This window comes from Sorex araneus, chromosome 1, assembly GCF_027595985.1.
Source record: "Sorex araneus isolate mSorAra2 chromosome 1, mSorAra2.pri, whole genome shotgun sequence".
Taxonomy (NCBI): Eukaryota; Metazoa; Chordata; class Mammalia; order Eulipotyphla; family Soricidae; genus Sorex; species Sorex araneus.
The window spans coordinates 448,368,046-448,440,134 of record NC_073302.1 but is presented as its reverse complement, the minus strand read 5'-3'; the positions used below and the strand labels follow the sequence as shown (position 1 = coordinate 448,440,134).

General features: G+C 41.9%; 1 protein-coding gene and 1 pseudogene across 1 annotated transcript; one reads left to right on the top strand and one right to left on the bottom strand.

The window, feature by feature from the left end:
- Positions 1-20,898: 20,898 nt before the first annotated feature.
- LOC129403298 (GTPase IMAP family member 7-like) lies at positions 20,899-21,750 on the top strand. Its single transcript, XM_055129988.1, has one exon. It carries the CDS (start codon positions 20,899-20,901, stop codon positions 21,748-21,750), a length of 852 nt encoding a protein of 283 aa, XP_054985963.1.
- Positions 21,751-66,137: 44,387 nt separating this feature from the next.
- On the bottom strand, positions 66,138-67,025 carry LOC129403294 (GTPase IMAP family member 7-like; annotated as a pseudogene).
- Between the last annotated feature and the right edge of the window lie 5,064 nt (positions 67,026-72,089).

The following is a 72,089-nucleotide window of genomic DNA, read 5'->3' as shown; positions in this document are numbered from 1 at the left end:
TTGCACATCATAAGCATTTCATTTCTGAATTCTTTATTGGAGTGATTGTATTTGTGGGTATTCCCTGTTGAGGCTTCTGGGATCTTCTCTTCATCCATTCCTCATGGTGGGGACTTGCGCTGTTTCTTCATGTTGCTGTAGTATTATGGAGCTGTTTCCCTTCAGCTCACTATTTGTATCTCCCTCTCACTGTGAGAAAGGATTCTGGATGAGCTCAGTCACCTTTTTCTCCTTCTAGAATGCTAACACCCCCTTTGGTGCTCTGCTGTGACTTATGTGAGGCCTGTAGTGCAGCTTCAGGGGATGTGTTCTTTTATATTATGTTGTTCAGTTTCTTGTGTTCACCATTATTTTGGTGAGTTCTGGGAGTATTCTTATTTATTTATTTTTTTAATGAATCACTGTGAGGTACAGTTAGAAACTTATAAACTTTCTCGCTCACGATTCACTAATAAAATTATTGAGTACCCATCCCTCCACCAGTGCCCATTCTTCACCACCAACATTCCCAGTAGGGGAGTATATGTTTGGAATAGTCAGGACTAATGTTTGGAATAGTCAGGTTGTCCTCATAAAACTTAGGTAGTGGAGGTTGTGTTATGTGTCCAAAGCTCTGGGAAAGGAGAAAAAAAAAACTGTGGTTGGAGGCCATTCCCCGCCCCCCCCACCCACTTCCCCTGCCCCCCCGCCACTGCTGTAACTGTGGAGGAGGGCTGGCATTGCTTCCAGTCCTGGATTACACTTCCACTTCTGGTGCACCTCCAAATCCACTATGGTCCTCTCTGGCCTAGGTGCTCGTGTGTGCACCTTGGCCAAGGTGGAGTGTTTCCAGTTCCCACAGCTACCCACTCAGCTTTCCGCCTGGAGGCCTAACTTCAGTTATTAAATTCATTTTGCACTTCTGTGTCTCTTAGTAGGTGCATTTAGACCATTGACATTGAGAGAGATTATTGTCCTAGGATTTTGTGCCACCTTTCTGTAGAAGTTTGTTGAATATGTGGGGTTTTTCTTGTCCTACTTAAGGTAGGTTTTGAGTCTATGAAGTTCCTGAGCTGTTGTTCATCCATGAATTGCACTGTCCCTTCTAGTATGAATAGTCTAGCTGGATAAAGTACTTAGTGAGGTGTCCATTTCATTCAGTTTTTTTCATGATGTGCCACCACTGACTTCAGTCCCAGAGGGATTTGTCTAATAAGTCTGCTGTAAATCTAAGGAATGCTCCTTTCTATGTGATTTCCTTCTTTGATCTTGCTGCTTACAGTATTTTGTCTCTCTGATTATGATATGTGTTGGAGTCTTTTCACTAGTATCTCTTTATGCTGGTACTCTTTGGGTTTCTTTGATCTGGATGCATGCATTCTCCAGCTCTAGGTACTATTTCATAAGGATGTGTTTAACTGTTATTACCTTATTGGGATTGCCTCACTGTCCCTTTGGTACTCTGAAGATTCTTTTTTTTTTTTTTTTGCTTTTTGGGTCACACCTGGCGATGCACAGGGGTTACTCCTGGCTTTGCACTCAGGAATTACTCCTGGCAATGCTCAGGGGACCATACACTTGGCAAGCAAGTATATATATATATATATATATATATATATATATATATGGAAGGAGGCATGTTCTATGTGTAGGAGGAGAGGGGAGTGGACACAGCTTGGATAAACCTCGTAAAAGACAAAGATGCTGAAATAATCAGTTCAGGGATGATTGCCCTATACTGGGAGAATGCTTTTGAGAGGATAGCCTGAGACCAAGACACGAACCCAACCACAGTAAATCCAAGAATTCTAGGGAAATAATGTGCCCCCCTAGCTACAGGCCCTCTGTACAGGTAGACAGGTTGTCTAAGACTGGTTCCCCAGTTCCTGGAGTGCTTTCACACGCTCATAAGTCCTGGTGGCTTGGCCATGCACTAGCAGGAACTCCCAACATTTCACTAAATAAAAATAACATGAGAATTCTCACTCAATTAAAGCACCCACTAAAAATGAAGGGATTTGTAGTAAAGGATGAGAAACAGAAAAAATTACCATCCACATCAAAAATCAAGCTTCCTAAGGGTAATGTGACTTACAAGTAATTTTAAGTGCCTGCTAGAAGAAACTCAGAATTTATCAGAAAAATTCACTGTTTTTTTTTACTAAACATTTTACTAAAACATTTTCTTTGCTTGCATAAGATAGAAAGCTGCAAAACAAATCCCTCTGCACATTTATGTACATCTAACTTTATTTTGACACATTTGTTTTCATTGTCCTCATGTTAAAAGAGTTTCTTGGTATTTGGAATGTCTTTTTTCATTGAAGAATTTGTTATAGGTGTCAGTTTAATGTCCAAATAATTCAGAATCCAGGATGATAGCTAGTTGTCTCATGTGACTGCTGAGTATGTCAAACATGGATGGATCACCTGAGATATACACTTCAGTTTTGATTTTGTTATAATGAGTTTTAAGATAAATTAAGAGGGAAGCAATGTGCGATTGTTTACCATCACAACTGCTTTGTAGTTTGATAGAAACATGTTTAACTCTTCCTGTTGTAGTGCAATTTATGGGTATTATACTCATACTATTACACATGAACATGTCACAGGCTCCGTTAGTATCAGTGAATGGATTCTGTTTAAATAATGTTTTGTACAAATATAGGACTGGAGTGATAGCACAGCGGGTAGGGCATGTGCCTTGCATGTGGCCCAGCAAGCTACCAAGAGTATACTGACCGCACGGCAGAACCTAGCAAGTTCCCCGTCACGTATTCATATGCCAAAAACATTCACAACAAGTCTCACCGTGGAGATGTGACTGGTGCCCGCTCAAGCAAATCGATGAACAATGGAACTACAGTACAGTGCAGTGCTACACCAGTAAAATGCTTTAAGTGGAATATAGTAGCAGTTACAGCAAATTCTAACTATATTTTAATCAGTAATTTAATTTACCACTAAATTATTTCCACAGATTAGAAATAGTTCGATTTTCAAAATAAGTATGTACAATTTGTAATATTTTGACATAATGACCTAATTTTGAAATAATGGCCTAATTTGAAATAATGACCTAATACTGATGAAGAAGTGAATATTTCTCTTTCTGCTTCTTCATATTGTTTTGGCTTTTTGGGTCACAGCCAGCCATGCTCAGGGGTTACTCCTGGCAGAGCTCAAGGGATCATATCGGATGCTGGGAACGAACCTGCATCAATCATATGCAGGGCAAACACCCTTTCCACTGAACTATAACTCTATCCCCAAGAAGTGAGTATTTCTGACCAAGCAGATGCTCTGTATGCTAGAAAATGTGAAAACAAAAGTATATGTCAAGAGTCATTATACATAGCAATTGGTACTTTCTGCAGAATAACAAAACAGAGAAAAGTTTTAGGTATATACAGCACAACACAGAGAATTTGATAAAACATTTCCTCTCAAAAATAAAAAGTCAGAATCACAAAACTATGTGACTTGTGACTCGGACCAGATATAAAACACTGTAGCACTGTGCTCCCATTGTTCATCGATTTGCTCGAGCGGGCACCAGTAACATCTCCGTTGTGAGACTTGTTACTGTTTTTGGCTATTCAGTATGCCATGGGTAGCTTGCCAGGCTCTGCCCTGTGGGATATAAATCAACACACTGTATTATATATAGAAGAAAACACACTCTTAGTTAAAAAGATGGTAAAAGAAACCATTCCATTGAAATTCTTTTTTATTGAATCACTGTGAGATAGACACTTACAAAGCTGCTTATCATAAGTTTCAGTCATACAGTATTTCAACATCCATCCCTCCACCAGTGTATATTTCCCAGCACCAGTGTCCCCAATTTCCCTCCTATCACCCCCACCATCAACATGTACCTCTGGCAAGTACATTTCTTCTCTCTCTCTCTCCCCTTCCTTTTGGGAATTTTCATTTGCAATAAAGATACTGGGAGGCCATCATGTTTGGTTGGTTACCCAATTTCAAGAGCTGACCTTCTTCACTAAAAGTAGTGCCTTTCTTCTATTGGCATCGACTATTGGACCAAGGGCCTTTACTCAGCTCTGATACTGGACACCAGCTTGTGATGGTTAGACCAATTCTTTTGCACACATCTTGACTAAATTTGAACTTTACTCCTTTCATTTCCTCCTTTTTCACAACTCTATTATTTTATACAGCTTTGATATGGTATGTATTATTCTTGTACTGCTTACTAAGGGATGATTTCCTGTATAATATTGGTTGGCATATACATAGAGTTGGCATATGCAACCAAAACCTTATCATTAATTTTAACTCCACATGGTAAAAGTGTGTTAAAATATTATTGGCAAAGACAATCGCTGTTTCTGGATATATTTCAAATAAAAAATTAATATCATCATCAATATACACTCCCAAGCACAGTACAAAATTGCAGTACATACAAAAAGAGGAATGCAAAAGATACAGTGACCAGAATACAAAGACAACCTACAGAATTGGAAAGGATATTCACCCAATACCCATCCAATAAGGGGTTGATATCAAGGGTATATAAAGCATTGGCTGAACTCTACAAGAAGAAAACATCCAACCCCAACAGAAAATGGGATGAAGAAACGAACAGAAATTTTTCCAAGGAAGAGATACGAATGGCCAAAAGGCACGTGAAACAATGCTCTGCATCACTAATCATCAGGGAGATGTAGATCAAAACAACCATGAGATACCACCTCACACCACAGAGAATGGCACACATCCAAAAGAACAAAAACAACCGCTGTTGGAGAGGATGAGGGGAGAAAGGGACCCTTCTACACTGCTGGTGGGAAAGCCTACTGGTCCAGCCCCTTTGGAAAACAATCTGGATGCTCCTCAAAAAATTAGAAATTGAGCTCCCATTTGACCCAGCAATACCATTTCTGGGAATATATCCCAGAGGAGAAAAAAAGTATAGTCGAAATGACATCTGCAGTTATGTGTTCATCGCGGCACCATTTACAATAGCCAGAATCTGGAAAAAACCCGAGTGCGGAGAACAGATGACTGGTTAAAGAAACTTTCATACATTTATACAATGGAATACTATGCAGCTGTTAGAAAAGATGAAGTCACGAACTTTGCATATAAGTGGATCAACATGGAAAGTATCATGCTAAGTGAAATGAGTCAGAAAGAGAGGGACAGACATAGAAAGATTGCACTCATCTGTGGAATATAAAATAACTGAATAGGAGACAAACACCCAAGAATAGTAGTATATAGTACCAGGTGGTTGGCTCTATGGCTTGGAAGCTGGTCTCACATGCTGTGGGAAAGGCAGCCCAGATAGAGAAGAGTAAAGTAAAATGTGATTATAGAGCCCACGCAGTACATGCTAAAAGTAGACTAGAGATTGAACATGATGGCCACTCAATACCCCTATTGCAAACCACAACACCCAAAAGGATAGAGAGAACAAAATGGAATGTCCTGCCACAGAGGCAGGTTGGGGTCTGGGGGGATTCGATTGGGGGGTGGGAGAGATACTGAGTTAATTGGTGGTGGAGAATGGACAGTGGCAGAGGGATAGGCTCTCGCCAGTATTAGGGAAACACACACATATAATGTGTAAATCTGTAACTGTACCCTCATAGTGACTCACTAATTAAAAAGTTTTTTAAAAAAAATTTAAAAAAGGGGAATGCATGCAAACACCGTAGTTACAGTGGGCCTTACACCCTGAAGGCCACTGGGCATGTTCCCTTTCTCTGGGGCCTTGTACTTTTGTGGAGTTGTTGATCCTCCCTTTGGCAGTGAACACACTGCAGCAGAAGGTGGGGGTTGCTAGACACAAAGCACACACCCAAAAGCTGTCAGGTTCCAAATCCAACTGAGAATACCAAGCATGTGCTTTGATCACGTTGGGTTACTGATAGATTCTGGGTGGTTAAAGTGTGTCTGGAAGCATTGGTGGGGGGAAGAGGAAGAATCAGAAATAGAGCAAGCTTACAATGACAATGGATGATATTCCAACCTCTAGTGTTGCAAGTCATACCTGCAAAACATCTCTTTTATAAGGTGCTTCCCACCGGGCCAGGAGACCACATCAAAGGAACTTCCCCCTAAGTCGTGTGCTGAGGACTTGGATCTTATCTCTTCACAGGAACTTTTGGGGCCTCTATTTGGCTCTTTAACTTTCTCATCAGACTCTCCCATGCCTTTTTTGGACCTGTCACTGTCCTGGTGGAACCTTTCCTCAGAGACAGGAACCATTGTTCCAGGAGGTGCAGGTTGGGGCAGAGAACAGAGACCTTTGGGTCACTCCAGAAAGGGCAGTCCTCCGGCTCTCAGAGGACAGAGTCTCCTCAGTAGCTGCAGCCCTGCAGCTCATGGTTTCAGACCACAGACAGGAAGAGGTTACTTTTCTTCCTTGGAAAAGACACACACAACCCAAGTTCTTCTAAAGGCAGTTGGCCACAGGAATCAAAAGAGAAAATGAAAACATTTCAGTCAAGGATAACTTCCAGTTGAGAACGAAAGTAGAGAGAGTGAGAAAGAGAGAGACAGAGAGAGTTAGAAAGGACCCGGATGAGCAGAAACCTGAAAAAGAGTCTTTCTTTTTTCAGAAAATAAGGAAACCGAGAAGCAAAACAATCACCTTTTAAAGGAGATAGATCGTTAATCCCACCTCCCTCCTCTGACATTACCCAGAATACTTAAAATTAAATAAGTTTTCTTAAAAAATTGATGAACTTGCAAGAAAATAAGTTTACCAGACCTGAAGTGAATTGAAGTCGGGTATGAGAAGTGGAACAGGGAAGAAGAAACTGAAGATCACTCAGAGGCAATTTCACTAAATCAGAACAACTAAAGCTTTGTTCTGAACATTTCACTTACACTAAATTGAGTCAAAAGTAGTAGATCATTCAAGAGGGTTGAATAGAAGGTCTTTTTTTTAAAACAATAAATTCAACTGTCTACTTTTTCACTTATCTATAAATCGGAACTTCCAAGTCAGACTACATAATGGCTTTAAATGCCCGTGTCTGACACAGCCCCAGCCATGTCCACTCATCCCCAGCTCTGCTCTGCAGACTCAGACTAAGTCTCAAAACTGCCAGACTTCATGAGCACACAGGCCATTTGGGGTTGTGTGTAGGGATATTCCACCCTGTTCCATTGGTCTACGGCTCTGCCTTTGTTCCAGTACCATGCTGTTTTAATTGTTTCTGCTTTGTAGTAAAGTTTGAGGTTGGGGAGGGTGATGCCTCCCATCGCCTTTATCCCAAGAATTGTTTTAGCTATCCTTGGACGTTTGTGGTTCCATATGAATTTTAGGATTGCTTGATCCATTTCTTTGAAGAATGTCATGGGTATCCTTATAGGGATCACGTTCAATCTGTATAATGCTTTGGGGAGTATTGCCATTTTGACAACAATGATTCTCCCTAACCACGAGCAGGGTATATGTTTCCATTTCCTCATGTCCTCTTTTATTTCATGGAGTAGTGTTTTGTAGTTTTCTTTGTAGAGGTCTTTTACTTCCTTGGTTAAGCTGATTCAGAGGTACTTGATTTTCTGGGGCACAATTGTAAATGGGATTGCTTTTTTCATGTCCCTTTCCTCTGCTTCATTGTTTGCATATATGAAGGCCATGGATTTTTGGGTATTGATTTTGTAGCCTGCAACTTTACTGTATAAGTCTATTGTTTCTAAGAGTTTCTTAGTAGAGGCTTTAGGCTTCTCTAGATATACTATCATATCGTCTGCAAATAGTGAGAGTTTAATTTCTTCCTTTCCTATCTGGATGCCCTTAATCTCTTTTTCTTGTCTAATAGCTATCGCAAGTACTTCCAGTACTATATTGAAGAGGAGTGGTGAGAGTGGGCATCCTTGTCTTGTGCCTGATCTTAGAGGAAAGGCCCTTAGTTTCTCCCCATTTAGGATAATGCTTGCCGTAGGCTTGTGATAGATGGATTCGTCTATCTTGAGGAAAGTTCCTCCAAAACCCATTTTGGCGAGGGTTTTCATCATGAAAGGATGTTGGATCTTGTCAAATGCTTTCTCTGCATCTATTGATATGATCATACGGTTTTTATCTTTACTTTTGTTGATATGATGGATTATGTTGATTGATTTCTGAATGTTAAACCATCCTTGCATCCCCGGGATGAATCCCACTTGGTCATGGTGTATGATCTTTTTGATGAGTTGTTGGATTCTATTTGCTAGTAATTTGTTGAGGATCTTCGCATCGGTGTTCATCAAGGATATTGGTCTATAGTTTTCTTTGTTAGTGGTGTCTTTGTTTGCTTTTGGTATTAGGGAGATATGTACCTCGTAGAAACTGTTTGGAACGGTTCCTGTCTTTTCAATTTCCTGGAAAAGCGTGAGGAGAACTGGCAACAAGTCTTCCTTAAATGTTTGGAAGAATTCGCCAGTGAATCCATCTGGACATGGGCTTTTGTTTTTGGGAAGACTTTTGATTACAGTTTCGGTTTCCTTGATATTTATGGGCCTACTCAAGTATTTCAAGTCTTCTTGGTTCAGTCTTGGGAGATTGTAGGAATCAAGGAATCCATCCATTTCTTTTAGGTTCTCCTGTTTTGTGGCATATAGACTTTCGAAGTAGTCTCTAATGATCTTTTGAATCTCACTGGTTTCTGTTATGATGTCCCCCTTTTCATTTCTGATTCGATTTATTAGGGTTCTCTCTCTTTCTTTCTTTGTGAGTCTTGCTAGCGGTTTATCAATCTTATTTACTTTCTCGAAAAAACCATCTCTTTGTTTCATTGATCTTTTGGATTGTTTTTTTGGTTTCCATGTCATTAATGTCTGCTCTAATTTTTATTATTTTTTCCTTCGATCTGGTTTGGGTTCCTTTTTCTGGTCCTTTTATAAGGTCTTGAGTCGTGAAGTCAAGCTGTCTATGTGGGCCCTTTCTTCCTTCCTCAGGAATGCTTGGAGAGCTATAAGTTTTCCCCTTAACACAGCTTTAGCTGTGTCCCATAGGTTTTGGCAGCTCATGTCTTCATTCTCATTTGTTTCTAAGTATTTTTTGATTTCTTCCTTGATTTCCTTCCTGACCCACTCATTGTTCAACATTGAATTGTTTAATTTCCAGGTATTTGATTTGATTCTCCGTGTTGGTGAGTGGTTAGCTTCTATCTTCAGCGCATCGTGGTCTGAAAAGATGGCTGATGCAATTTCTATTTTTCCGATTCTATTGAGGTATATTCTGGGACCCAGTACATGGTCTATTTTAGAAAATGTTCCGTGTGCACTGGAAAAGAATGTGTATTCTTTCTTTTTTGGGTGTAAGGCCCTGTATAGGTCTATTAGGCCTCTCTCTTCAATTTCTTCTTTCGGAGTCAGTGTTTCCTTGTGGAGTTTTGTTCTTTTCGATCTATCAAGAGGCGATAAGGCCGTATTGAAGTCTCCGACTACTATTGTGCTGTTAGTGATGTCCTCTTTGAAGTCTGTTAGGAGTTGTTTTAAATATTTAGCTGGTCGCTCATTAGGTGCATATATGTTTAAGAATGTGATTTCTTCCTGTTGTACATATCCCTTGATAAACAGAAAATGACCTGCGCTGTCCCTTTTAATCTTCTTCAACCTGAAATCTATGTTGTCGGATACTAGGATGGCCACTCCAGCTTTTTTAAGGGAGTTGTTTGCTTGCAGGATTGTTTTCCATCCTTTGACGTTGAGTCTATGTTTCCTCTGTTTGTTCAGGTGAGTTTCTTGCAGGCAACAGAATGTTGGGTTTAATTTCCGGATCCATTTTGCCACTCTGTGTCTCTTGATAGGTGCATTTAGGCCGTTGCCATTGACAGAGATTATTGTGATGGGTTTTTTTTTTTTTTTGTCATCTTTCTGTGGGATTTGTTGTGCTTATGGGGCTCCTACTTGTCTCACAGTAGCCCCTTTAGACCTTATTTCAAGTTTGGTTTTGAGTCTATGAAGTTCCTGAGCTGTTTTTTGTCTGAGAAATAGTGTATGGTTCCTTCGAGTTTGAGTGAGAGTTTAGCCAGAGAAAGTATTCTTGGTGAGGCATTCATTTCATTGAGTTTTTTCACTATGTCCCATTATTGTTTTCGGGCTCGGAGGGTTTCCTCTGACAGGTGTGAAAATAACCAATTTTTAAAAGAATATTGTTAAATTTCCCCAGGTTAGTATCATCAGAAGTTTCTGTCAAAGATGGACTATTTTTCTTTGCTTTAACACTGTGGTTTACGACGATGTCTATAAAGCAGTTGTTATGGTTATTCAAGGATCCAACACCAATCCCACCACCAGAGTGACCTTCCTTCCACCGTTGTCCCCATTTTCCCAATCACCCCCAGGCCTGCTCCTTAGCAGGTACACAACAGTTTGTCTCATATTGCTTGTTTCAACTAAATAGTTAACGGAATTATCAAAACTACTTTAGTAAAAGAAAATTTGTGAAAATTGTTTTGCCTCACCACTGGGTCATTATGTCCTTGTCTGCAGATATACTAATGTTTCTTGTTAGTTGAGCCTTCTGTGTTAGGCTTGTTTGTTGGTTAGATTCTATGTTACATTCCCTTCTAATTTGGTGTGCTCCGAATGGGATGGAGTGGAAATTGCAGTTGTTGTGTGTCTACATATGAGGTCAATGGTCTAGAGACTTCAGGATCTATAGTACTGGGCTGGTTGGTGACTCAACATGGTGGTGGCTTTGGGATGTGTGTGTGACTGAAGGGGTTTGGAAGATGAGGAAGGTGAGGAAAGGCTGCCTGCCTCACTCCCAGAAGGCCCCAGAGCTCTCAGCTTCAACTTTGGGATTTTCGCTGTTTGGATTAATCATGAGGCAGAGGGGTTGGTCATTAGAACGGCAGCGCTGTAAAGTGTGAGTTTGGCTACCAGGGCTTTGGCAGAGCAGGACTCACCCCCTCACCTCCACTGACTCCCCTGGAACAACAGCCCAGAGTGGGAGACCTGTGTGTCCATGAAGTCTGGCAGTTTGAGACTTAGTCTGATTCTGCAGAGCAGAGCTGGGGATGAGTGGAGACACTGCTGGGGCTGTGTCAGACATGGGCATTTTAAGGCCATTATCTAGTTTGACTTGGAAGTTCCGATTTATAGATAAGTGAAAAAGTAGACAGTTGAATTTATTGTTAAAAAATTAAAAACGTCCTTCTATTCAAACCCCTTGAATGATCTACAACTTTTGACTCAATTTGATGTAAGTGAAATGTTCAGAAAAAAGCTTTAGTTGTAATGATTTAGTGAAATTGCCTCTGAGTGATCTTCAGTTTCTTCTTCCCTTTTCCACTTCTCATACCAAACTTCAATTCACTTCGGGTCCGGAAAACTTTTCTTGCAAGTTCATCCATTTTCTTAAGAAACCCTATTTAATTTTAAGTATTTTGGGTAATGTCAGAGGAGGGAGGTGGGATTAATAATCTACCTCCTCTAAAAGGTGATTGTTTGGCTTCTTGGTTTCCTTATTTTCTGACAAATCCACAAAAGAATAAGGACCTAGAGAAAGGGAACATCCCCAGTGGTGTAAGGCCTTCAGGGTGTAAGGCCCACTGTGACTATGGTGTTGGCATGCATTCCTCTTTTTTATATTTATATTTTTTTAAATTTTTTTTAATTAGTGAGTCACTGTGAAGGTACAGTTACAGATTGACACATTTCATGCTGGTGTTTCCCTCATACTGGCGAGAGCCCATCCCTCAGCCACTGTCCATTCTCCACCACCAATGAACTCAGTATCTCTCCCACCCCCCAAACCCATCCACCCACAAAATAAGTCTCCGTTCACTCTTAACATTCTTGTCTGTGTCTTTAAACAGTAGGGATGCTTAATCTTCCACAAAAGTTCTCTGAGTCAGAGGAAGATGGCTGCCAGAGCCTCCAGCTGTGAGAGCAGAGGCCCTTGGAGGTTGACAGACAGACACCTCAATCAATAGTTTATTATGTAGAGTGTAAAAAGGGTTGTGAAGCTATTTCCTCAGTTGTGAAGCTGTTTCCAAGACTGTCACCACCAATTCCATTTCCCACCCTGTCTACAAAAGAGTTGCTAAAAACCCTCCATTTAAAGGAGGAAAAAGAGGCGCCATCAAAGTCATTTTCCCATGACATTTATGTCCATTCCAAATTAGTCGGACTCCCCAGGAACACCGTGAATCTCAGAGAAAGTGAAACGCGTCAGGAGGAAGTTCTCTACTTGTGCACTTAGACACTTGTCACAAGGGAAACTCAGACCAAAATCTGGACCCCCTCTTTTCCTACCTATTACTTGAATATTTTTAATAAACCAGGTCTCCAGAAATTCACCCATGGCTGTTTGTTATCCCCATCAAACGGGCTCCTTCCTGTCATGTTTCTGCCGTACAACTTCTTACCCAAGGTCCCTGTTCTCTCTGTGCCTCTGTGTCACAGCCCTGTCTGGGAACTCCCACTGCAGACACTCACCCCAGGCATCCTTATAGCCCCACTATTGAGGGACGAGGGAAAGGGTTTGTTCCTTTTCCAGAAAAGAAGGATTGAGGCAGGGATGAACTTCTTTGTTTTTCAAACACCTAAAACCAGATATCATGTGTAAAGAGCAGGCGGACATGAGCCCCTAATTAAGTTTGCCTTCGGGTAATGCTCCTCTTTGGGGTTCACGTGGCATTTCAATGACCTAGAGCCAAAGCTATTGTCACATCTTAGACACCTGGATTTTTAGACCACTGCATTTTTTTTTATCTCGTCATCTGAACCTTGCCATGGAACTCATTAGCTGTTCCTTGGTGTTCTCCTTCAAGAGCAGATACAGGGAGTGTCCTCTGGTCTCCTTTCATGGCTGTAGTCCCTCAGCCAACAACGTGCCCCTCCCAGACTTCACAGGAGCCTTTGCTATATTTCAACCCACCACACCCAGGTCAGCCAAAGTTCTAGGAATCATTCTGCTGACATCATTTCTGGAGAGGGTGTAACCCAAGGGACGTGAAGTCCCCCGTTCTTCTCCCCACTCTGCCACGTATAGTCAACATTAGAGGAGAAATTCCAGTGGCCGTGACACTCTGGGTGGTCACAATGGAAGAATGAGGCACACTGTGCCCAAAGCTTTGATACTATCAGGGCAAAGGGACTCATCTCAAGAAGGAGAATGTCAATAAGATGCCAGGCTGTATGTGAAGGGCCCATGTACTCTGGGATGCGAGCTAGAAGGAAGCTGCAGCCCCCAACCACAGCAGGCACCGTGGCCTGGGACTGGGAGGATGAGTGCTCCACGGAGGTAGAGCAAGTCTAGAAGCTGGACTCAGGCTGCAGGGGGCTGGCAGGAAGCAGCGGTGCCCAGTCACAGTCTAGCCTCCCCTAAAAGGAGCGCGCGCCCTAGGACACGTTTGTGGGATTCTTACGACTCCCCCTGGACCCTGCACAGCTCTAGTCAGGCCTCCTCCTCCAGGAGCATGCAGCTGTTAGAAAAAATGAGGTCATGACGTTTTCATATAAGTGGATCAACATGGAAAGTATCATGCTAAGTGAAATGAGTCAGAAAGAGAGAGACAGACATAGAAAGATTGCACTCATCTGTGGAATATAGAATAATAGACTATAAGACTAACGCCCAAGAATAGTAGAAATAAGTACCAGGAGGTTGTTTTCATGGCTTGGAGGCTGGTCTCTCATTCTGGGTAACTCAGGGAAGGGACCACCAAGTAAAATGTGGTTGGAGGTCATGTGGGGGAAGGGTGATGCGGGCCGAATACAGACTAGAGACTGAACACAATGGCCACTCAACACCTTTATTGCAAACCACAACACCTAATCAGAGAGAGAGAACAAAAGGGAATTCCCTGCCATAGTGGCAGTGTGGGGTGGGGGGAGAGGGGACTGGGGAGGGGGGAGGGATGTTGGGTTTACTGGTGGTGGAGAATGGGCACTGGTGAAGGGATGGGTTATCAAACTTTGTATGGGGGAAACATGAGCACAAAGATGTATGCATCTGTAACTGTACCCTCAGGATGACTCTCTAATTAAAAATAAACTAATAAAAAAAAGCATTGCAAAATTTAAATATAGCACTTTGGTAACCAAGATGCCACGATCAATCAGTGCTAGAAGGAGCCTCTCTCAAAGTATTAGGGGCCCACAAACCCACATCCAACTTCATACTCAGTGGTGAAAACTGAAAGTATTTTCTCTGAGATAGTCACAAAACAAAGATGTCCACTTCCAATGCAGAAAAGTGTCAGGCTACAAAATTAATATGCAAAACACTGTTGCATTTCTCTATGAAAACAATGAACTAGAAGAGAAATAGATAAAAAAGACTACCTCATTTAAAATAATGCCCTAAAACTTCAAATACCTAGGGATTTACTTAACAGAAGGTGTAGAAGACATACCTCAAAAACTTCAAGTTTCTTATAAAAGAAAATGAGCACTAGGAAATAGAAAAATATTTATTGCTCGTGGATTGTAAGAATTAACATGATTTGGTACATTTTTGAGGATCAATGTTGAAATTGGTTTTTGTTCTTGAATAAAGAAACTCTGTGTCCCAGCACATTGGGTGACATCACTTGGCATTGAGGTCTGATTTTTCTCTCTAATATATGTAATATTTATGTCTAGATTAAAATTACATAAAATTTTATGGAACAAATCTTCAGAGAATAAAAACTGTAGATTGAGTAGTAATTTAAATATATATTTTAATAAACATTTACAACACACTTCATTCAGTCCTATGTAATTCATCACCCTTCTGTTGTATTTTGGTCTATAGTTTGGTATCAGGGAATCCGTTTCATTCCTGACGAAAAGAGTTCTAGCTAGACTGAACATGATGACCATTCAATACCCCTATCGAAAGCCACAACACCCCAAAGGAGAGAGAGAACAAAAGGGAATGCCCTGCCACAGAGGCAGGGTGCAGGTTCGGGGGGGACGGGATTGGAGGGTTGGAGGGACACTGGGTTCATTGGTAGTGGAGAATGGACGCTAGTGGAGGGATGGGTTCTCAAACATTGTATGAGGGAAACACAAGCACGAAAATGTGTAAATTTGTAACTGTACCCTCACGGTGACTCACTAATTAAGAAAATAAATTATTAAAAAAAAAAAGTCCTAGCTTCATTGCTGGTGGGAAATGTACAATGGTGAAGGGATGGGTGTTGAGCCATCATGTGACTGAAACCCAATTATAAACAACTTGTAACTGTGTTTCAATTTCAATTGAATTCACTGGGATTCAATTAAAAATTTAAATAAAAATATTTTAAATTAAAAAAGTAAAGAATCCTAGATATCCTGACGTCCCCCACTGGTGCAGGCTAAGTGCTGAATCAGCATCTTCACTAGGAAATGTGTTCTTAGAATCTACTTTTTGGGGAAGGAGGGTTGAGTCACAACTGTCAGTGCTCAGGGATTACTCTCAGCTCTGTGCTCAGGGATCAGTGTTGGCTGTTCTGAGTGACCATGCATGGTGCCCAGATTGAACTAGGGTTAGCTAGATGCAAGGCACATGCTTTAATACCTATGTATCTCTCTGACCCCAATATAATTGTTGAAATAATAGCTGCATGGTTTATGGCTCCATTTTTTTTTTTGCCATGAGGATCTGATACTGCATTTGTCTAAAGTTTAACACTAATTCTGACTGGAACTTTAGAGCACAGCCTTTCAGGATGGCACTGGATTTGGGTCATCTAGATGGTGTTTCTAGGTCTACCACTCTTAATCCCCGCAACAGAGACAGGTTTGGAACTGTTGGTGCATCGGTAGGCATTTGGAGATAAAAGCTTGATCTTGGAAAAACAGTAATACATACCCAGTTTATGGAGAGATGTCTCTGTCCCTTTAATAGCCAACAGTTCCTTCACTGACTGGCTCCACCCAGTCTGAGCTTCCTGCCCCAGAGGTTTCAGAGGGTGCCAACATCTTTCTCACTTTGGATAAAGCAGAGGAACAAGCAAGATCCAACAGCTTCTTTGGAGGAAAATACAGGAATCCAAAAGAAGGTGAGCTTGAATGAGAAAATGAGCCAGAGCACTAGGTCTGGGGAAGGGACAGTTTGGCTCACAGAGCATGCTTGATGGGGGTGTGGGGGGGAGGAGGCAGGGGGGCATTGTGGTCTGAGAAGGAATGCGCTGTTGTGCCTGCAGCTTAGAAAGGAGGTGAGTGGTGGTGCAGGGGAGGCTGGGCATTGTTAGAAAAGTATCATAGGCTCCTGCTTTCCTGGGCAGGGGGCAGGGAGCAGAGTGAGAATTGCTTACTGCCATGGTCATGGATGCATACTCAGGGGGACAAAGGCTTGCTCATGCATTTTAATCCATTAGCTGCTGTGACTGACACAGGCTGCTTCTCTCAGGGAAAGGAAGCATCCCCTGAGGAAATTAGTATCCCAGGCTAAATCTCCAACTCTGGAGGACAATTTAGAAAAACACCAGGAAATCACAGCTTTTACCAAAATGTCTTCAGAATCACAGATAGCTTGTTAATGCTAAGTGGCTGACTAGGTCAACAATGACAGAGGAAATCAGAATTCTGGGAGCCCAGTTCCTCCCAATATCAAGCAGAGAAGAGCTTAGTCTGAGAATGCAGCAGATGGGTTGAGGGTTTGAGGTGCTCTGTTGAAGGATTAATTTTCCTAAAGAAAACACATCTGCAAATCCTCTCATTTCTTTTTGTCCCTGAAGGCCTGAGGGAAAATGAAGAGGGGGCAGTTGTGTGCAATGGTCATCAGCCATGCACAAAGGGTAGGAGCAATGTGGGGGAGTGAGGGAGAAGGGTTTCGTAGGCATTTAGCTTCACGGAGAACATCAACCACCGCTCTGCAAAGGTGCTCACTCTAGTCATACCTCAGGAAATGGAAATAACTCTAATGTCACACTTAGATTTCCCTTGGTGTGAAATTTGTTCTCTGTTATATTTTCATGAAACCTAAGGTAGATTTTTATTGATATAAATATAAATTATGCAAGAAAAAGAAACTAGAAGTATGTGATTTTGAATACTGAGGAAAATCAGACATTTTTAAATAGTCGATATTTGTCTGCAAATATAAATATTATTTTCAAATTTCTGGATGAGAGATAATTTAGGAGGAAAGGGGATTATCTCACATATATACACTTAATTCGGTGCGATGTAATTCATCACTGCCCTGCTGGCTCTTGTTCTATAGGTTGATGTCAGGGAGTTCATTTCATTCCTGAGGGAGAGTACTAGACTTCCTGGCTCCTTGCCCTGCTGCAGGCAAAGCAGAGGGAAGCATCTCCCCAGGAAACTTGTTGCTCGCGTTCTATTCTTTAGATACATTAAAGATTGCTCAGGGGTAACTTCATTTGTTTCATTAAAATTACATTGTAGTAGTCTAACTTCAATATTCCTTTTTCATCCATTAAATGGAATAATATTTAACAACTCATTCTTAAGATTTTTCTTTGTTCATGTTATATTTATGTAAGAGAGACAAGAGAAACAACCAACTCTTCGTCAATGTTCGAAATGGTGATGTAATACTTAACATACGCTAAAGAGAATAATTAGCACCTTTTAAGACAATATTGTTAGAACAATTATTAGAATATTTGCTATTTTTCCACCTAGTGGAATTATAGATGCTCAGGTTGCCCTATCTTCAAATTGCTCACTGAGTCCTTTTGATAAGATACTAATTAAAGAATATAAATAGCATACTTAATTTCTAGTATTACAGGATACTCTAAGTTATTTTTTAAATTGGGAAACATGATTTTTAATTTTGGAAAAATGAACAATGAAGATGAGATAGTAAATAATAGACAAGAAAAGCACATTTTTTTACTATTACCTACGGTCAATATTTAAGATAATTTTTGTCACAAATGAAATGTTATTTATTTAAAACATTCTTAGATGTCCTATCCCACACATAATTTTTTAGGACATAGAGTACATCCGATTCTACTACAATATTGAAAATTCTATCTGTTTCTCCCACCAACAGCTTTCGAAAAAGGCACACTGAATCACTTTGCCCTGAACTTGTATCAGTTTGCTCATCTTCTGATACACTCCAAGTTTTTTTCTCAAGGAGACCTTCTGTTTTTTTCCAATATAGCAAATACACAGGGACGGCAATGTAAGAGAATGTTATAATTCACTTTTCCATGGTATGTGGAGATTTATTTTTGTCCTCTCAATGAAGTTTGATTCTAACATGGATTCTAATGGGTAAAGTGACAAACAAAAACCTTTCATTATCTCTAATGCAAATCATAATGTCCCAATGAGGAGAGAGAGAGAGAGAGAGAGAGAGAGAGAGAGAACGAGAGAGAGGGAGAGACAGACAGACAGACAGGCAGGTAGACAGGCAGACAGACAGAGACAGAGAGATAGAGACAGACAGAGAGAAAGAAAAAGAGAAAGATGCGCAAAGTGCCTGCCATAGAGACAGGCTTGGGGGAGGGTGGCAAGAGGGAATCTGGGGACATTGGTGGTGGGAAATGTATACCAGTAAAGGGATGGATGTAGAAAAACTGTAGGACTGAAACCCGATTAAGTTTAACTCATATTCTCATGTTTCCCAAACCTGAACTGGAATTAGTACCATCTCCTAAGAGCCTGAGTACCTGAGTAATTTTTTGAGAAATGGTATTTGAAGACCACTAAGGATGCACATTGTTACTGGGATCTCTTGCATTTAAGTCTTTGCAAAAGATTTCACACACACGTGTGCATGCATGTGTGCACACACACAGAATACACTTAGAGAGAGAGAATAGGATGTTAGAGGTTATTTAAGAATTTTAGAAGCATTATTTCTTATATTTTTTAGTGATGGCAACATCATTATTGATTTTTATGCATGTGAAGTAATCTGTAACAAAATATAATTAACTTTTTCACTTGCTTTCAATTTTTACTAGAATTCCATTGAATTCTTCTTGTATACTTATATAAACTACATAGTCCCAACATCAAACTAGATTCAATGTACATTCCTAAACTCTCCCAACTACTTTTCATAAGAGTAACTTTAGTTTCTCTCACATTGTTGGTCTATTATTTCTCTATATTCACAGTGCTTGCCTAAAAAAAATACCTCATTGATTTGAGGTAGAAAATATCTTTCCTAGTTTGTAATTCGTGCTTTGCTTATGTTGCGTTTTTTGCAACATTATATCTTTTATATATTTTTGTAAACAAATTTATGAGCCTCCTCATTTTCTATATAAAATTTTAGAAAATTCTCACAACCAAGTTACAAAGAAGTCACCAGTGTTTCTTCTCTTATATATATGGAGTCATTTTACATTTTACCTTTGCATCTATTTAGAATTTGAAAGAAAAGAGGATGTTCACACAATTTGTTGTTATTGTTTTCGGGCCACACTTGGTGGTGCTCAGGGCATCCTCTTGGTTCTGTGCTCAGGGATCACTTCTAATATGCTCAGGGGACCATATGCGGTACTGGGGATTGAGCCCAGGTCTACTGTGTGCAAGTCAAGTGCCCTTCCTGTGTCCTATGTCTCTGGCTAGTTCACACAATTTTCACTTTTATACATGGTTAGAGTTGTCCCCACTTGTCTGATTGGAGAATCTTATTTCCTACAGATGTAGATTTCTGTCCCAGTGAATACAAGTGTAACACAATTGTATTAAATCCAACACAAATAAAAATGGGAAAACCAGGTGGTATATTTCTGAGTTGTAGTTTCTGTTCTTGCACCTTGCTGCTTTACTGAGGGAAATCAGGATGCCATATTCTCAGTAGCTGGACTTTCTTCATGCTCTTGCTTTTCTTGGTTTTCTAGACTGATTTATATCTTTCCTCATGGAAATTGTACTTTGTATTAGATTATGTAGCTCCTGATAAACAACAATAAGCATTTTTACTTACATGTTTAAAAATTTATAGAGAACTGTTTATTAAGACTATGTATCAATTTTATGGTGATTTACACAGAAACATGTATTAAATTGGCTCAATTTTATTTTTTGCATCTAGGTAATCTTAATATTAATCATCTAGGAAATCTTAATCAATTAATGGAATGCATTGTGTTATAAGTTTCTGATATTGAACCACCCGACTATTTCTGAAATAGATAATACTGAATAATGGTGCATGAATTTTCAGTCTAATGATTTTCAATGTTTTTTCGGCAGGACCTCCTAAGTTGGTCAGGAGACTTGGGTATTTCACTGATGCTTCTGGGATAACTAGACTAGTGGTTCAGTGCATGAGTTCAAGGATGCGATGCTGCAAGGGCACTGCAGTACAGAGGCTGACCCTGGCCACTGTGGCAGTGCTCAGGGCTCCACATTCTAGAGCTGCACTTGGCAATGTTTGTGGTGGCAGGAATCAAACTGGCACATTCTTCTGCCCCTTACTAGAGAATTTTTGTATCATTATTCAAGATGAGACATGGGTTTGTCTCCTAGGTTGTTGAAAACTTTGGGGACCGGTATTTCACAACTTCACAAAGTGTATGGAATGTCTTTCTTAGTTTTTATTCGATGAATAAAGTAGCATTAAAATGATCAGTTATTTAATGGTTTAAATAAGTTTCCTGTGTAAACATGTAGATTGGAATGTTTTGTGGAAAATCTTGTTAGCTACATTTTATTTTGAGGGAACGAAGGAGGACTGACAGGGCACTGCCGGCTGTGCTCAGGTCTTAATCCTGGGTCTATGCACAAGATTTGAGGGACCATATGTGATGTCAGGGATCAACCCTAGTCAGACACATACAAAGTAAACGCCTTGCTGTACTTTCTCTCAAGGCCCTATTTTATTATTTTTCCATAATTATTGAACAGTGTCATGCTTCTATCTTTATTGGAATCAATATATCTTAGACAAAATTTCAGGAAGGAAAACAAATGAGAAAAGGGGTTAATTACATTTTGCACCTACCAAGATGGACCATTTTCATCTCCCCTTTCTTCCTTCAGGTCAAGTGCCGTATAGTGCAGCACCTGCTGTGGACCATGGGCGACCCTCTGTTGGATGACCCTCAATCCTGTGCGGTGAGAATTGTCCTCGTTGGGAAAACCGGATGTGGTAAAAGTGCCACAGCCAACACCATTCTTGGGGAACGGAAATTTATTTCAAAATTTTCTGGCTTCTCTGTAACCCCAAATTGCCAGAAAGCGTTCCGGAAGTGGGAGGGAAGGAACATCCTTGTCGTGGACACCCCGGGGTTCTTTCACACCACGGAGAAGATGGACACCATATGCAGGGAGATCAGCAAGTGCGTCCTCTTCTCCTCCCCGGGCCCTCACGCCATCATCCTCGTGCTGCAGGCGGGCCGCTACACAGAGGAAGAGCAGCAAATCTTTGCCATGGTCAAGGCTCTCTTTGGGGAGTCGGTCACCAGACACATGATCATCCTGTTCACTCGCAAAGAAGACTTGGGGGACGGAAGCCTACGTGACTTCATAGCACAGAACAGCGTGAGCCTAAGAAGCATGATCAAAGAGTGTGGCAGCCGCTGCTGTGCCTTCAGCAACATAGCAGGGAAGGCTGAGAAGGAAGCTCAGGTTCAGGAGCTGATGCAGCTGATAGAGAAAATGATCCTTAGCAGAGGTCACTTCACTGATAACATATACGAGAAGATAGAGGAAAGGCTGAACAAGAAGGCTGAGGCCTTGATCAAAATTTTTGATAGTCAGTTGGAAAGGGAAATTTCTCTAGTAGAAGAAGACTATGTCAATAAGTCACAGGAAGAAAAAGAGCAAAAAATACATTTGCTAAAAGAGCAACATGCTGCCCGAATAAGAAATATAAGAGAAGAAGCTGAAAAGCCGAAGGTGACAAGGCTTTTCAAATCCTTTTTTTAACAATTAAAATAAATTTTCACTGTACCTCCAACACAAGGTCCCTTTGATGACAGTGGGAGGGTGGCTGTGGTGGAATAAGCATAGTTACAGACACATTGTTGTATACTGTGAAAATTTAACTCCTAAGTTGTGGACATAATCATTTTCTAAGTTAATCCATATGCATGAAAACTCATCTTGCTCTCATTAGTCACTGAGGAGCTTACATGGCTAACCAAACTGAAAAAGATGCAACTAAGTATATTTTTTCCCGCATCAAATGACTAAGACTATGATCAATTTTATACCTCCAAACTCCATTCCAGTGTGTCAACAATAGTACACAAGATTCCCACCAATCTGTACTAACACAAAACACTGCCCCATTCTGACGAGACACGGGAATACGTCATAGTTACAGTCACATGGTCAAGAACGAGATTGATTTCTTCTACACTGCTCAGGTCAGAGCACACTTTCATGTCACTTAACCAGGGAGTCAGTCCGAAAGGTCCTGGCAAGGTCCTGGCAAAGGGTCCTGGCAAAGGGGTTTCGAGTCAACAGAGTTACAAAGTTAGCACACATGGGTCCCATAAATCCTTGGGACAAACCTTCAAAAATGAAGAGACTGGACCAGAGAGATTTAGTGGTAAGTTTAGTGGTAAGTGACTTACCATCTGGTCCCCTGAGCATGGTCAGGAATAATCCGGAGTGCTCAGCCAGGAGTAACCCCCGAGTATTGCCAGATGTGCCCCCCCCCCACATACAAGTTATTAGAAGTAATGTATGTCAATACCCAATGCAATGAACAGTCTATGCAAGGCACGTGCATAGAATGTGGGGGATCAGTGAGCGAAATAGAGAAGCTTGCATTTCTATGTTCATTGCAACACTGTTCACAATTGCCACAATCTGGAAATAACTAGTGCCCAAAAACAGATGACTGGCTAAAGTAACTCTGGTACATCTACACAATGGAATATTATGTAGCTGTCAGAAAACATGAAGTCATGAAATTTTCATATAAGTGGATCAACATGGAAAGTATCATGTTCAGTGAATGAGTCAGAAATAAAGAGACAGACATAGAAAGATTGCACTCATATGTGGAATATAAAATAGCTAAGAAGTACAAGTTTGCAATGATGCAATTTCTGGCAGATATTTCTCTAGACTTAGTTACTAAAATAGTAAAATACAGAAATCCAAAACCTCGCGGCCGCTATTGTGGCTACACGACCTCATAGCTCTTCATTCTCAGCAATGGAAAACAAATAATCAAATCCTTCCTTTCCAGCAGTTCCGACTCGGGGGGGGGGGACTCCAAACAATATTAGTGAGATTTTTGTTTGAATATAATCAAAGTAAAGAGAAAGTAAAGGGAAATTTATCAGCTACACAGGTTGGATGGGGGGCTCGGGGCGTGGGGGGCTGGGGGAGAGGTTTACTGTGGTTCTTGGTGGTGGAATATGTGCACTGGTGAAGGGATGGGTGTTTGAGCATTGTGTAACTGAGACTTAAGCCTGAAGGCTTTGTAACTTTCCACATGGGGATTCAATAAAAAAATTAAATTGGGGCTGGAGCGATAGCACAGCGGGTAGGGCGTTTGCCTTGCACGCGGCCTACCCGTGTTCAAATCCCAGCATCCCATATGGTCCCCTGAGCATTGCCAGGAGTAATTTCTGAGTGTAGAACCAGGAGTAACCCCTATGCATCGCCGGGTGTGACCCAAAAAGCAAAAAAAAATTAAATTAAATTTAAAAAAAAATTAGGTATGTGAGAGACATACTCACAGAAAACCTCCAGTTCAGCTATATAAGCTCATTTATTGTCCTTGTTTCAGAGAACCATAAATCTCAAAAAAGAGATCAAAAGACGCAGTTAGGGCCTGTAGTGCATAGGTAGGCCAGAACCCATGACTGAGAGCTCCAGGCCCACTTGGATTGGGACTGGACCTCCTCCCTCCAGGTCCCCATTTTTCCGGTAGCTTGTCAGTCACACCCACAAACTGCCTCTGGCACCATGCAATCTCATCAATGGTTAAGACCCAGGGACTATAAACAAAAACTCCCCAAAGAGAGTGCCACAGAATGTCCTGACCCCACGTCAGGCTGTCTTCAGGGGGACCCCAGAGTTGGGCGGGTGAAAGCCCTCCCTGCCCCAAGGGACTCAGCTCTGGCAGCCAAAAACCTCCACAACCCAATCGCCTCCATGCTCAGGGCCACACCCCAAGTGCTCAGGCCGAGCCTCATGCATGAGTGAAGTCCTACGGAACCCAGTCAAAATAATGAGATATAATCTCACGCCACCTAGACTTGCATATATCAAATAAAGAACAAGAACAACCAGTGCTGGTGCACTGTGGGGTGAAAGAGATGCTCTTACATTGTTAGTGGAAATGCCAACTGGTCCAGCATTTTTGGGAAACAATATAAACATTCCTTTAAAAACTAGAAATTGAGCTTCCATATGACCCTGCAATACCACTTCTGGAAATATACTCTGAGGGTGCAGAAAAGCACATTAGAAATGACATCTGCACTTATATGTTTATTGCAGCACTCTTCACAATAGCCAGAATCTGGAAACAACCTGACTGCCCAAGACCATACAACTGGTTAAAGAAACTTAAGCATCGTCCCCGGGTCCCCCCCCCCCCGCTCCCACGTAGCCGCCCTGGCTTTGGATGTCTAGCAGCCGCCCCGCCCCGCGTCGCGCAACCCTTGCCTTCCCGCCTGGCTCCCTAATATCGGCCCTCTCTCCAAGTAATCAGGCCGCACCCCGGCCACGCCTCCCCGGGTGATACTGGGAGCGTGGCCTGTATCTCAGAGCGTATGATCTAAAAAGGGGCGTGGCCTCCTGCTGGAGCTGCGGCCGCTAACGAGGCCATAGTTATTTTTTACCTTAGCACAATAAGGTGTCTTTTTCTTTGAAAATCACTTTAGCCATCTCAATCACTTATACAAAATACCACATTAGATTAGTTTAACTTTATAAAAACTACCAGTGAAAAAGAGAAGCTTAGAAAAAACTTCGTAAAGAGAACATAGCCTTAAGCCTTCATTAAAGCCCCCACATCAATCAGGAAGAGCCCCTGAGTATAAGGAAGAACGCTAGAATAGGAACAAGGCTGCCATCAGCAATAGCACAACCACAGCCCCTCCTTCCCACAGCAAGAGGGAATAGGAATAAACAACTACAAAGTTCCAACTCTATACTTCCATAACAATATGAAGAAGAAGCAAAAATCCCCTCCACAAAGAGAGAGAGAAGAAAAGATTCCAGAAAACTCAACAGGAGCTACTCACATCTACAACCTCTCAGAGAAAGAATTCAGAGAGGAAATCTTGAGGAGAGTCCACATACTCCAAAGCAACCATGGAAAAGACATCCAATAAATTAAGGGAGGATATGAATGAAGCATTGGAACGGTCTACCAAAAACATCCAGGGAGAAATGAGAGCAGAAATTTCAAAGATACGAAAGAAGTCACACAAATAAAGGAATTGGTAGATGAATTAAAAATTTCAGTAGATGCCCTCAACAGTAGAATGACTACAGCTGAAGACAGAATCAGCGACCTTGAAGATGAGCTTCAGAAAGCTTATAGACAACAACAAATCATGGCAAAAGACCTCAAAATGGCTATAGAGAGAGTCAGAGCCCTGGGGGATGACTTCAAGAGGAACCACATAAGAATCATTGCAGTACCAGAAGCACAGGGAAGTAATAACCACAGTGAAAAAAACACAGTGAAAGACACCATTGCTAAGAAATTCCCAGAGCTGGAGAAGGCAGGCATCCAGACCCAAGGAGTCCGAAGAGTACAAGCAAAAAGAGACCCAAATAAAAAGACTCCAAGGCATATCATAGTCAGAATGACAGATGCTGTGGAGAGAGACACAATTCTGCAAGCAGCAAGGTCAAAGAAGAAAATCACATACAAAGGAGCACCCCTCAGATTTACAGCGACCTTTCAGAGGAAACCCTCCAAGCAAGCCTGAAGACAATGGTGGGACATAGTGAAAAAACTCAACGAAATGAACACCTCACCAAGAATACTTTATCCGGCTAAACCCTCACTCAAACTTGAAGGAACCATACACTATTTCTTGGATAAACAACAGCTCAGCAACTTCATAGACTCAAAACCAAACTTAAAAGAAGGTATAAAGGGGCTACTGTAACACAAGGAGGAACCCCATAAGAACAACAAACCCCACAGAAAGATGACATAAAACCCCATCACAATAATATCTCTCAATGTCAACAGCCTAAATGTACCTATCAAGAGACACAGAGTGGGAAAATGGATCCAGAAATTGAACCCAACATTCTGCTGCCTGCAAGAAACACACCTGAACAGAGTAAACACAGACTCAAAGTCAAAGGATGGAAAACAATCCTGCAAGCAAACAACTCTCTCAAAAAATCTGGAGTGGCCATCCTAGTATCCGACAACATAGAATTCAGGTTGAAAAAGATTAGAAGGGAGAGCGAAGGTCATTTTCTATTTATCAAGGGATATGTACAACCGGAGGAAATCACACTCTTAAACGTATATGTACCCAATGAACGACAGGCTAAATATTTAAAACAACTCCTAAAAGACATTAAAGAGGACATCACTAACAGCAGAACTGTAGTCGGAGACTTCAATACCGACCGTATCACCTCTGGATAGATCGACAAGAACAAAACTCAGCAAGGAAACACTGACTCTGAAAGAAGAAATTGAAGAGAGAGGCCTAATAGACCAATACAGGGATTTACACCCCCGAAAGAAAGAATACACATTCTTTTTCGTGCACATGAAACATTTTCTAAGATAAACCATGCACTGGGCACCAGAACATACCTCAATAGAATCGGAAAAATAGAAATTGTATCAACTGTCTTTTCAGACCACCATGCGCTGAAGATAGAAGCTAACCACACACAGACACGGAGAACCAAATCTAACACCTGGAAATTAAACAACTCAATGTTGAACAATGTTGGTCAAGAAGGAAATCAAAGAAGAAATCAAAAGATACTTAGGAACAAATGAGAATGAAGACACGAGCTACCAAAACATATGGGAAGCAGCTAAAGGTGTGATAATGGGAAAATTTATAGTTCTGCAAGCATTCCTCAAGAAGGAAGAAAGGGCCCACAGATATAACTTGACTTCATGGCTCAAGGCCTTAGAAAAAGACCAGAAAAAGGAATCCAAACCAGACCGAAGGAAAGAAATAATAAAAATTAGAGCAGAAATTAATGACATGGAAAACAAAAAAACAATCCAAAAGATCAATGAAACAAAGAGATGGTTTTTTCGAGAAAGTAAATAAGATTGATAAACCGCTAGCAAGACTCACAAAGAAAGAAAGAGAGAGAACCCTAATAAATCAAATCAGAAATGAAGAGGGGGACATCATAACAGAAACCAGTAAGATTCAAAAGATCATTAGAGACTACTTTGAAGGTCTATACACCACAAAACAAGAGAACCTAAAATAAATGGATGAATTCCTTGATTCCTACAATCTCCCAAGACTGAACAAAGAAGACTTGGAATACCTGAATAGAACCATCAATGTCAAGGAAATTGAAAGTGTAATCAAAATGTTCCCCAAAAACAAAAGCCCAGCCACAGAAGGATTCACTGGAGAAATATTGCAAACATTTAAAGAAGGTGTGTTGCCAGTTCTTTTCAAGCTTTTTCAGAAAATTGAAAACACAGAAACTCTCCCAAACAGTTTCTACGAAACTCACATCTCCCTGATACCAAAAGCTAAAAAAGACACCACTAAGAAAGAAAATTATACACCCATATCCCTGATGAACACTGATGCAAAGATCCTCAACAAAATATTAGCAAATAGGATCCAACAACTCATCAAAAAGATCATACATCATGACCAAGTGGGATTCATCCCGGGGATGCAAGGATGGTTTAACATTCAGAAATCAATCAACATAATCCATCATATCAACAAAAGTAAAGATAAAAACCACATGATCATATCAATAGATGCAGAGAAAACATTTGACAAGATCCAACATCCTTTCGTGATGAAAACCCTCACCAAAATGGAGTTTGGAGGAATTTTCCTCAAGATAGTCGAAGCAATCTACCACAAGCCTACTGCAAGCATTATCCTCAATGGGGAGAAACTAAGGGCCTTTCCTCTAAGATAAGGCACAAGACAAGGATGCCTACTCTCACCACTTCTCTTCAATATAGTACTGGAAGTACTTGCGATAGCTATTAGACAAGAAAAAGAGATTAAGGGCATTCAGTTAGGAAAGGAAGAAATCAAACTCTCACTATTTGCAGACAACATGATACTATATCTAGAGAAGCTTAAAGCTTCTAATAAGAAACTTTAAGAAACAATAGACTTATACAGTAAAGTTGCAAGCTACAAAATCAATACCAAAAAATCCATGGCCTTCCTATAGACAAACAATGAGGCAGAGGAAAGGAACATGAAAAAAGCAATCCCATTCACAATCGTACCACAGAAAATCAAGTACTTCGGAATCAGTTTAACCAAGGAAGTAAAAGACCTCTACAAAGAAAACTAGAAAATTCTACTCCATAAAATAAAAGAGGACATGAGGAAATGGAAACATATGCCCTGCTCGTGGATATGGAGAATCAATGTTGTCAAAATAGCAATACTCCCCAAAGCATTATACAGATTCAACGCGATCCCTATAAGGATACCCATGGCATTCTTCAAAGAAATGGATCAAGCAATCCTAAAATTCATATGGAACAACAAATGCCCACGGATAGCTAAAACAATTCTTGGGAAAAAGACAATGGGAGGCATCACACTCCCCAACCTCAAACTTTACTACAAATCAGTAACAATTAAAACAGCATGGTACTCGCAGCCGGAGCTATAGCACAACGGGTAGGGCGTTTGCCTTGCACGCAGCCGACCCGGGTTCGATCCCCGGCATCCCATATGGTCCCCCAAGCACCGCCAGGAGTAATTCCTGAGTGCAAAGCCGGAGTAATCCTTGAGCATCGCTGGGTGTGACCCAAAAAGCAAAAAAAAAAAAAAAAAAAAAGCATGGTACTGGAACAAAGGAAGACCCGCAACCAATGGAACAGAGTGGAATATCCCTACACACAACCTCAAATGTATGATCATCTAATCTTTGATAAGGGAGCAAGAGATGTGAAGTCGAGCAAGAAAAACCTCTTTAACAAATGGTGCTGAGACAATTGGACAGCCACATGCAAAAGAATGGGCTTAGACCTCGAACTGACACCATGCACAAAAGTCAGATCAAAATGGATTAAAGACCTCAACATCAGGCCACAAACCATAAAGTACATTGAAGACAAGTTTGGCAAAAACCTTCACAATATTGAAGCTAAAGGTATCTTCAAAGATGACACGGAATTAAGCAATCAAGTAGAATCAGAGATCAACAAATGGGACTACATTAAACTAAAAAGCTTCTGCACCGCAAAAGATACAGTGACCAGAATACAAAGACTATCTACAGAATGGGAAAGGATATTTACACAATACCCATCAGATAAGGGGTTGATATCAGTGGTATATAAAGCACTGGTTGAACTCTACAAGAAGAAAAAATCCAACCCCATCAGATAATGGGGCGAAGAAATTAACAGAAACTCTACCAAGGAAGAAATACGAATGGCCAAAAGGCACATGAAAAAGTGCTCTACATCACTAATCATCAGGGAGATGCAGATCAAAACAACCATGAGATAGCACCTCACACCACAGAGACTAGCACACATCCAAAAGAACAAAAGCAACCACTGTTGGAGAGGATGTGCAAAGAAAGGGACCCTTCTACACTGCTGGTGGGAATGTCGACTCGTTCAGCCCTTTTGGAAAACAATATGGACGATTCTCAAAAAATTAGATATTGAGCTCCCTTTTGACCCAGCAATACCACTGCTGTGAATATAGCCCAGAGAAGCAAAAAAGTATAGTCGAAATGACATCTGCACTTATATGTTCATTGCAGCACTGTTTACAATATCCAGAATCTGGAAAAAACCTGAGTGCCCTAGAACAGATGACTGGTTGAAGAAACTTTGCTACATCTATACAATGGAATACTATGCAGCCGTTAGGAAAAAGGAGATCATGAATTTTGCATATAAGTGGATCAGCATGGAAAGTTTCATGCTAAGTGAAATGAGTCAGAAAGAGAGAGACAGACATAGACAGATTGCACTCATCTGTGGAATATAGAATAACAGAGTAGGAGACTAACACCCAAGAATAGTAGAAATAAGTACCAGGAGGTTGACTCCATGGTTTGGAGACTGGCCTCACATTCTGGGGAGAGGACAACTCAGAGAAGGGATCACAAAGTATAATGCGGTCGGAGGCCAAGTGGTGGAAGGGTGATGTGGGCTGAACGTGGGCTAGAGACTGAACACAGTGGCCACTGAACACCTTTATTGCAAACCACAACAGCTAATTAGAGAGAGAGAGAACAGATGGGAATACCCTGCCACAGTGGCAGGGTGGGGTAGGGAGAGATGGGATTGGGGGGGGGTGAGTGGGTTGGATGCTGGTTGTATTTGTGGAGGAGAATGGGCACTGGATGTTGAAGGAATGGGTTCTCAAACTTTGTATGAGGGAAACATGAGCACAAAAATGTATAAATATGTAACTGTACCCTCACGGTGATTCACTAATTAAAAATAAATAAATAAATAAATAAATAAAAATAAAAAATATAAAAGATAAAAATAATTAAAAAGACTCACAAAGAAAGAGAGAGAATCCTAATAAATCAAATCAGAAATGAAAAGTTGGACACCATAATAGAAACCAGTGAGATTCAAAAGATCATCAGGACTACTTTTAAGGTCTATACACCACAAAACAAGAGAATCTAAAAGAAATGAATGAATTCCTTGATTCCTACAATCTCCCAAGACTGAACAAAGAAGACTTGGAATACCTGAATAGACCCATCAATGTCAAGGAAATTGAAAGTGTAATCAAAATGTTCCCCAAAAACAAAAACCCAGGCCCAGATGGATTCACTGGAGAATTCTTGCAAACATTTAAAGAAGACCTGTTGCAAGTTCTTTTCAAGCTTTTTCAGAAAATTGAAAAAACAGGAACTCTCTCAAACAGTTCTATGAAGCTCACATCTCCCTGATACCAAAAGCTAAAAAAGACACCACTAAGAAAGAAAATTATAGACCAATATCCCTGATGAACACCGATTCGAAGATCCTCAACAAAATACTAGCAAATAGGATCCAGCAACTCATCAAAAAGATCATACATCATGACCAAGTGGGATTCATCCCGGGGATTCAAAGATGGTTTAACATTCAGAAATCAATCAACATAATCCATCATATCAACAAAAGTAAAGATAAAAATCATATGATCATATCAATAGATGCAGAAAAAGCATTTGACAAGATCCAATATCCGTTCATGATGAAAACTCTCACCAAAATGTGTTTTGGAGGAACTTTCCTCAAGATAGTCGAAGCCATCTACCACAAGCCTATGGCAAGATTATCCTCAATGGGGAAAAACTAAGAGCCTTTCCTCTAAGATCAGGCACAAGACAAGGAAGCCCACTCTCACCACTTCTCTTCAATATTGTGCTGGAAGTACTTGCAATAGGTATTAGACAAGAAAAAGAGATTAAGAGCATTCAGTTAGGAAAGGAAGAAATCAAACTCTCACTATTTGCAGAGGATATGAAACTATACTTAGAGAACCCTAAAACCTCGACCAAGAAACTCTTAGAAACAGTAGACTTGTGTAGTAAAGTTGAAGGCTATAAAATCAACACTCAAAAGCCCATGGCTTTCCTATACACAAATAATGAGAGAGAAGAAAGCGACATGATAAAAGCAATCCCGTTCACAATTGTGCCTCAAATGATTAAATACCTCGGAATCAATTTAACTAAGGAGGTTAAGAACTTGTATAATGAAAACTACAGAATGCTACTTGGTGGTGGAATGTGTGCACTGGTGAAGGCATGGGTGTTTGAGCATTGTATAACTGAAACTTAAGCCTGAAAGCTTTGTAACTGGTGATTCAATTAAATAAATAAATAAATAAATAAATAAATGTTAAAAAATAATAAATAAATAGATAAATAAATAAATAAAATAAACTCCAGAATGACCACCAACTGGGAGCTCTTTGGCACTATTGTCGCAACGTTTCAACATGCAGGCTTGGAAATCTCAGCCCCGGGTCCCACACACCTAGGTTCCTCTGCCAGTACCTTCATGCGTGAGGCTCATCCAAACATGTGGAGAGTGGCCTTGAGCATGGCTGTGGCTGGGCTCCGGAGCTCTTAAACTGTCAAGGCTCTGCTTGAGGCGGGGAAGGAAAGGCAACCAGTCCCCTCTGAGATGCCCCAGGGAAGACAGCCAGGCGCGGGGGGTAAGAGACTCTGTGTCGCTCTCTTCTAGGAGCTTGGTCTTATAGAAAAGATGATGTCAAGAAACTTGCATATAGATGGATCAACATGGAAAGTATCATGTCAGGCAAAATGAGTCAGAAAGAGAAAGACCAACACAGAAAAATTGCACTCGTTTGCTGAATATAAAGTAACAGAATGGGAGACTAACACCCAAGATTATTAAAGATAAGTACTGGGATGATTACTCCACAGCTTAGAAGAAGGCCTCGCATACTGGGGAAAAGGCAGTTCAGTTAGAGGAGGGATCATCAAGTAAATGGTGCTAGAAGGATCTGCTTGGGAGGGGAGACATACCCTGAAAGCAGACTATAGACCGAACATGATGGCCACTTAATACCTCTATTACAAACCACAACACCCAATAGGAGAGAGAGAGCAAAAGGGAGTGACCTGACACAGAGGCGGGATAGGGGAGGGGATTCTGGGTGGGGATGATAGGAGGGATGCTTGGACCATTGGTGGTGGAAAATGGGCACTGGTGGAGGGATGGATACTTGACCATTGTAGGACTGAAATGTAAGCACGAAAGTTTGTAAGTCTGTAACTGTACCTCATGATGATTCACTAATAGAAAAACAACCCCCCCCTAAAAAAAGCCCATCGTGGTATTGGAACAACAGATCTGCGGACCAATGGAATAGAGTTGAGTATTCTTACACAACCCTCCAAATATATGATCATTTAATCTTTGGTAAGGGAGCAAGGAATACTAAATATAACAAGGGAAGCCTCTTCAACAAGTGGTTCTAGGAAAACTGAACAGCTACATGTAAAACTAAACTCAGACCTCTTTCTAAGGCCATGAAAAAAGTCAAATCAGAATAGATTAAAGATCTAACATCATACCTTAATACATAAGGTATACGTGGAAGAAAACATAGTCAAAAGACATTGAAGCAAAAGGCATCTTCTAAGATGAAACACAACTGAGAAAAAAAGTGGAAGCAAAGATAAACGCATGGGACTACAAGAAGCTTTTACACCTCAAAAGAAATGATGTCTATGATATAAAGACAACCCACCTAATGGTAAAAATTACTTACCCAATACTCATCTGATAAAGGGCTAATAGAAAAATTAATTGTGGGGAGACTAATAGCAAAAGCCAGGGTAAACAAGAGTAAGGAGGACTGGTCAATGGTTGGATGCTTGCCACAAGTGTGTATGTGCGTGTTTGTGGTGAAAGGCAGTTAGGATAGGGAAGTGACCAATATGACGATAATAGTTAGAAATAATCATTTTGGACAGGAATTGAGTATTGAAAGTTGGTAAGAAATATATCTGATAACCTTTCATTATCTGTATTGGAAACCCTAAGGTCGAGAGAGAGAGAGAGAGAGGAGAGAGACAGAGAGATATATAAACAGAGACAGAGAGACAGAGAAACTGGACATTGGTGTTGGGAAATGTACACTGTATAAAGGCATGGGTGTTAGAACATTATATAACTAAAACTGGATCATGAACAATCTTTTGTATATCTCACTGCAATGCAATTAAAAAATGGAATTCACATTTGACCCAACCGTCCGATGAGATAGTACAGTGGGCAAGGTGCTTGTCTTGCATAAAACCAAGCAAGATTCAATCCCTAGAAGAATCACATATAGTTCCAGAATGATCCATGAGCACAGAGACAAGAGAAAGCCCTGAGCATAGCTGGGTGTGGCACAAAAAACAATCTATTAGAATATACATAGACACATATGCATGCATTTCATGTTCATTTTAACTCTTAGTATAATTCCAAGAATATGAAAGAAACCCAAATGTTTAATGGACCAATAAGTTGTGGTATATGTACAGTAAAGGGCCACAAGAAAAAAATTAAGTCATGCAGTTCAAATAAGCTCAGATGGGATTAAAAGGTATCAAGCTGTGTGAAATAAGCCAGAGAAGAAGAATAGCACAAGATGATAGCACTCATGCGGATTACAGAGAATCAAAAGGCATGAACACTGTCAGTAACTTTGAAGTGGGATAGACAACTACAGGCATGAGAGTGCCAAGTTTGGGAGAGGGGTGAGGGGAATGAAGAGATTGACTGGAAGTAGCACAGGAATATAAATGTAAGGTCTCAAGCACTTGGGTGATGCAAAGGGAAATAGTAGCACCCATCAAAATCAATATTTTCAATTAAAAATAATGGGGAGGAAAAAGAGGGAAGATTTATTGGACTGCTGAGGACATATGGATGGTGAAAAAGTCATTGGCACTGAAGGGGAAGGCCATATCTTTGTACATCAACACTCAAAACTTGAATACTATTGCATTCCTATTACCTAAATTATAACAAAAATTAATTTAAAAAGAGAAGAAAATGTTATGATTTAAAAATAAATTGTGGGGTAGGCAGGTCTCCTATGAGAATGTCTTAAGACATTTAAATTTAGGGTTTCGTTTCTTCCTGTGCTGTTTATGAGGTCAAGTTAAACCAACAGTTTATAAATCTTTTTTTTTTAATTAATTTGAAGAGTCTCTTGACCGCGTGCCTGGCTGTCTTCCCCGGGGGCCCCTTGGAGGGGATGGGCTCCAGCTTGCCTCCTCGCCCCGAGCAAGACCCCCAGTGGCCAAAGATCTCCGGAACCTAGCCAGAGCCATGCTCAAGGCCCCTCTTCACACTTTTGCATGAGCCTCATGCATGAAGGAACCAGCAGAGGAACCCAGGTGTGTGGGACCCGGGGCTGAGACCTCCAAGCCTGCTCGGATCGGGACTGGGCCTCTTCCGCCCAGATTTCCCACTTTCCAGTAGCTAGGCGGTCACACCCAGGGACTCTTCCTGGCGCCATGTAATCCAGTCAACCGCCAACATCCAGAGACTTAAAAGCAAGCTCCCGGAAGCTCGTGGCTGCAAAGTGGCCGCATGATATCTTATAGTTTACTTCTCCCTCTGGGAGAAATTGGCAAGCTACGAGAGTTTCCTGCCCACATGGGAGAGCCTCACAAGCTTCCCATTGTGTATTCATATGCCAAAATAAGTAACAAGTTGGGTCTCATTCCCCTGACCCTGAAGGAGCCTTCAATGTGGCATTTGGGGGCTAGGACGAATGGAGACGTTACTGACACCACTCAAGAAATTTGACAATCAACGGGATGATGATGATGATGATGATGATGATGATTAATTTTTATTATATTTTAGATAAAATAGCATTGATGCTTTTAGTATTAATATACATAATTAACTCACCTAATCACCACAAAAGTGCTCCAGAGAAACTACTCCAATGTCCTTATACATTTATTATTCTATATTATTATTATCCTTATATTTATTTCAGTCTACATCCCACCCCACCCTATCCCACCACACACAGAATCCTTCTTGGTATTCTCAATTTGGTAATCCAAGGACAAGGTTTTGTTGCTATTTGATACTATTTCTTTGTTTTTCTGTGCATATAACTTTGAATTGATATATTTGGGGCATGTCGCGAAGCAGAATCACTGCATCATGAATAGTCAGTCCTTACTTTTTTTCATGGAAAGGTACTTTGCTCATGAAGATTTCTGAGAGAAATAGAAAATTGATACAATACTATGAGGGCGTATTTAGTTATATCTTGCAGATAGTCAAGAGATTCAAAGAGAGGTATGGATGCTACAATATCTGAAGAGGAAGCTTTATCCCTTAAAATCTGCAGACCCAATTTACTCAGACTTATTCATAGTTCAGCCCTTTCTGGTCACCAGCTGCCTAGGATCCTTCCATATCCCTGTGGACAGGGAATAAGAGGACAGTTGGTAAAGTGCACTCTGTGAATGCACATGAATGTCACAACATGTAATTTAATGGATATGTTGGTTTGTTTATGTAAAAAACTTCTGATAATTCAGTATATTCAAGTTTGATGTCTTGAAAATCCATCTCCTATGTGTCAAAGTATCAATATGGAGGGTAGAGTGACTGACTAAACTTTAAAACATACTCAGTTAGAAAAATATAGGAAGCTATAACTTGGTGTTGGGATTTTCCATTTTGATATTATGTCTGAAGATGACTGCATCAAAGGATATCCAGAGATTTTGAACCCTGAGTAAACTGAGAGTAAAGAGAGCTATCACAAAGTACTGAATACATGGACCATGCCCAAAGTTTATTTGAATAGTCACCTGATAAATATAAATTCCAAACTATGAAGTTTCTAATATCTTCAAATGGCAGTCTTGTCTCTGTTTCCAAATTTATAAAAAAATAGGTTCTCTAAGGTACAATGTTCTCATCATCACCATCATCTCCTCTGTAAAAATCTTGAGATTTCAGCTCTAAATCTGATTCTGAGTCACCAAAATATTCACAAGTACAAAAAGGACACAATGTTTCCCTGCATATCTATGAAACATATTTGAGTAGTTACCTAGTAAGAGAATTAGTGGAATGGGGAGGGAGTAGAAACGTTCATAAGAAAACTTTTGTGTGTGTAATGGATACAAGTTTCTTGATTGTGGGAATATTTTCACTGCCATAAACATAAATCAAGGTATATTAAAACTATATACTAATAATGTCTTCCTTTATCTCATCTCTGCACAGCTTTGTGAGATTGGACGTTACCTTGTGGTTGCCTGAGGCTCGCGCCAAACCACGTTGACGAATGAGCTCAAGGGTTTCCAAAGACTGTGGCTTTCTCTTGACATTCTTCGTACCATCATGGAGGCGCTGAACCAGTTAATCGTATTCCTCGTCAATGTTGTCAAGGACGGCATCTTCCCACGTTGCCGCAATAGTGCCAAAGAGCTCCCAGTTGGTGGTCATTCTGAGAATTGTCTTCTTAGACTTGAGTTTTGCAGGCTTTTCTCCCCGCCCTGTGAAGTAGAATTTTGCATGAAGGAGACGGTGGTCCGATCCCATTTGGAATTTTGAGACAACAGCAACATTGGTCAGGCAAAACCTTCGATTGAATATGATGTGGTCAATAACATTGTGGAACTGTCAACCGGGAGACTCCCATGTCCAGCATTTAGATTCGGCCTTCTGGAACTATAAGTTACCATGGATGGTCTTGGTCAACATGATGAATTATAACAAATTGTATCTAATTTCCACTTCCATTGGATGCTAGAGTGTGGAATAACTGTTAAAGAGAGGAAGTAGTATGTCCAATTCACAAAGTAAGTAGTTGAGATGTAAACTCAAACTGAAGTTTTTAAAGGCAGAAGATTTTAATCAAGATGAGATTTGCATCTTGATTATATTAACTATAAAACTGTATTGGATTCAGCCCCGGGGTTCCCACGTGGCCGCCCGGACATTGGAACTTTAGCTGCCGCCCCTTTCCGCATCCAGTTGCCCTAGCCTTCCGGTCCGGCCCCCTGCAACAAGCCCTTGCACAGGTAATCAGGCCACTCCCAGCAACGCCTCCCGGATGCCCCCCGGTTCCCACGCAGCCGCCCCAAGTCCAACGAGCCCCTGCAAGGAAGAAACTGGGGCGTGGCCTGTATTTCTGGGGGCGTGGCCTAAAAAGGGGCGTAGCCTCCGTTATAATTTCCTACCTTAGCACATTAGGTATAGTCTTCTTGCTTTGAAAATCGCTTTAACCCATCACAATCACTTATGCGAACTAGCCCATTAGCTTACTTCAACTTTAGAAAAATTATCAGTGAATAAGAGAAGCTTAGCAAAACCTTTGTAAAGAGAATTTACCCTTAAGTCTTCATTAAAGCCCCCACATCAATCAGGAAGAAAACCCTGAGTATAAGGAAGAACTCTAGAACAGGAACAAAGCTGCCATCAGCAATACCACAACCAGAGCCCCTCCTTCTCTCAGCAAGAGGGAGTAGGAATAAACAACTACAAAGTTCCAATTCTATACTTCCATAACAATATAAAGAAGCAGCGAAAATCCCCTCCACGAAGAGAGGGAGAAGAAAAGATACCAGAAACCTCAAAAGGGGCTACCCACATCTACGACCTCTCAGATAAAGAATTCAGAGAGGAAATCTGGAGGAGAGTCGACCTACTCCAAGTAACCATGGAACAGACATCTAATAAATTAAGGGAGGAGATGAATGAATCACTGGAATGATCTAGCAAAAAAATGCAGGAAGAAATGAGAGCAGAAATTTCAAACCTACGAACGGAAGTCACACAAATAAAGGAATCAGTAGATGAATTAAAAATCTCAGTAGATGCCCTCAACAGTAGAATGACTACAGCTGAAGACAGAATCAGCGACCTTGAAGATGAGCTGCAGAAAGCTTACAGACAACAACAAATAATGGCGAAAGACCTCAAAATGGCTATAGAGCGAATCAGAGTCCTTGGGGATGACTTCAAGAGGAACAACATAAGAATCATTGGAGTACCAGAAGCACAGGGAAGTAATCCCAATGAAAAAAACAGTCAAAGACATCATTGCTAAGAAATCCCCAGAGCTGGAGAAGGCAGGCATCCAGATACAAGGAGTCCAAAGAGTGCCAGCAAAAAGAGACCCAAATAAAAAGACTCCGACCACTGAGATGTGACCCCGGGGGCCGCACATGTGGCCCCTCTTCAGCTGCACGAGCGTGAATCCAGACCCAGCTGATCCAAATTCAACATGGGCAGCTACTTGCAGAATGTCTCCAGCCTGAGAACCAAGCCGCGACCCCATGCCCGCCCAGGAGGGGAAAGGTATTTCTCTCTCTCGCCTGTCCCTTCCCGGGGATGAAGGGTAAGGGGACTGCCATATTATGATGACCACAGACGGGATTTACAAGCTTACAATGATCCAATATCCAGAAGAAAGCTCCCTAGACTTAGTTGTTAAAGTACAGAAATCCAAAACCGCGCGGCCGCTACTGCAGCTGCGCGACCTCATTTCCCTTCACAAAAGGACTGACTCTAGTGGGGTACTCCTAACAATAATGGTTAGGTTTGTGTTGAAATATTGAATGTAGCCAAAGTAAATAGAAAGTAAAGTGAAATTTATTAGTTATAATGGGGAGGGTGCGGGGGTGGGCGGGATGGGAAGCGTACTGTGTTTTTTTTTTTTTTCTCAGTGGTGGGATATGGGCACTGGTGAAGGGATGGTTGTTTCAGCATTGAATGACTAAGACTTAAGCCTGAAAGCATTGTAATTTTCCACATGGTGATTCAATAAAATAAATTAAAAAAAAGACTCTGAGGCATATCATAGTCAGAATGGCAGATGCTGTGGATAGAGACACAATTCTACAAGCAGCAAAGTCAAAGAAGGAAATCACATACAAAGGAGCACCCCTCAGATTTACAGCAGACCTGTCAGAGGAAATCCTCCGAGCCCGAAGACAATGGTGGGGCATAGTGAAAAAAATCAATGAAATAAACACCTCACCAAGAATACTTTATCCGGTTAAACTCTCACTCAAACTCGAAGGAACCATACATTATTTCACGGATAAACAACAGCTCAGGAACTTCATAGACTCAAAACCAAACTTAAAAGAAGGTCTAAAGGGGCTACTGTAAGACAAGGAGGAACCCCATAAGAACAACTAACCCCACAGAAAGATGACACAAAACCCCATCAAAATAATCTCTCTCAATATCAATGGCATAAATGCACCTATCAAGAGACACAGAGTGGCAAAATGGATCCGGTAATTAAACCCAACATTCTGCTGTTTGCAAGAAACACACCTGAACAAACAGAGTAAACACAGACTCAAAGTCAAAGGATGGAAAACAATGCTGCAAGGAAACAACTCCCTTAAAAAGCTAGAGTGGCCATCCTAGTATCCGAACACATAGATTTCAGGTTGAAAAATATTAGAAGGGACAGCGAAGGCCACTTTCTATTCATCAAGGGATATGTACAACAGGAGGAAATCACACTCTTAAACGTATACATACCCAATAAATGACCGACTAAATACTTAAAACAACTCCTAACAGACTTCAAAGAGGACATCACTAACAGCACAATAGTAGTCGGAGACTTCAATACCCCCTTATCACCTCTGAATAGATCAACAAGAACAAAACTCAGCAAGGAAACACTGACTCTGAAAGAAGAAATTGAAGAGAGAGGCCTAATAGACCTATACAGGACTTTACACCCCCAAAAGAAAGAATACACATACTTTACCAGTGCACATGGAACATTTTCCAAAATAGACCATGTACTGGGCTCGAGAACATACCTCAAAAGAATCTGAAAAATAGAAATTGTATCAACCATCTTTTCAGACCACAAAGCACTGAGGATAGAAGCTAACCACACACCAACACGGAGAACCAAATCAAGTACCTGGAAATTAAACCACTCAATGTTGAACAATGAGTGGGTCAGGAAGGAAATCAAAGAAGAAATCAAAAAATACTTAGAAACAAATGAAAATGAGGACACGAGTTACCAAAACATATGGGAGGCAGTTAAAGCCATGTTAATGGGAAAATTTATAGCTCTCCAAGCATTCCTCAGGAAGGAAGAAAGGGCCCACATAGAGAACTTGACTTCACAGCTCAAGACCTTAGAAAAGAACCAGAAAAAGGAACCCAAACCAGAAAGAAGGAAAGAAATAATATAAATTAGAGAAGAAATTAATGACATCGAAACAAAAAAAAAACAATCAGAAAGATCAATGAAACAAAGAGCTGGTTCTTCGAGAAAATAAATTAGATTGATAAACCACTAGCAAGACTCACAAAGAAAGAAAGAGAGAGAACCCTAATAAATCGAATCAGAAATGAAATGGGGGATATCATAAGAGAAAGCAGTGAGATTCAAAAGATCATTAGAGACTACTTTGAAGGTCTATACAACACAAAACAAGATAATCTAAAAGAAATGGATGAATTCCTTGATTCCTAAAATCTCACAAGTCTGAACAAAGAAGACTTGGTATACTTGAATAGACCCATTAATTTTAAGGAAATTGAAACTGTAATCAAAAATCTCCCCAAAAATAAAAGCCCAGGCCCAGATGGATTCACTGGCGAATTCTTTCAAACATTCAAAGAAGACCTGTTGCCAGTTTTCCTCAAGCATTTCCAGGAAATTGAAAAAAACAAGAACTCTTCCAAACAATTTCTATGAAGCACACATCGCCCTAATAACAAAAGCAAAAAAAAGACACCACTAAGAAATAAAATTATAGACCAGTATCCCTGATGAATATCATTGCGCAGATACTCAACAAAATACTAGCAAATAGGATCCAACAACTCATCAAGAATATCATACACCATGACCAAGTGGGATTCATCCCGGGGATGCAGGGATGGCTTAACATCCGGAAATCAATCAACATAATCCATCATATCAACAAAAGTAAAGATAAAAACCATATGATCATATCATTGTGGGGATCTAGCCCAGAACAGACCACAGGAATCTATTTAGCTTTCTTAAGACTCTTTTTACAGGAGCCCGCATTCTAGAATAACTTGATTTTCTGCCCCTGAGCAAGGAATTCAGATACAGACACCCCGGTTCGCAAGAAGGGTGGTGGTCAGACCAGATAACCAGACCTATATCACATGACCCGCATCACAAGACCCAGGACTGCCCCCAGAACCGGGACATTCCTGAATATTGGCGCGAATACTGATCTCTAAAACCATAGGCTAAGGAGTGATGTCCTTTTAAATGGATTGGTTAAGAAAGTTTGCAATATTACAAATCTATTGGCTATGAAATGTGCGGGTTCTGCTGTAACGGCCGGGGAAGGCCTATATAAGATCTCCTTTGGAGAAGCTCGGGGTCTTTTGCCCAACCTGCTGGACCTGCGTGTCCGTGTAGGCGGCTGGACCCTGGCTAGCCAGTCTTACAATGAACCCTGCTTGCTGTTTGCAGTCTCTGGAGTCTCTTTGTCGTTATAGGGAGATCTCGATCCGCGCCCTAACATTATTAGATGCAGAGAAAGCATTTGACAAGATCCAACATCCATTCATGTTAAAAACTCTCACCAAAATGTGGTTTGGAGGAACTTTCCTCAAGATAGTCGAAGTCATCTACCACAAGCCTATGGCAGACATTATCCAAAATAGAGAAAAACTAAGGGACTTTCCTCTAAGATCAGGCAAAATACAAGGATGCCCACTATCACCACTTCTCTTCAGTATGGTACTGGAAGTACTAGCGATAGCTGTTAGACAAGAAAGAGATTAATGGCATCCAGATAGGGAAGGAAGAAACCAAACTCTCACTATTTGCAGATGATATGATATTATATCTAGAGAAGCCCAAAGCCTCTACTAAGAAACTCTTAGAAAAAATAGACTTATACAGTAAAGTTGCAGGCTACAAAATCAATACCCAAAAATCCATGGCCTTCCTATATACAAACAATGAGGCAGAGGAAAGGGACAGGAAAAAAGCAATCCCATTCACAATCGTGCCCCAGAAAATCAAGTACCTCGGAATCAGCCTAATCAAGGAAGTAAAAGACCTCTACAGAGAAAACTATAAAATGCTACTCCATGAAATAAAAGAGGACATAAGGAAATGGAAACATATCCCCTGCTCATGGACAGGGAGAATGAAAAGTGTCAAGATGGCAATACTCCCCAAAGCATTATACAGATTCGACGCGATCCCTATAAGGATACCTATGACATTCTTCAAAGAAACGGATCAAGCAATCCTAAAATTCATATGGAACAACAAACTTCCACGGATAGCTAAAACAATTCTTGGGAAAAAGACAATGGCAGGCATCACCCTACCCAACCTCAAACTTTATTACAAAGCGGTAACAATTAAAACAGCATGATACTGGAACAAATGCAGACACGCAGACCAATGGAAGAGGGTGAAATATCCTACACACAACCCCAAATGTATGATCATCTAATCTTTGATAAGGGAGCAAGATATTTGAAGTGGAGCAAGGAATGATACAAAACCGAAACTGAAACCTTCTTCAGGCACCTGGATTTACATCCCAAAGACTAGGCTGTGCTTGCCACTTCAAATAAAAACTGGGCAGGCACCTGAAATCTGCATCCCAAAGACTAGGCTGGGCCAGAGCCTACATTTTACAATTTCAAAGGTCAGGCCTTGCTAACATTATTTGCATGTCAAAGACCAGCCAGGCTTCTGTGAGAGAAGGAAAAACTGCTCTTTTCAGTATGCTGGAATTATTTTTCTGAAGGCAGCTTGAAGGGGGAAAATGTTCAGCTTCATCCAAACCAGTCAGGACATAGGAGAAGTCTCGCCCATTTTCATGGGTCCCTATGTTTCTGTCCGTAGTATGGTACAGTATACATGGGCTCGCCCTGGTAGCTCAGTCCAGCCCCAACACACAACAACTCTATAATAGAAGCCCAAAGACATGAATTGGTGACCTTGGAAACAAGGCACAATATTAAGTAAAGGGAAGAGGAAAAAGTAAAGAAATTTTTAGAGGGAATTTAAGTGCATTTAATGACCAATAGCAAGAGGAAAAACAACAGAATAATAGGAATACTAGCGGGAGAGAAAATATAGGAAAAGGAAAACTGAGACAATAGTAGCTCTGAATTTCTCTAGGTTGAGGAGGGAAGCTCTGTGCACAGACCAAGAAAGTCCAAGGAGCTCAAAAAAAAAAATTCAAATAAAATAGCACCAAGACACTTGTATCACTTATATCAGTTGTAGTCTCATTGATCTTCGATTTGCTTGAGCAGGCGCCAGTAACGTCTCCATTTGTCCCAGTTGTGTGCTAGTGCAGCCCAGTGGTATCTGCTCGCTCCAGGAACAGAAAGAGCCTCATATCGTTCATTTAGGGATTTGATGAAAAAATCTGACCATTTAGTTGGTAGGTGGCCACAAGGTCTTCTGATGTCCCGTGGAATCTAGTCGGTAACAGCTCTGGTCCAGAGGTCGTCTCTGATTCGTCTCTGTTTCCACTTGCTTTGCCAGGGGTGTGTCATCTTTGAAGATACCTGTAGGGAGCCATTTTACCTTACTGATCTTACCCTGTCACTATTTGTTTAATCACTAGCTAACCCCATGCCACACCTAGCAAAGGTTGCCACTCCTAATCTTACTGATCTTATCCTATCAGCATTTGTTTATTACTAGCTAAATCCCGTGCCACACCCTGCATTTCTGTTGGGGGTCCTGGCACCACCTCCTCCCAACAGGGAGGTATAAATACTGTAACTGCCATAGAATAAATGCCTTTTCTCCCTCCTCCGTGCTCTGTGTCTGTTCTTTCGGCTGCGCCCTACGAAGGGTTCTCCCTGCTGAATAGAACGAGACCTCCACATCGACTTCCACACCTGGCGCCCAACGTGGCCGTCGAATTCACGGAAAAAGTGAGTATTTCTGAGGGTCACCTTTCTCTTGGCACACACCATGGTGCGGGAATGGCCTACTTACCCTCTGATTCCTCCATCTCTACCTACTCCTGGGAATCCACAGTTACTTGCATCCTTTGTCTCGCTAATTTTGCTTTTTGTATTTGGATCTTAAATGAGAATTTTAAGGCGAGAAAAAAGTCAGCCATTTTCAGAGATTCAGCACCGTGTTTCCGAAATTGAGATTTTTTTGAGGAAAAAGTATAAGAGTTCCAAGGCTTCCTCAGTCTTTGGGGATGAGGCACCCCCCATGCAGGGGACTGACTCCTCAAATTCTACTACCATACACTCTGACCATCCTGCTCCCCTATCTAAGCCCTCCCGCGTGGAGGCAACTCCGAGACTTTATCCTGTGACTTCTGATATCCCCGATCCCTCTCCTCCGGAACCTAAATCCTTGCCCCTGGTGGACAAGGCTACCCAGGTAGATGAGGAGGAGAGGTGTCAGCCGGAGGACAAGGCTACCCAGGTAGATGAGGAGGAGAGGTGTCAGCCATCAGCTCCACCACTCCATTATCTGTCCCATGACACTGCCTTTTTTAATCCCCCATACGCCAGTGAGGCACCCCGCCAGCTTGCCCAGGACACCGTCGCCTTAATAAGGCAGCTGGTTCAGGAACTAGTGAGTGACTGCAGCCTTCTACCCTCTCCCAAGAATCTAGTGCAAACTCGGTCTCTCCTCCGCCCTGCCACACTCTAGCTTCAAAACCTATGGCTGCCTTCCCAGTTACCAGGTCCCATTCTCGGGCCCCCAAATACCCCACTTCTGCCACGGCTCCACCTGATGATGATCCCTCAGACAGAGAAGTTGAGGAGGCCGATCAGCCTGAGGAAGGGGCACATTCCCAAGAGGAAAATTCTCCTCAGGACGTAGCTCCGCAGGCACCAATCCGCCAAAGCTACTGTAGATTGAAATTTGAAGACCTGAAAGATTTAAAGGCTGCTGTCTCTTCTTGCGGCCCCACTGCTCCTTTTACGCTTGGCCTTTTGGACTCCTTTTGTGAGGGATGGCTCACGCCAAACGACTGGTTCTCAGTCGCTAAGGCTGTCCTGAGTAGGGGAGACTATCTCTTGTGGAAAGCAGATTATTTAGAACGATGCCAAGAAATGGCGCGCCGCAACGTCAAGGCAGGAGGCTCTTCCTCATCCTGGATCTTTGCTAAATTTCAGGGTCAGGCACCCTTTGATTCTAATGAGGTGCAGGCTCAATTTCCCCCAGGGCTACTTGCCCAAATACATGTGGCTGCCCTCCGGGCCTGGAAGGGACTTCCCTCTAAATGGTCGGTGGTAACATCCTTAGCCAAGGTTCGTCAGGGAGCTAACGAGCCCTATAGTGATTTCATAGGATGCCTCACGGAGGCGGCTGAAAAACTCATGGAAAACGAAGAGACAGATAATGAGCTGATCCGCCATTTGGCCTATGAGAATGCTAATCCCATCTGCCAGGCCGCACTCCGCCCCTATAAGCGTGGGAAGACCCTCTCAGAATACATTCGGCTATGCTCTGAGGTTGATCCCACCACCCAAAAAATAGGGCATGGTATAGGGGCTGCCTTCAAACAGTTCTCTATTCAACCATCGAGCAGTCAGAACAAGCTGTGCTTTGGCTATCAGCAGCCTGGACATTTCTTAAGAAACTGTCCCAATAAAAAATCGCGGCCCAGACCTAGAAGTCCTTGCCCTAAGTGCAAAAAGGGTTTCCACTGGTCGTCAGAGTGCCGCCAGAAGGCCAGGCCGGGAAACTGGATACAGGGTCAGCCCCAGGGCCCCCAGTCCGCTCCCTCTCCCGTGTCTGGGGCACCTCAGAATCATGGGCCGTTCAACCCATCGGCGTCCAGCCCCCAATTTGCTCCCTCTCCCATGACCGGGGCACCTCAAAATCATGGGCCGTTCAACCCATCAGCACCCAATCCCTCTGCAGAGCCATCCCATACTCAGCCGGATTGGATCTCTGTGCAACCCCCCTCACAATATTAGTTAAAGAACAGGGTCCCCAGATAGTGTATGTCAATGCCTGTGGCCCTTTGCCATCTGGAACTTTTGGCCTAATTATTGGGCAAGGCAATATGCTCCCTCAGGGGGTACAAGTACTCCCCGGGATTATAGATGCTGATTTTCAAGGGCAGATTGGAGTAGTAGTTGAATCACTCTCCCCATTTTCAGTCTTGGACGCTGGCGCACGGCTAGCACAGCTAATACTCATTCCAATAACAACAGTACAAAAACCACCCCCAATGTCAGAGACTTTTGCATTTTTTGCCCAACGCATTCTTAATCACAAGGCCTTGATGACTTTAGAGATCAACGGGAAGGAGTTTTTAGGTCTGATTGACACTGGTGCGGATGTAACGGTCATTGCTGAAAAAGACTGGCCAAAAAGGTGGCCCCTCACCCCCTCACTGACTCACCTTCAGGGTATAGGTCAATCCCAAAACCCTATGTTAAGCTCATTTACGCTTGATTGGCACACCAAGGAGGGAAGATCTGGGATGGTACGCCGCTATGTTCTGCCCGGGCTCCCACTCAATCTCTGGGGCAGGGATATTCTTTCACAAATGGACCTTATACTAATTGATGCCAAGGGCATAGACATGCTCCTTGCAGCAGGTTATTCTCCCGGAAAGGTTCTAGGAAAATACCTCCAGGGCACGCCTGCGCAGCTAGCCCTCGACCCAGTGAAAAATGACCCCACGGGCTTAGGTTTATTTTCAGTAACTGCCACGGCTCCTCCTGCACCCCATACGGATAAGATCATATGGAAGTCCAATGAGCCTGTATGGGTGGACCAGTGGCCGCTTCCCACTGAAAAATTACAGGCCGCCAGGTTGTTAGTGCAGGAACAACTCGCGGCGGGACACATAGAACCCACCTCCTCCCCCTGGAACACACCCATTTTTGTTATAAAAAAGAAAAACGGCAGTTGGCAACTGCTACAGGATCTACGAGCAGTAAATAAAACCATGGTCATTTTCGGGGCGCTTCAACCTGGACTGCCGTCCCCAGCAGCCATTCCTTTAGAAATGTATAAGATAGTACTCGATTTAAAAGACTGCTTCTTCTCAATTCCCTTGCATCCTGATGATCGCCCACATTTTGCCTTTAGTTTGCCAGCTATTAATTATAAAGAGCCCATGCAACGTTTTCAATGGAAGGTTTTACCCCAGGTAATGGCAAATAGCCCCACACTGTGTCAAAAATTTGTTGCTCAAATTCTTGCTCCCATTAGGGCACAATGGCCCAACATCTATATGATCCATTATATGGATGATATACTGCTTGCTGGATCTGACCCACAGGCCACTATGCTCTGTTGCAATCAGGTGATCCGTGCGTTTACTCAGTCTGGCTTTCAAATTGCCCCTGAAAAAATTCAGAACGCTGACCCTTATACCTTTCTTGGATTTTGTCTTCAGGGGTCCCGTGTACTTTTGCAAAAAACGCAGCTGAAGCTTACTTCGTTAAAGACACTACATGATTTTCAACAACTGTTTGGGCATATTACATGGCTCAGTCCCTATCTGAAACGTATCAAAGGAGACCTTATACCCCTGTATGACCTTTTGTGCGGTGATGCTGACCCTTCTTCCCCTAGGAGTCTGACACCAGCGGCCCGAGAATCCCTAGTTCTCATAGAAAAAGCGATTGAAGGTCACTTTGTTTGCTTTCTAGATTATCAGCGCCCTTTTCACCTCCTTATCTTCGCTACTCCTCATTCTCCCACAGGCTTAATTTGGCAGGAAAACCCTGTTTCTTGGATTCACCTTCCTGCCACACCAAAGAAAGTTCTTGTAGCCTACTATCTCTTAGTGGCATCCTTAATTATTGAAGGAAGGAGTTTCTCTCGCAGACACTTTGGTCTTGAACCGGCTTCTGTTATTCAACCCTACAATAAGGAACAGATAGATTGGCTTCTTCAAAATACTGATGATTGGCCCATAGCCTGCACTTCCTTTTCAGGAATTTTAGATAATCATTATCCCCCCTATAAGTTGATACAATTTATGGCTTTACATCAATGGGTTTTTCCTGTTGTCACTAAGACCAGCCCTATCCCTGGGGCTAAAGTGATTTTCACTGATGGATCCTCTAATGGCCAGGCCACCTATACCTGTGAGGGTGAGACTGTTTCTTTTTCCACAAAGGAGTCCTCTGCTCAGATGGTTGAACTCAAAGCTGTTCTAATGGTTTTTAAAATTTTTTCCCTTCTTCCTTTCAATTTATACACGGATAGTGCCTATGTGGCCTTCTCTATACCATTACTGGAGACTATTAGTTACATTAAACCCTCCTCCCCCGCAACGTCATTGTTTTTGCAAATCCAACAGTATATTCGCTCCCGGCAATCTCCATTTTTTATAGGTCATCTTCGTGCCCACACTAACCTCCCTGGGCCATTGGCGGCAGGTAATCACTTGGCAGATTTGGCCACCCGATCTTTCACAGCGCTAACTCTACAAGCAGATCCGCTGCAGGAGGCCACAAATGCACATGCCCTTCACCATCTGAATGCTCAAACTCTCCGACTTATGTTTAAAATCACGCGTGAGCAGGCACGGCAGTTTGTGCGCAAGTGCCCTTCCTGTGTATCCCTTCTACCCGTGCCTCACTTAGGGGTCAATCCCCGAGGACTAGTCCCTAATGCCATCTGGCAAATGGATGTAACTCATATTCCTTCCTTTGGGCAGCTTAAATATGTGCATGTGACTCTTGATACCTTTAGTGGGTTTATTTGCGCCTCAGCCCAGACTGTAGAGGCCTCAAAAAATGTCATTGCTCATGTCTTGCACTGCTTTTCTGTACTGGGCAAACCACAGCTAATAAAAACAGACAATGGTCCAGGATACACTGGAAAAAAGTTTGAGCATTTTTGTAAGAAGCTGCAGATTTCCCATCGTACATGGATTCCCCTATAACTCTCAAGGGCAGGGGATAGTGGAGCGAGCCCATCTCACACTTAAATCATATATTCAAAAGCTTCAGACAGAAAAGGAACTGTACCCAGCCTCGCTTTCCCCTAAGACGTTACTATCTCATGCTTTGTCATGAACTTTCTTATACTGGACAAAGAAAGCCGCAGCATGGCGGACTGTTTTTGGCATAGTTCCACCAGCCCCACTTACACAAAAGTAAGGTGGAAAGACCCTCTGAGTGGTCTATGGAAGGGCCCTGATCCAGTCCTTATATGGGGCCGAGGGTCAGCCTGCATATTTGATGCTGTTGATGGTGTAGCCCGCTGGATCCCCGAACGACTGATAAGGCAGGTCGACACACCTGCTCTGGCTGAACAGACTTCCACCCATAGAATAAATGAATCCTCTGAGGACAGTGTCCCCTCTGCTACTGCCCAGGAACTTGCTTCTGCTCATCGCCACCGCATCCGCAACGGCACATCAGGCGCGTCGGTAGTGACCAACTAGTAGTCTCGCTCACAGAACAGTTGTTCAGACTTGGTCTGGCTGGAGCAGGAACCGGCGTTACTTCAAGACCGAAGATAACGTGGACGCCCGTAGGGCAGGTTTGGGAGTCTCAGTGTGAACTTGGTGAGTGGGTTGCGCACCCGCATGAAAGAAAGGACCGGTCTGAGTGTGTGCAGGAGTAAGATTTGTGCGTGTGCCCCTAGTGTGTGTGTAATTGTCTCATTATCTTTCTCTTAGTTCTGCTTAGGTTTCAACAACTTTGAGAAGGTTTTGCTGTTTTATATCAACAAAAGTGCTTTCTTGAGCCATTTTTTCAACAAGCAGGAAACTGTTCAGGCAGAGAAACGGGGAGCAATGTTCCCAATCAGCCGACAGGGCTCACTTTGCCCTGGGGACTGCTCTTTCCTTTCTCAGTCTATTAGTGTTTTCCTGCCATTCTTGAGGGGTCAGATTGATCGATAAAGTATATATTTGTGCACATGTGTGATGTTTATTGTCTGACTGTCTGTCTCTCTGTCTGTGGAACACTCGAGTATTAGATCTAGTTTAAAGTCAGTAATTCTTAAACCTGGGCAAACAAAATCAAGGAGGAGCCCAGCAATTTAAAAGATCTAGGTATCTTTGGAGCTTGCTAGATCAGGTCTAAACAAAGATTTCTAATCAGAATGTGGCGCCTACAAAGAAATTGAAATTTTCAATCTAGACTTCATATTGGAAGAACATTAATAGTTATTAACAGTTGAAATCCTCTTGAATTCCAGTAAGCTAAACATATCTATTGGACTTACATTCCTCACCCTCCACTTTTACAGGTTGCAGATTGAACCATGCTAGGACCCTGTATCTGGGCTAACAATTCCTTTCTTTTACCCCCTCCATGGGGTTCACAGATGCCTCAGCTGCCGAATAAAGAAGAAACACCTTTTAATTTTTTCTCTAGGATACTCACTTGATCCTGTCCGCATTGGAGTGCCTCCCTGTCTCCCTCTTCACCTTCAGAAGACTTGGGAATTTGGGATTCATACCAAGTCCCAAATTCATACTACCTCTGATCACTCGCAAAAAGATTTTTCTTTTCTGGTGACTGTGCATTATTTACCTGTCTCAATTCTTCCCTCTCAATCCAAGATTCTCCCTACAGTATAATTTTATTAAGGGCCAGATAACATATGGTTACCAGTGAACCTGACCAGAGAATGGATACGCTCCCCTGATGAAGGGCTCCTGACTGAAGACCTGACATGACTGCTCCGGCACTCCCGACGATTCCTTGGGCCCCTGATCGCAGCTATCCTGGAACTCATTGCTGTAACCACCACTGATGCTGTTGCAGGAATAGATCTTCAAACCTCGGCCCAGACACACAACTTTGTCAAAACATGGCAAAATGACTCTTACCACCTTTGGACATGCAGACTACTGTCAACCATGATGCTAAGCAACGATTGTACACTCTACAGCAAGAGCTAGTTCCAGGGCCGGGTTAATATCTTAGAGTAAAAATTAGATTGAGTGTTTAAGCATCATTGGCTTGATTTATAGGACCTCATTTTCCTCCAGTTCTTTACCTTGAGAATGGCGGGCTCCCAAGGATTTATTCTTGTAGATCAGGTTGCCAGGCAAAGCACTGCAAGGGAGGGCTGATACCCTGGCCCGGCTCCCTGCGAGGTATTCCGGTATAGCTTAGAGGTTACTCCAAAACCAAGGGTTGATGGGTTCTATGAGGAGCCACCTGCATAGACCCAATCATCCTTTCCTTCCTCTCCCTGCAAAAATGGAGTCTTTATGTCACAAGGGATATCGGACAATACCTCCCCTGACCACATTTCATTTAAAACAAAACGGGGAGATGTAGGGAGCCATTTTACCTTACTGATCTTATTCTATTACTATATGTTTATCACTAGCTAACCTCATGCCACACCTAGCAAAGGTTGCCACTCCTAATCTTACTGATCTTATCCTATCAGCATTTGTTTATCACTAGCTAACACCCATGCCACACCCTGCATCTCTACTGGGGGTCTGGCATACATACTATACCACCTCCTCCCAGCAGGGAGGTATAAATACTGTAACTGCCATAGAATAAACCTTTTCTCCCTCCTCCGGGCTCTGTGCCTGTTCATTCGTCTGCTTCCCCTTCTCAGCCCCACGAAGGGTTCTCCCTGCTGAACAGAATGAGACCTCCACATCGACCTCCACAATAGATGATCATATATTTAAGGCTGTGGGTAAAGATATTCAACCCTGTTCCATTGGTCAGCGGCTCTTCCTTTGTTTCACTATCATGCTGTTTTAATTATTATCACTTTGTAGTAGAGCTTGAGGTTGGGAAGGTGATGTATCCCATCTTCTTTTTCCCCTGAATTGCTTTAGTTATTCATGGAGGGTTGTTGTTCTATATGAATTTCAGGAGTGTTTGATCCATTTTTTTGAAAAAATTCATGAGCGTCCTTCTAGGGATTGCATTGAATTTGTATAATGCTTTGGGGAGTATTGCCATTTTGACAATGTTAAATCTCCCAATCCATGAGCAGGGTATGTGTTTCCATTTCCTTGTGTCCTTTTTATTTCGTGAAGGAATATATTGTAGTTTTCTTTGTAGAGGTCCTTTACTTCCTTAGTTAAGCTGATTCTGAGGCATTTGATTTTCTGAGGCATGATTGTCAATGGAATTGCTTTTTTATGTCACTTTCTTCTCTTTCATTATTTGCATATAGGAAAGCCATGGACGTTGGGGTATTGATTTTATTAGCCTGCAACTTTACTATACAAGTCTATTGTTTCTTGGAGTTCCTTGGTGGAGGCTTTATGGTTCTCTAAATATAGTATCATAACATTTGAGAATAGTGAGAGATTGATTTCTTGGGTTTCATGATTCCTTTTCTATCTGGATGCCCTTAATATCTTTTTCTTGCCTAACTGCTATTCCAAGTACTTCCAGTACTATATTGAACAGAAGTGGAGAGAGTGGGCATCCTTGTCTCATCCCTGATCTTAGAGGGAAGGTTCTTAGTTTTTCCCCATTGAGTATAATGCTTTCCAAAGACTCCATCCCTCTCAGATAACACGGCAAGCTACCGAGAGTATCCTGCCCGCATGGCAGAGCCTGGCAAACTTCCTGTGATGTATTTGATATGACAAAAACAGTAACAACAATGGCCCTTATTCCCCTTACACTAAAATCTCAGGGCTTAAATAAACTGCCAAAAAGAAGGACTAAAATGACTGTCTGTACTTTCAACGCACTTACACTAGCATCGGAAGCATCTATCGAGATCCTGATGGTGCAAGCACAGAAGATCAAGTACGACATCATTGGTTTGACCGAGACAAGAAGGCATCGATCACATCACATCAGTTTCGACACTGGAGAACTGTTTCTCAGAAAAGTCGACAATAGAGGCATTGGTGGTGTCTGTGTCCTTGTCATCAAGAACTTAGCCATGAGCATTGATTCATTCAAATGCCTAAAAAACTGAAACAGAAGGTTATACTTAAATAGATGTGGCTCACTGCCAGCAGTTTCTAACTTCGTTGTCTATGCAACAACATCCAAGTATGATGAAGAAGAAATTGAGAAGTTCTACATGGAGCTGGACAAGTTCTACAAAGTAGACCACACCTTCTACAAGATCACTGTTGGTGATTTTAATGCCAAGATAGGACAGAGAAGGTCGACCGAAGAACTCCACATCAGGACCCATGTCCTAGAATGGAACAAACAGAGTGATAGACTGTCTGAATTCATCATGTTGACCAAGACCATCCATAGTAACACAAAATTCCAGAAGGTCAAATCTAAATGTTGGACATGAGAGTCTCCCGTTTGACAGTTCCACAACGAAATTGAATACATCATATTCAATCAACGGTTTTGCCTGTCTGATGTCGCTGTTGTTCCAAAATTGCAAACAGGATCCGACCATCATCTCCTTCATGCAAAATTCTGCTTCACAGAGCGAAGAAAGGACTGCAAAGTTTAAGGTTAAGAGGAGAACTTCCAGAATGACCACCAACTGGGAGCTCTTTGGCACTGTTTCAGCAACATGGGAAGATGACAGCATTGACAACATCGATGAGGGATACGATTGACTGGTTCAGCACCTCCATGACTGCGTGAGGAATGCCAAGATTGGGAAAGGCACAAACAGACACCTCTCTTGGGAAACTCTCGAGCTCATTTGCCAACGTGTTTTGGCATGAGCCTCAGGTAATCACAAGCTAACATTGAGATTGCAAAGCTGTGTAAAGAAGTGCTAAAGGAAGACTTCAAACAGTGAAGAGCAGCAGTGTTGGCTGATGTAGCAGAAGCCAGGAAAAGTGTTCGTAAAGCTCACCTGTCCTTTGCCAACTGCATGACTAAGATGACTGCCCTCCAATATCCTGATGAATCTATCACATCTTCCAGAAGAGCAATGGAGAGGATTATTCACGACTTCTGCTTGGATCTCATTGATAACCATGTCCACCTACCCACATACCAAATTTCCAGGATGGATATGTCGTTCTCAATTTGACCCCATCCGAAATCGAACATGCTGATTCATCGGTGGAGAGGTGTACAGCACCCAGTTCAGACATGGTCAGACCCAAACACCTGAAGAATCTGCCGCCAGTACTGGTCAACACACTGGCTCAACTCTTCACACACTACCAATCTTAATGCAAGGTTTCTTTCCAATAGAAAACCAGAAGGACTGTTCTGTTGTACAAAAAAAGGGAGGCATCCATGATATCAGCAACTATCACCCAATCTGCCTGTTGTTTGTCATCTACAAGTTGTTCATTCTAGTCATCCTGAATAGAATAGGCAGAACAGTAGACAAAGGACAACGATGTGAGCAAGCCAGGTTTTGAGAAGGATTCAGCACAATTGACCATATCAACACAGTGACCAAACTCATTGAAGTTTTGCGACAGTTTAAGATGCGGCTTTGTCTAACGTTCATCTATTCAAAGAAGGCCTTCAATTCTGTTGAGACTGATGCAGTCATCAAAGCCCTAGCCAAACAGGGTGTTCAAACTCAATACATCAAGATCCTCCATAAGCTGTATTATGGATTCACCACCAGGATCTCACTATTCTACAAGGAAATGATCATTGATGTAAAGAGAGGGGTTCAGCATGTGATACCATTTCACCAAAACTCTTCAGTTCCACCCTTGAGAACGTCATGTGACAACTGGAATGGGAAGAAATGGGAGTGAAGGTAGATGGTCGGCAACTACACCACCTCTGCTTTGCTGATGACATCGTTCTCATAACAGCAAATATTAGCCAAGAGACACAAATGCTGGCCGACTTCGACCGCAAGTGTGGAAAGGTCAGACTGCAGGTGAATCTCATGAAGACAATGTTCATGAGAAATGAACAAGTCCCTGGTGGCCCATTTGCTCTCAACAGAACAAACATCTCTGAATGCAGCAGCTATGTTACCTGGGTCGAGAACTCAACATGAGGAACGACTGTCACCAGAACTGTGCCGGAGGAAGAGAGCAGCATGGATCGCCTTCAAGAGCCTCGAAGACTTTGTTAAGAGGGCGAAGAACTTCCGACTCCTGGCACATCTTTTCGACTCGACAATTCTTCCTGCATGAACATATGCCTCACAGACCTGGGCCCTGTGGAAACAGAATGAGAACGCTATTTGGGTATCCCAAAAAGGAATTGAAAGAGCTATTCTTGGAATATCACATTTCACTCAAGTGAGAGAAGGATTCTGGAGTTCCAACCTCCATCACTAACCAAGAATCAGGGACGCTGTCTCATTTGCCATGGTATCAAAATGAGATGACCTGGACACGTAATGCGATTCAGAGATGACCGCTGGACTAGAGCTTTTACCACGGGACATCAAAAAACCACGTGGCCGCCCACCTACGAGATGGTCAGACTTCTTTGTCAAAACCCTGAACGAATGGTCTGAGGCTTTTCGTATTCATGGAGCAAACAGATACCATTGGTCTACACTAGCATATGACAGGGATGAATGGAGAGATTACTGGCGCCTGTTCAAGCAAATTGAAAATCAAGAGGATGACAAGTGACAAATGATATGCTTGTGGTAAATGGCTTTTACTACATTGAAGAAAGCTCCCTCAGTACCCATTTTGCTGAGAGTTTTCATCATAAACGAATGCTGGGTCTTGTCAAATGCTTTCTCTGCATCTATTGATATGATCATATGGTTTTTATCTTTTCTTTTGTTGATATGATGGATTATGGTGTATAGAAGTTTGAGCTACAGATCTGCCAGGGTTAAAGGTGGATGGAAGACTCCAGTGAGATGGCAAATGGTAGAAACGAACAAGAAAAAACACATGAAGAACAGAAGTATGGTAACAGAAACAGTGCTGGAGTCACAGATAATTAGTAGAGTTATTTTAAATGAAGTCAGTGATCATAGTACAAAGTATTAATTGATAAACTCGGGCAGCCTGAGAGTGGCGGGCACTGTAGAGTTGACTGAGAGCTCATTCCTGGCTCTGTTCTGAGGTCACTCCTGGCAGTGAGTGGGGCACTATATGCTGTGCCAGGGCTCAAACAGAGGTCAAACCTGTGCAAGGCAAGTGCAATCTCTGTGCTGTCTCTCCAGTCCCAGTCTGACATTTGGGATGAAGCCCAACTCTGCTCCTCCATGATACGATGTTTTTCTGTTTTTAGCAGTCACAGAAGAGTTAAGAATCTCTTTAATATAGTTCCTTAATTCAATATATTTCCTTAATTACAACAATGATAATTGATAATTATTTCAATTGCTATTTTCTTGTTTTTAAGGCTAATCTGCTTTCAAAATCTACTGAGATCAGTTTTGCCTTCAACAACACTTAAAAGAAAAAACGTATAGCAGCAGCCCTTCCCTCCCACAGACTATTTTTAAAATTGAAATATTCATCACTTAATACAGCACACAATACGTGTTATACATATTAGTATTATTCCAACTATGATATAATATTCAAGTTATATAAATGTATGTTTCTGTGAATGATATGCAAATACAAAAATGCATATCATCTCACATATACTGGTTTGTTTAATCACATGAAATCAATTGTTACTGATTAAAAAATGAGTTACTTACACTTATATTATTTGTGTGAATGATGCTACTGAGAAACACAAAGCAAGGAAAATTTCCTAAACCATAGCACTATATAACCAAACATTTATGTAAAGACTTTGGCAGAGAAAGATCAGGCTAGAGAGAGAGGATTAGAGCCCTCCAGTCACTGTGCAGCCCTGATGCTAAGAGAAAGTATTCACTGTTACGGGAAGGTAAGATTCAGAGCTTCAGTGGATTTTGGTAAATTAAGTTTCTTTTCACTCACTGATCCCTCATATTATATGCACGTGCCATAGACTGTCCATTGCATTGGATATTGACATATATGATCTCTCATTCCTGGTGTGGGAGCACATCTGGCAATACTCAGGGGCTACTCCTGGCTGAGCACTCAGGGATCACTCCTGGCCAGCAAATGGTTAAGTGTCTTATGACTAAACTCTCTCTCTGGTCCAGTCTCTTCATTTTTCAAAGCTTGTCCCTAAGATTTATGGCACCCATCTGTGCTAACTTTGCAACTCTGTTGCCTCTCGAGCCCCTGGCCAGCCCCTGCATCTTGCTAGGACCTGCCAGACTGACTCCCTGGTTAAGTGACAGCAAAGTGCGCCCTGACTCTGAGTGTAGAAGAAATCATTCTCTCTCTTAATCCTGTGACTGTAACCATGACTTGTTCCCCTCGCATCTCATCAGGATGGGGGCAATGCTTTGTGTTAGTACATATTGCTGGGAATCCTTTGTACTCTTCTCTGACACAATGGAGTAGGATTTGTGGGTATAAATGTGATTCTAGTCTGAGTCATTTGAAGAGGGTCTGAGACCCCCGATCCGCTGTGCAGTGAGTGGGGCTGTTGTCATGTTTCCTGAGTATCTCTCCTATTTGGTCTTGGGGCTCTCACTGAGTTCCGGTGGATGCAAGTGCAACAACGTGTGCGTCTTCCCATGATCATAATAACAGTCAAAGAATATAAGTGCATGACTTGCAAATATTATGCCTGTATGAAAAATACACTTAGTTGCCTATTTTTCAGTTTGTTTAGCCGTGTAAGCTCCCCAGTGACTGATGAATACAGGACGAGTTATCATACATATGGATTAACTTAGTGAATGATTGTGTCCACAACTTAGGAGTTAAAATTTAATAGTATATAACATTGTGTCCGTAAACACCTTTATTCCAACCCCTATACACTCTCACCATCAACACAGGAATCTTATATTGAAGGTAATTGAAATTTTATTTTAATAAAGAAAATAATATTTTTAAAAATTTATTTTTAATTAGTGGATCATGGTAGAGTACAGTTGCAGATTTACACATTTTCGTGCTCGTGTTTTCCTCATACAATGTTCGAGAACCCATCCTTCAACCAGTGCCCATTCTCCACCAATAATAAACGCAGTATCCCTCCCACCCTCCAATCCCATCTCCACCCACCCCACCCTGCCTCTGTGTCAGGGTATTCCCTTTTGTTCTATCTCTCCATTAGGTATTGTGGTTTGCAATAGGGGTGCTGAGTGGCCATCGTGTTCAGTCTCAAGTCTACTTTCAGCATACATCTCCCTTCCCGTGCATGGTCTCCAACCACATTTTACTTGGTGTCCCCTTCTCTATCTGAGCTGCCTTTTCCCCCAGCATATGAGACCAGCTTCCAAGTCATGGAGTCAACCTCCTGGTACTTATTTCTACTATTCTTGGGTGTTAGTCTCCCATTCTGTTGTTTTATATTCCACAAATGAGTGCAATCTTTCTATGTCTGTCTCTCTCTTTCTGACTCATTTCACTTAGCATGATACTTTCCATGTTGATCCATTTATATTCCATATAAATGCGAAGTTCATGACCCTATTTTTTTCTAACAGCTGCATAGTATTCCATTGTATAGATGTAACAGTTTCTTTAACAAGTCATCTGCTCTCAGGCACTCAGGTTTTTTCCAGATCCTGGCCATTGTAAAAAGTGCTGTGATTAACATATAAGTGCAGATGTCATTTCGACTATACTTTTTTGCTTCCCCGGGATATATTCCCACAAGTGGTATTGCTGGGTCAAATGGGAACTCAATTTCTAATTTTTTGAGAAGCGTCCATATTGTTTTCCAAAAGGCTGAACCAGTCAGCATTCCCACCAGCAATGAGGGAGAGTCCCTTTCTCCCCACATCCTCTCCAACAGCGGTTGATTTGGGATTTTTTGATGTGTGCCATTCTCTCTGGTGTGAGGTGTTATCTCATGGTTGTTTTGATCTGCATCTCCCGAATGGTTAGTCATGTGCCTTTTTGCAAATTGTTTTCTTCCTTGGGAAAATTTCTATTCATTTCTTCCCCCAATTTTCTGATGGGGTTGGATGTTTTCTTCTTGCAGAGTTCAACCAGTGCCTTATATACTCTTGATATCAACCCTTTATTGGATGGGTATTGGGTGAATATCCTTTCCCACTCTGTAGAGAGTCTTTGTAATCTGGTCACTTGAAGTTTTGCGGTGCAGAAGCTTCTTAGTTTAATATAGTCCCATTTGCTTATCTCTGTTTCCAGTTGGTTGGTCAATTGCATGTCATCTTTGAAGAAAACTTTAGCTTCAATGTCGTGGAGGGTTTTGCCGACCTTGTCTTCAATATACCTTATGATTTGTGGTCTGATGTTGAAGTCTTTAATCCATTTTGATCTGGCTTTTGTGCATGGTGTCACGTCGAGGTCAAAGCCCATTCTTTTGCATGTGGTTGTCCAGTTGTGCCAGCACCATTTGTTAAAGAGGATTTCCTTGCTCCACTTCACATTTCTTGCTCCCTTATCAAATATTAGATGATCATACACTTGGGGTTTTGTGTAGGGATATTCCACCCTGTTCCATTGGTCTGTGGCTCTGCCTTTGTTCCAGTACCATGCTGTTTTAATTGTTACCACTTTGTACTAAAGTTTAAGGTTGGGAGGGGTGATGCCTCGTATCGTCTTTGCCCAAGAACTGTTTTATCTATCCGTGGGCGTTTTTTCTTCCATATGAATTTCAGGATTGCTTGGTCCATTTCTTTGAAGAATGTCATGTGTATACTTATAGGGATCGCGTTGAATCTGTATAATGCTTTGGGGACTATTGCCATTTTGACAATGTTGATTCTCCCTATCCATGAGCAGAGGATATGTTTCCATTTCCTCATGTCTTCTTTTATTTCATGGAGGAGTGTTTTATAGTTTTCTTTGTAGAGGTCCTGTACTTCCTTGGTTAAGCTGATTCTGATGGACTTGATTTTCTGGGGCAGATTGTGAATGGGATTGCTTTGGTCATGTCCTTTTCCTATGTCTCTTTGTATGCATATAGGAAGGCCATGGATTTTTTGGGTAGTGATTTTATAGCCTTCAACTTTACTGTACAAGTCTATTGTTTCTAAGAGTTTCTTAGTAGAGGTTTTAGACTTCTCTAGATATAAGATCATATAGTCTGTGAATAAAGAGAGTTTGATTTCTTCCCTTCCAATCTGGATGCCCATAATCTCTTTTTCTTGCCTAACAGCTATTGCAAGTACTTCCAATACTATATTGAACAGAAGTGGTGAGAGTGGGATTCCTTGTCTTGTCATTGATCTTAGAGGAAAGGCCTTACTTTTCCCCATTGAGGATAATGCTTGCCATAGGCTTGTGGTAGATGACTTTGGCTATCTTGAGGAATGTTCAACCAAAACCCATTTTGGTGAGGGTTTTCATCATGAACGGATGTTGCATCTTGTCAAATGCTTTGTATTCATCTATTGATATGATCACATGGTTTCTATCTTTACTTTTTTGATATGATGCATTACGTTGATTGATTTCCAAATGTTAAACCATCCTTGCATCCCCGGGATGAATCCCACTTGGTCATGGGTGTATAATATTTTTGATGAGTTTTAGATCCTATTTGCTAATATTTTGTTGAGGATCTTTGCATTAGTTTTCATCAGGGATATTGGTCTATAATTTTATTTGTTGGTGGTCTCCTTGTTTGCTTTTGATATTATGGGAAAAATGTGTTTCATAGAAATTTTGGGAGAGTTTCTGTTTTTTTTTAATTTTCTGGAAAAGCTTCAGGAGAACTGGCAACATATCTTCTTTAAATCTTTGGAAGACTTCACCAGTGAATCCAACTGGACCTGGGTTTTTGTTTTTGGGGAGACTTTTGATTACAGTTTCAATTTCCTTGATATTAATGGGTCTATTCAGGTATTACAAGTCTTCTTGGTTCAGTCTTGGGAGATTGATGGAATCAAGGAATTCCTCCATTTCTTTTACGTTCTCTTGTTTCGTGGCATACAGACTTTCAAAGTAGTCTCTGACAATATTTTGAATTTTATTGGTTTCTGCTGTGATGTCCCCATTTTCATTCCTGATTCGGTTTATTAGGGTGTTCTCTCTCTTTTTTTGGGAGTCTTGCTAGCGGTTTATCAATCTTGTTTATTTTCTCAAAGAACCAGCTCTTGTTTCATTGACCTTTTCTATTGTTTTCTGGGTTTCCATGCCGTTAATTTCTGCTCTAACTTTTATTATGTCATTCCTTCACTCTGGTTTGGGTTGCTTTTTCTGGTCTTTTTCTATGGCATTGAGCTGTAAAGTCAAGCTATCTGTGTAGGCAATTTCTTTCTTCCTAAGGAATTCTTGCAGAGCTATAAGTTTTCCCCTTAACGCTGCTTTAGCTGCGTCCCATATGTTTTGGTAGCTCTTGTCTTCATTCTCATTGGTTTCGAGGTATTTCTTGATTTCTTTCTTGATTTCCTTCCTGACCCAGTAATTGTTCAACACTGAGCTGTTTAATTTCCAGGTGTTTGGTTTGATTCTTTGCATCTGTGTATGTTTAGCTTCTATCTTCAACGCATCATGGTCTGAGAAAATATTGATACAATTTCTATTTTTCAGATTCTATGAGGTATGTTTTGTGGCCCAGTACCTGGTCTATTTTGGAAAATGTTTTGTGTGCACTGGAAAAGAATGTGTATTCTTTCTTTTTGGGGTGTAAAGCCCTGTATAGGTCTATTAGGCCTCTCTTCTATTTCTTCCTTCAGAGTCAGTGTTTCCTTGCTGAGTTTTGCTCTTGTCGATCTATCAATAGGTGATAAGGCAGTGTTGAAGTCTCTGACTACTATTGTGCTGTTAGCGATGTCCTTCTTAAAGTCTGTTAGGAGTTTTTTTTAAGTATTTAGCCGGTTTCTCATTTACGTTTAAGAGTGTGAATTCTTCCTGCTGCACATATCACTTGATTAATAGAAAGTGATCTTCGCTGTCCCTTCTAATATTTTTAACCTAAAATCTATGTTGTTGTATACTAGTATGGCCACCCCAGCTTTTTTGAGGGATTTCTTTGCTTGCAGGATTGTTTTCCATTCTTTGACTTTGAGTCTGTGTTTGCTCTAATTATTCAGGTGTGTTGCTTCTAGGCAGCAGAATGTTGGGTTTAGTTTCCGAATCCATTTTGCCACTCTGTGTCTCTTAATTGGTGCATTTAGGCCATTGACATTGAGAGAGATTATTGTCATGGGGTTTGGTGTCATTTTTTTGTGGGTTTTATTGTTCTTGTGGAGTTCTTCCTTGACTTACAATAGCCCCTTTAGTCCTTCTTTTAAGTTTGGTTTTGAGTCTATGAAGTTTCTGATCTGATGTTTATCCCTGAAATAATATATGGTTCCTTTGAGTTTGAGTGAGAGGTTAGCCGGATAGAGTATTCTTGGTGAGGCATTCTTTTCATTGAGTTTTTTCGCTATGGCCCACTGTAAAAAACTAAAGCTCGCCGAGGGGCGAGTGCACTCTCAGGCTCTCCGGGCGGCTCTATCTCACCGCCCGCGTCTGGTGCCCCAGAACCGCTGTGTGTGCTGTCAGTTGAGGGCAGGCGACGGAAGGAAGAAGGAAGAAGGCCAAACTGGTTGCTCAATCCGTTTATTTCATTTTCTCCCTCCGCTTCTCTCCCGCTCTCCTGGATCTCTCCCCGTGGATCTGGCCCGTGGATCTGACCCCCAACCCACTCTCACAGCCTAGTTAAATCTCCACAGCATCAGGGGGTTGGGGCATACACGTAGGTGTGGTCACCATCAATAGGGTAAGGTTCCTTTCCCTTAGGGGATGCTTCTCCTAGGACTTAATTCTCTTTCAGCAGGAGGATCCACCCAAGGGCGGAGTCCCATGAATGTGTTTCTCTTCTCCTCAGCCAGCAAACATATAAGAATTCATAATATTAATTATTTTGTATGGACACAATAAGAGATGCATTAAAGCTTATAGAATTGCTCTCCTGGGGCCATCTCAATCTCAGACTACAGTGCTCAAGCCAGATCAGTCTTTCCTATCCCTGGCAGGGTCCCAGTCTCATAATTACTATTGGATCATGACAGCATTTGTCTATGATCAAGCTCTTAACTTATAGTTAAGAATTAGGCACTTTGGCCAGGCCCATCTCGATGCCAGGGTAGCACATAACTCACCGCTTGCCCTGGATCCTTCCTGTCCCACGTCGGGGACCCTACTTTGGGGTGCTAGGAACTGAGGGCACCTGAGGCTTAAGTGGAGAAAGCAGAGGCCCGGGAGGGAATAATATTCGAGGCCAATTAATTCCCAAGTTATAAAAACATAATATTGTCTTCTTGTGTCTATACAAAACAGTCATAACTTTAAAGTGAATAATTCAAAAGGCACAAGAAGAGGAGAAAGGCAATATTAACTTATATAATATAAATTCAGTATCCTAGGAAGGTCTGACCTTGCAAATTAGCAGAGTCGGATTAAGCGAAAGCCGAGGATTAACTCTTTTGGGGAAGAGAGCATGGGGAAGTGATTATAGCTAAACAAAGGGATGGGAGAGATTCGGGAACACCTTGATGGGTGTGACTGGGGTAAGCCTAAACTCTGGGTAAAACCGGGACAAGCTACTTGTGGCAAGGAGGGAAAGGGCAAAGTAATGTCATCCTACAGCCCACCATTGTCTTCGGGCTTGGAGGGTTTCCTCTTATAGGTCTGCTGTAAATGTAAGGGGGCTCCTTTATATGTGATTTCCTTCTTTGACCTTGCTGCTTGCAGTATTGCGTCTCTATCCACAGAATCTGTCATTCTGAGTATGATATTCTTTGGAGTCTTTTTATTTGGATCTCTTTTTGCTGGTACTCTTCGGGCTCCTTGTATCTGGAAGCCTGCCTTCTCCAGCTCTGGAAATTTGTTAGCAATGATGTCTTCAACTGTGTTTTTTTCATTGGGGTTACTTCTCTGTTCTTCTGGTACTCAATGATACTTATGTTGTTCCTCTTGAGGTCATCCCCTAGGACTCTGATTCACTCTAGAGCCATTTTGACATCTTTTGACACTATTTGTTGTTGCCTGTAAGCTTTCTGCAGCTCATCTTCAAGCTCACTGTTTCTGTCTTCAGCTGTAGTCATTCTACTGTTGAGGGCAACTACTGAGATTTTAAATTCATCTACCAATTTCTTTTGTTTGTTTGACTTCTGTTCGTAGCTTTGTGACATCTGTTCGTAGCTTTGAAATTTCTGATCTCATTTCTTCCTGCATTTTTTTGGTTGACCATTCCAAAGCCTCATTCATATCCTCCCTTAATTTATTGGATGTCTGTTCCATGGTTGCTTTGAGTACATCGACCCTATTCAAGACTTCCTCTCTGAATTATTTTTTTGAGAGGTCCTGTATGTGGGTAACCCCTGTGGAGATTTCTGGAATCTTTTCTTCATCCTCTCTTCGTGTAGGGGATTTTCGCTGTTTCTTCATATTGTTATGGAAGTATAGAGTTGGAATCTTCTAGTTGTCTATTCCTATTCCTTCTTGCTGCAGGGGGCATTCTGTTTGTGCTAAGTTTATGTTGGTAGCCTTGTTCCATTTCTAGAATACTTCCTTATTCTCAGGCTATCCTCCTGGTTTATGTGAGGAATCTAGTGATGACTTAAGGCTATGCTCTCTTTATAAGGAGTTTGTGCAGCTTCTATTGTTCAGTGACAGCTTTTGTGAGGTTGGAATCAGCTAAAGGACTATATGGCATAGAGTGATTGAAATGGCAAGGGTGGGTTTTTTTAATTTTTAAAATTTTATTGAATCACCATGAGATATTTACAAGCTTTCATGTTTGTGTTACAATCTCACAATGATCAAACACCCATCTCTCCACCAGTGCACATTCCCCACCACCAGTATCCCGGGTATACCCCCCATTTCCCACCCTCCCGCTGCCTCTAAGGCAGACAATATTCCCCATAGTCTCTCTCTCATTTTGAGCATTATAGCTTGCGACACAGACACTGAGAGGTCATCATGTTTGGTCCATTATCTACTTTCGGCATGCATTTCCCATTCCAACTGGTTCCTCTAGGCATCATTTTCTTTGTGATCCCTTCTCTATTCCATCTGCCTTCTCCCCTCCCCTCATGATGCAGTCTTCCAGCTATGGGGCAATCCCCCTGGCCCTTGTATCTATGGTCCTTGGGTGTCAGCCTCATGTTATGCTACCCTACACTCCACAAATGAGTGCAGTCACCAGGGTGTTTTTCAAAGAAATAGGTTATACAGTGTATCATGTAAGAAAAATCACAACTGGGACAGCGATAGCAGCCACAGATCTGGCAGGTGGACATGCCCCCTTCGAGGCCATGCCCCTGAGATACAGGCCACGCCCCCAGTAATCTCATGGGACACTGGGTGAGGTAGGCGGGGTCAGGATGGTTGGAATGAGTACCTGATTGAGTATTGCGGCATTATGGAGGATCAGAGAGGCGTGTCCACGCAGCGCAGGAGGCTGGGGGTTCCAGGGGAGCCCCCAGTTGCCCGGGAGCCAATGGGAGAGTGTCCCGGGGGTCGGTACGTGGGAAGAAAATAAGATTTTAAAAGTCTTGTTGTGTTTGGGAGAATTAAATTTTTTCTTTTTTAGATTTATTGATATCTTCAGTAAAATACACATTTGGTAGAATGTTCAAGGATTCAGGATGGATGCAGACAGTCTATTACCTTTTGTTGCTTTATTCTCAGAAATCTACTACAGATATTAACTTAATATTGGGTCATTGAGTAAGGCATGTCAATAAAGAAAATTCACTGTAATTTTAGAACTGTCTTAATTTTAATTTTAAAATTCACTAAAATTAAAAAAAATAAAATATTTAATTTTAAAATTTAGAACTTTAATTTTAAAGTGAACTTTAAAATTCACTTTAATTTTAAAATTAAAATTTTAATTTTAATTTATAGGAGAGAAACTGAAAATTACGTTACTTCTTAAATAAGGCAAATAATTTCGAAAATATGTTACTGATCATTTCTAAAACATCACCAAGTATGTTCATCTCAGCTTCCTCCCTTATATTTCTTATTCGGGCAGCATGTTGCTCTCTTAGAAATTTTATTTTTTCTTCCTTTTCTTTCTGTGACTTAGTCACATATTCTTTTTCTACCAGTTGAATATCGTTTTCCAATTGACTATCAAAAATTTTGATCAAGGTCTTTGCCTTCTGTTTCAGCCTTTCCTCTACGTCCTTGTATATGTTATCAGTGAAGCAGGCATTGTTGAGGATCATTTTCTCTACCAGCTGCATCAGCTCCTGCACCTGAGCTTCCTTCTCAGCCTTCGCTGCTCTGTTGCTGAAGGCACAGCAGCGGCTCCCACACTCCTTGACCATGTTTTTTAGACTCACGTCAGCTTCATCTATGAAATCCTGTAGGCTTCTGTCCCCCAAGTCTTCTTTGCGAGTGAACAAGACAATCATGTGTCTGGTGACCGACTCCCCAAAGAGAGCCTTGACAATGGCAAAGACTTTCTGATCGTCCTCTGTGTACCGACCCAGCTGCATCACCAGGATGAAAGCGTGAGGGCCGGGGGAGGAGAAGAGGATGCACCGGCTGATCTCCCTGCAGGTGGTGTCCAGCTTTTCCTTGGTGTCAAAGAGCCCCAGGGTGTCCACGACGAGGATGTTCCTCCCCTTTCATTCCCGGAACGCTTTCTGGCATTGCGTGGTTACAGAGTGGACAACCAGCTTTGAAATAAATTTGTCTTCCCCAAGGATGGTGTTGGCTGTGGCGCTTTTACCACTTCCGGTTTTCCCGATGAGGACAATCCTCAGGGTATTGAATTGACGGTTGTCCAACAGAAAGTCACTCATGGTCCACGACAGGTGCTGCACCTACACGGCACTTGACCTGAAGAATAGAAGGAGAGATGAAAATGGTCCATCTCGGAAGATGGAAAATGCAATCATCCCCTTTAATTTGCTTTCTTTCCTGAAATTTTCCTGAAATTGTCTTTAATATGCAGACATCCCACACATTCTGTGAAGTTGTGAAATATTGATCCCCAAAGTTAGAGAAGTTTTCACCAACCAGGAGATGCATACATGTCTCATGTGGAATAATGATACCCAAAATATCCCTAAGGACCAGGAGATAGTACAGCACTTTGGTTCCTGGTGCCACAAACATTGCCAGGTGCAGCCCTGGGCAGTGGAGCTGAGCAAGCTACCGTGGCCAGGAGCAGCCTCTGTACTGAGAGCCCAGGAAGTGTCGCATCCTTTAGCGCATGCACTGAACCACCAGCCCAGTTAGTCCAGAAGCATCAGTGAGGTACCCAGGACTCCTGAGCAGCTCTTGGGAGGTCCCACCAAAAAAATCACTGAAAATTATTAGACTAAAAATTCATTCAACTTTATTCACTGTAATCTAGTTCAAAAACAGTAGGGTGGTTCAATATTGGAAAATTTTTATAATGCAATACATTCCATTAATTGATTAAGATTACCTAGATGATCAAGATTAAAATTACCTAGAGGACCACCAAGTAAAATGTGGTTGGAGGTCATGTGGGGGAAGGGTGATGCGGGCCGAATACAGACTAGAGACTGAACACAATGGCCACTCAACACCTTTATTGCAAACCACAACACCTAATCAGAGAGAGAGAACAAAAGGGCAGGGTGGGGTGAGGGGAGACGGGACTGGGGAGGGGGGGAGGGATGTTGGGTTTACTGGTGGTGGAGAATGGGCACTGGTGAAGGGATGGGTTATCGAACTTTGTATGGGGGAAACATGAGCACAAAGATGTATGGATCTGTAACTGTACCCTCACGATGACTCTCTAATTAAAAATAAACTAAAAAAATAAAATAAAATTACCTAGATTACCTAGATCATAAAATAAAATTGAGCTCCAGGCACTATCTCAGAGCATCAACAGCCTTGATCCAGAGACATAGCAGTGAATCCCAGAAGACAGCAGCTCACCAGAGATATTTCTGGACCCCATACCGAGCCAATTCCACCCGGGCTTCTCAGATGGAGCGGGTGTGTCCTCTCCGCCTACTCCAGATGAAACCCTGATGGCCATGAGCTTCCAGAAGCAAAACCCAGGTATGTGGGTTCCAGACTAAGACCCCAGGCCACATGGCGCAGTGAAGACAGGCCATCTATCCCCATGTGCCCACCTACTTGGGGTCTTGGCTGTCACTGTCTCTGGGTATCATCTCAGCACATCAACGGACTTGACAGAGACTCATAAATGAATCTCAAAATGGATTAGCTACCTACAGAGATGTCTCCAGACCCCAACCATGTACAAGTTTAGAATTTCAGAAGTGCAGTGCACGCCGGCTTTTGCGGCTACACAACCTCTCATGATGTTCATAATAAGCAATAGAAAATAAATTATATAGCACCTGACCCTGGCAGCCAGGTTTGAATGGTAGTGGGAAAATTCGAGCAAACCTAAATGCCCAAAAGTAGAGAGAGAGTCTTGGGTGAATTGTCTGCCATAGAGGCAGGGAGAGGACTGGGATGGGGGCAAGAGGATACTGGGGACATTCGTGGTAGAAAATGTCCACTGTTGGAAGGTTGGGTATTCGATCATTGTATGACTGAAACTCAAACATGAAAGCTTTGTAGCTGTACCTCATGGTGATTCAATTAAAAAAAGAAAAAGAAAAGAAAAAATAATTGAGCCAAATCAGTTTAATATGTTTCTGTGATAATTGATACATAGGATTAATCAACAGTTCTCTATGAAATTTTATAAATATGTAAGTTAAAAATTGTATACTTTTTTTTCAGAAGCTATACAGTCTAGTAAAAAATACATGATGAATAATATAAATCAGTCTGGACAGCCAAGAAAAAGAAGCACAGTGAAGAAAAACTAGCTGCTGACAATAAGGCATTCTGATTTCTCTCAATAAAGCAGCAAGATGCTGGTGCTGCAAGAACAGAGACTGAAAGTCAGAAATTGAATAAATCATTTTCCCCATATTTATTTCTGCTTCTGCTGGTTCCTTCATGGGTGAGGCTCGTCCAAATTTGGGGAGAGGGGCCTTGATCATGGCTGTGGCTAGGCTCTGGAGGTCTTCGGCTGCCAGGAGCTCTGCTCGGGGTGGGGAGGGAAGCTGGAGCCCATACCCTCTGAGGAGGCCCCGGGGAAGACAGCCAGGCATACGGGCAAGAAACTCTCTGTGTCACTCTATTCCGGGAGCTTGCTTTTAAGTCTCTGGATGCTGGCCGTTGAAAGGATTACACGGTGCCTGGGGCAGTCCCTGAGTGTGAACACCTAGCTACTGGGAGATGGGAAATCTGGGCGGACGAGGCCCAGTCCCTATCTGAGCAGCCTTGGAAGTCTCAGCTCTGGGTCCCACACATCTGGGTTCCTCTGTCGGTTTCTTCATGTGTGAGGCTCATCCGAATGAGTGGAGAGGGGCTTAGAGCATGGCTGTGGCTAGGCTCCAGAGGTCTTTGGCCACTGGGAGCTCTGCTTGGGATGGGGAGGGAAGCTGGAGCCCATCTCCTCCAAGGAGACCCCGGGGAAGACAGCCAGGCACACGGGCAATAGACTCTCTGCCCAGGTGTGTGATCCGGGACTGAGACTTCCAAGGCTGCTCGGATTGGGACTGGTACTCTTCTGCCCAGATTTCCCATCTCCCAGTAGCTAGTGATCACACCCAGGGACGGCCCCTGGCACTGTGTAATCCTGTCAACGACCAGCATCCAGAGACTTAAAAACAAGCTCCCAGAAGGGCGCAGCCACTTTGTGGCCGCACAATATCTTATAACCTACTTCTCCCTCTGGGAGAACTTGGAAAACTACTGGGAGTTTCTTTCCCACATGGGAGAGCCTCGCAAGGTCCCCATGGTGTATTAATATGCCCAAACCAGTAACAAGCTGGGTCTAATTCCCCTGACCCTGAAAGAACCTCCAGTACGGCATCGGTGAAAGGACGAGTAGAGAGAGACTTCTAAAATCTCAGGGCTTGGACAAATGGAGACGTTACTGAGACTGCTCGAGAAATTCAACAATCAACGGGATGATGATGATGATTTCTGATTTATCCAATTGTGTTACACTTATATTCACTGGGGCAGCAATGCACATCTGTAGGAAACAAGATTCACCAGACACCTTTAACCATGACTAAAAGGGGAAATTGTGGGAATGAGCCAGACATATAGGACAGTAGGGAGAGCACGTGTCTGACACACAGTAATCCTGGGCTGGATCCCCAGCACCCCATATGGTTCCCTGATTCCTCCAGGAGTGATCCCTGAGAACAGAGCCACGAGGAAGCTCTGAGCATCATCAAGTGTGGCCAGAAATCTCCAACAAATTGTGTGAATGTCCTTTTTTCTTTCAAACCCTAAATAGATTCGAATGTAAAATATAAAAATGACTCCATATAAATAAGATAAGAAACAAAGATAAAATTTTGGTAACTTGGATGTGAGGAAGTATTTCTAAAATATGATATCGAGGATTAGAAAGCTTATAATTTGGATTATATCAAATTATAAAAATTGTAATGTGGAAAAACACCATAAGCAACATGAATTATAAACTAGAAAGAATGTTTTATAACTCAAATCAATATGGGGAATTTTTTAGGTAGATACTATAAATGCAAAGAAATAATATACCAACACTGTGAGAGAAAATAAAGTTACTCTGATGGGAAGACGTGGTTGGGAGAGGTCAAGAATCAACACTGGAGCTAGTTTGATCTTGGAACTGTATAGTTTGCATAATTATACAAAAAGAATTCAATAGGATTCAAGTAAAATTAAAAGCAAATGAGAAAAAGTAATTATATTTTGAGTTATGGATTGCCTCAAAAGCATTAGAATGTAATGATTCTGTTGCCCATCACCAGAAAATATGTACAAAAAAAGACTTCAAAGATTCTTAAATAGTCTGTTTATGTGTGTGTGAATTTTTTTGAAAAGGCTTAAAGCAAGAGATCCCAGTAATAATGTACATCCTTAGTAATCTTCAAATGCCATTTCCCAAAAACTTACTCAAGCTCTTAGAAGCAAGTACTGATTCCAGGTCAGGGTCAGGAAACATGAGTTAAACCTAGATCAGATTTCGGTCATACAGAGTTCCCACTGTAGGATGACATTACTTTGTCCTCTCCCCCCTTGCGATGAGGAGCTTGTCACAGTTTTTCCCAGAGTTTAGGCTTACCCCAGTTTCACCCATCAAGGTGTTCCCAAATCTCTCCCATTCCTTTGTTTAGCTGTAATCACTTCTCTATGCTCTCTTCCCCAAAAACAGTTAATCAGCTTCTCCCTTAATCTGACTTTGCTAATTTGTAAGGTCAGAGCTACTTAGGATACTGAACTTATATTATAAGTTAATATTGCCTTTCTCCTCTCCTTATGCCTTTTGAATAATTTACTTTAAAGCAATGTCCTTTTTGTACAGACACAAGAAGACAATATTATGCTTTTTTAACTTGAGACTTAATTGGCTTCGAATATTATTCATTCCCGGGCATCTGCTTTCTCCACTTAAGCCTCAGGTGCCCTCAGTTCCTAGCACCCCAAAGTAGGGTCCCCGACGTGGGACAGGAAGGATCCAGGGCAAGCGGTGAGTTATGTGCTACCCTGGCATCGAGATGGGCCTGGCCAAAGTGCCTAATTCTTAACTATAAGTTAAGAGCTTGATCATAGACAAATGCTGTCATGATCAAAAGTAATAACAAGACTAGGACCCTGCTAGGTATAGGAAAGACTGATCTGGCTTGAGCACTGTAGTCTGAGATCGAGATGGCCGCAGGAGAGCAATTCTATAAGCTTTAATGCATTTCTTATTGTGTCCATACAAAATGATTAATATTATGAATTCTTATATGTTTGCTGGCTGAGGAGAGGAGAAACACACTCATGGGACTCCACTCTTGGGTGGATCCTCCTGC

Excerpts from the sequence above, each read along its gene's own strand:
- LOC129403298 (XM_055129988.1), top strand. The coding sequence starts at position 20,899 with ATGGGCGACCCTCTGTTGGATGACCCTCAATCCTGTGCGGTGAGAATT.